We start from the raw sequence: 60,878 nt of genomic DNA, 5'->3' as shown, positions 1-60,878 counted from the left end.
ATGGCATGCATAAGGCAAGGCATTCGCTCTTCATTCACAGTCAGAAAAGTTGGTTAAGGTGTTGGTAGAGGTGCCATTTATCTATTTTTGTTGAGTAGCATGACTGTAAAACACATTTTAGTCCTTTGCATGCAATTATGTTGCAACACAGATAACACTGCATGATGGAGTTGATTGGGGAGCATTTTATCACACTGTGAGTAAACAAGTGCAGCCGTTTTTGAGGCGTGTCCAAAAATGATAAAATAAAAACAAAACAGTTTTCTCTTTATACTATGTATAAAATGGGCTCATAAAAAAAAAACATGTCAAACGTGGCTGTTGTGTGACTCTATGGCATGACTCTAAGAGAGGGAAAAAAGTGTGAAAAGAGTTGCTTCTTGTGCGTCACTGTGGTTAAACCTCAGACCTTAAAAGCTTCTGCAAAACAGACGTTTCCCAGACGGCGCCAAAAACAACGTGAAAGTGATCATAGTGATCGGGAAGGCAGCAGACAGCAGCTCATCTCTATTACTAGTCCCTTTTTTCTCCAAGATAGTAAAGTAAGTATCAATAGAGTTTTTAGACTATGTAAAGGATTTAACAGATTGCTAATGCTTAATTTCATAAACAGACCAAATTCAAAAGACTGATTAATAATGATATGCACTCTTTTTTGGTTGTGGATATTTGTGAATATAATATTTAGTGTACTTAAGTGAAATAAATAAGTGAATATTTGTTAATGAGTTTTTTTGTATATTTAATAATTTTTTTTTTTTTTTTTTACTTATTTAAGAACAGAGATCAACGATGAACATAACCGAGGTTGTGACGGCATTCACTGAGAATATGACGTCAGAATATGTAAGTGATATTTGAATATTTACATTAAGTGCATGCTGACAACTCTATGTCTCAATATGTCAATGTCACTTTTATTTGTATAGCACTATTACAACAACACATGTTGACCAATGTGCTTTACATCATCTCAGTAAAATAGACAAAAAATGATGACTGATGTTTGTCTGCAACTTTAACATAAACAAAGTGTTGTTTAAATGCACATTATCGAGGTTAATAAACTAAAAGCTAAGTAAGACACATGCTTTGCTAGATTTCACAGGATTATGATGAATCATCCACAACTATGGGTGATTATGAGGATGGGTCAGTGTGTGACAGATCGGCAGTGCGACAGTTTCGAAGCTACTATGAACCTGCTTTCTATTGGATAATTGTCATTCTGGGAGCCATTGGCAACTTTCTGGTGGTCTGGATATACACATACTTCGCAAACCGCTTGAAGGCTATGACGGACGTTTATCTACTGAACCTGGCTCTGGCAGATATGTTCTTCCTCTGCACTCTGCCCTTCTGGGCCGCCGATTCCATCTACGGCTGGACCTTTGGCTTGGCTCTCTGCAAAATCGTCTCTGCCATTTACAAAATCAACTTCTTCAGCAGCATGTTTTTACTTACCTGCATCAGCGTCGACCGCTACATTGTGATTGTCCAGACTACCAAGGCTCAAAACTCCAAGAGGGTCCGTCTCTTGTACAGCAAGCTCATTTGTGTGTTAGTCTGGATCCTGGCGGCCTTGTTGTCCATTCCAGAGTTTCTCTTTGCCCGTTCGAAAGAAGATGACGAGGGCAATCACTTTTGCACCATGGTCTACTGGAACAATGAAAACAACCGTACTAAAATACTGGTCCTGGTTCTCCAGATCTGCATGGGCTTCTGCATCCCTCTCATAGTGATGATCTTCTGCTATACCAACATCATCCGCACCTTGCTCAAGACGAGAAACTTCCAGAAGCACAAGGCCCTGCGGGTCATCATGGCAGTTGTGGCGGTGTTTGTTATCTCTCAGCTCCCGTACAATGGCATGTTGGTCTTGGAAGCCAGTCAGGCAGCCAATACGACAATTACAAACTGCGAAGAGGTCCAGCGCTTTGACATCACCGGACAAGTTTTGAAAAGCCTCGCCTACATGCACAGCTGCCTAAACCCGTTCCTTTACGCCTTCGTTGGAGTGCGTTTCCGAAAAGATGTGATTCGAATTTTCCACAATCTCGGCTGTCGTTCAACCATGAAGAACTCCAAGGTGTTGTTGGGAAGCCATCCCCGCCAATCTGTCATGTCGGACACAGACACCACCAATGCGCTGTCATTGTGAACAGGGTCAGATCACTGTCAGTGAGGTTTGCTTAGCAAAAGCTTCTGTTTTGCTGCAGGTGCTTGGCATCTGAGTTTCAAAACAGAAGTTCGAGGTTCCATAAGAGCTCTTTGCATGCTTGAAAACATGCTGCATGGTGGAGGGCTGAAGTTACCTGCTCACCACAATGAGATGGCTGCAACTTTGAATATTGCATAACAAGAGTTTTCTCTGTTTGACTGGGCCATTAAAATGAAAGTCAAATCCTGATCAAATAATTGTGTACTGTATTAACAGTATAAACAGTGTTGCAGCAGGGACTGATTTGCCCATTTAAGTGTTACAATATTTTCCATCTATTGTTCAGCATTAATTTTTCCAGTTTAACAAATGTTGTATAACAACATGATTTGTCATGTATGAGCACTGAATTTCTTCTAAGTGTTTTTTTTTTAAAAAAGAAGTGTTTATGAATGTTATTTTATTATGCTATTTTTAATTTTGTTTTAATTGCTGCAAAAGTATAACTGTGAAAGTTTTCTTGATGATTTAAAGCCAGTTTTGTACAGTCAGGGTTTTGTATCTGTATTGTTTTCATTTCACATCAAACATAATGTGTATAAATATTTGCTGCTCATTTTGTAAAATTTCAAACAGTATATTAAATACAAAATGTCAATAAACTTGATATACAGACTTTTAATTGTAGTCTTATTCCCTTTCTCTTATACAAACACATATGCATAAACACATATTTTCTCCATCATACACTGATATCACTGGGGAAGTACACCATCAGAACAGAAAATATATATATATATTTTTTTTTTACTTTAGGGCCAGAACAGCTTATCACTGGGGCAGTTTCCACAAAATGCACCTTTTATGGGTAAATAAGGTATACTAAAATTTAACTTTGAGGATACTGCCTCAGTGACAAGGCCAAGGTACAATGTTTGCACACAAGCATACTTCTATTAATATAGACATGAGAGTATCTAAGATGTTTTAATTGTGATACTCAAATCTGGCAGATTGCCACAAGTGCGTACTGTGGCGCGAACCGTTGGGATTGTGACGTACACTATCTGTCTGGTTTACTCAATGTGGTTTTGTGGGGAGACAGATCCACTCACTAGAAAACAGACACGTGCTTGCACACACACACACACACACACACACACACACACACACACACACACACACACACACACACACACACACACACACACACCTTACCCAAGCATTTCAAAAATCAACACACAATGCGATCAAAAAGTACCTTGAATTCAACAGACCTACAGGATGGAGCACAGAAAATCACATAAATTTCCACATAGACCTATCTGCTTATTAAAATGAAAACTGATTCAAAATGGGATCTTCTGTAACTTTCACAGTGTTTAAAAATTCTTTAAAAAACAAACAAAAAATTCCCTACCATGTCTACTAATTAAAACAAAAAACACTGTTGAATAATATATAGGCTAGTCATAGTGTAGGCTTTTTATTGTGATTAAAAAAGGAATCATTGCAGTACATGCTCAAGATAAAATTTTTCTGTTTCTCTGCTCTTAAATATATTAATGAAGTGCAGACGAGGTCAAATAACCACACAGTACAAGCACACCTCTGTCTCTGCTGAGCTTACGACAGGAAGTGGCAGACAAGCCAGCCAACGTGACATGTGACAGGCGCTGGCTGTCAATCAACAATGAATCTGAGGCAGAGTCTGGCCCTGTCCCAAATGGCACACTTCATGTGCACTTTCGGTCTTGTGGACTTACGATTGCTGCCGCGTGCGCGTGTCCGTTAAGTCCTTGAGACCGCAGTGTGTCCCATTGGTCATTTTTAGATCTTAGAAGGGTGCTCGCGAGCGCCCCCTCTGCGGTCGATTTGCGCCCTTGATGCGCACTTTTGCCGAGCCCACGCTGATGCGGACTCCACAGCAGACTTCTTCCCGACATTTAAAGCGGCGTTACGTCGCGAAAGTGCGGACTCAGAGGAAGACCGCGAGTGCTTAGGGGTTCCATTTGGGACAGGGCAACTGTCTGAAGTTATCATTTAAAATATATATTAAAACACATATAATAAAAACTATAAACACTAGGCTATATGCACATTGTGGCGTATAGCCTATTTAAAATTATATTATTGTTTATTTAAAGGGACACTGTGTAGGTTTTTAGGTATTTTATTATCTGAAATCAATATTTTTATTCTTAAATATGTCCTCAATGGTGTACAAATACCTCTGCAAATTATCTGACTTATCCTCGTAAATTAAGAATTTATTATCTTTATGTACATGGGACGGGTAGGTTCACGGAGGCTTCCATGTCGTTCCGCCATCTTGAAAAACTATAATAGCAGAGAGGGTCAAAAAGTACCAACCAAACGCGTTTCCACAACGCGTTTTCGTTCAGAGCCAGCGTCATGTAACTGAAAGCAGCAGAACCGGAGGAGCAGAGCTGAGAGGCGCTGGTCACTGCCCCGGCAAGTTTAAAAGGCTGCATTGCTTCTCTTCTCTGCCTTGGAAACTTTCAATTCTATCAAGATCGTCTCTTGTAGCTGCCGCGGGCATCTTTGTCGTCGTGGTATTGACTCTCGCTCTCCTCCTCTTCCTCGTCGTCCACCTCTACTAGACGACAGCGCCGGGTGATTCTGTCAGCAGTAAATAGGCTACTTTTAAAATAATGTAACTCACGTTTGAATGCCTTTTGTTTGTGATCCGATGTGGATTCTGATCACCATATAAGGTAGAAATATTTATACGCGAGTAAAAGACTATATTGCACGCTAACCATTAACGTTACCATAGTAAACAAAATAAACGCTTGAAGATACGCATAGTAAAAAAAACATAGTGAACGTTTGAAGAAATCAGACCAATCATAAAGGTTATCACAATAATGTTTTTATTTTATCTGTCAGATAGCCTACGTCTCGTCTCTTTATACCGGACTATCATAAAATAAAGCACATTTTTTTTCCCGGGAGCTTCCTCTGTTTCTCTGACTGAAAATATCTGTAACGTTAGCCTACTGGGAGTCGAGAGAGTGCTAAAGCTCCTCAGGTCGTATTATTGGTGGCATATATTTGTAGAAATTATCATTCTTTTTAAATGTGATATATGTCCTGTTACTACCAAATAAACAGAAACAGACGCGATTGAAGTAAGTGTGTCCTATTTCTTTTGTGAAACCTAACGGTAATTTATTTCTGTGTGACTAATGTGCAATTTTGACATACATTAATTCATGATCAATGTATCGCCTTTTATTGTAGACCTGGTAAAACATCGATGCTTGGGTTTTAAATAGTCAAGTAAACAACAAAAATGCCAGCAAACGGTCGCTTTTATCATATTTGTTTTGCAATGCTGTTTCCATTTCTTTCTGATTAGTTTTCTGATAACACGGGCGTGTTTTATTGAAGCACCGCGGAGCTTCTGGCCTGACAGTGGAAACGTTCTTCTGATCCACTGCCTCTCTGTCCTCTCCCTCTACTGTTGAATCATCTGATGATGATGATGATGATGATGATATCTAATCTAACAATGCACGTACTTAAGAAAATATAACGAATAAATAAGCATAAATACTAATTACAATGGTTCATGTTTTTCACAGTCAGTAATTCATACTGTAAAGTTGCAGTTTGTTTGAAATAACAAACCTGTTCACCCAAAGGAAAACTCGACGAAGTGCTATTAGAAGACGTCCTGTCAATAGCTTTTTGGTACATAACGGCTACCGTAGATGCAATACACATTTGAAAAAGCGAGGCGCTGGAGAGCACAATTCGTTTGAATGCAAAATACAATTTCACCGCTAGATGGGAGTAATTCCTACACAATGTCCCTTTAAATATTTTGATCAGATATATCTGATCCTCTATGATCTGATCTTTGTTTTTGTCTGTATGACTCCCCCTAGTGGACATGGACATTTTTCCATCTTGGAACAGATGTTCAAAATTAAAGTTAAAAAGGGCAATTTAATTTCAATATAGGCCTATCCTGCGTCGTCGTCTTGAGTTTGTGGGTTTCTAGCAGCAGCGTTTAGGATTAGCATATGATAAAGCTAGTCTAATACAAAATAAGTGGACTAAAAGCCACAAAACGTGGATTTAATAAGTTGTTTTTCTTTAAATGCATTTTTCATGGCATTCGTTGTTCCTGCTAAATGTAAACAGCTGAAACTTTAATGGTGGTTTACGGGTGCTGGAAGGCGCATAATAGGCTATTAATGGCTCGACGCTCCCACCACCGCGCCGGCATCTTTACACAGAAAAAGCGGCACATAAACCAAATCTAAAGCGGAATAAAATCACAAAATGTATACAATTTACACAGAATGTTTATTGCTTATCTGAAGCGGCATAAATGCATTTACACAGAAATTAAAATCGCGGGAAACACAACTTTGAGTTGAACATTACATCACTATTTTAAAACTACCGTTTTAAATGAATTTAAAAATAATTAAATAGTAAACAAAGAATAAAAACTCGAGATAAATAAAAATACGGAATTTTAAATTACTTTCCTCTATAGGCCTATCTCACGCTTTGATGTTTGTCTACTGATAGCCTATATTCTTTAATAAAATTGTTCCAGATGGAACAATTATGCTACAAAGTAATGATGAATTATAGATCGGCGCAGAATCAAGAGATCAAAATTTGTTTTTTTCCAAAGAGCCAGGCTAAACAATTATGCTATCGTTAGCGTTTCAGGCAGGTCGTGTGGGGATGAAATATCGTCCTCTAGGAGATGATTTTTGGAATACAATATGCACAGTGACGCAGAATAGTATCGTATCTGAGTGAAATGTAGCGCGCGTTGATCAGTCTCTTCAAAGGAAGATTATAAACGGCGAAAGCCAATTGATAACACACGTCGACGACTCTGTCGACCGTTGCTGTTCACTGTAGCCTACATGCTATACCTTGGGAGATATCATTAGGAAGCATGGGATTAGTTTTCACTGTTATGCCGATGATACTTAGCTCTATATCTCTTCGCGCCTCAACGAAACTTGCCAATTCAAGAAATTAACGGAATGCATAGCTGTTATACAAATTTGGATGACTAGTAATTTCCTATTACTTAATTCTAAAAAAACAACAACAGATTTTCTAATGATTGGACCAAAAACCTCTGCAGATACAAACTATCTAACAATTAATGGCTGCTCTGTCAAGTCTTCGTCGTCGGTTAGGAACCTGGGTGTGCTCTTTGATACCAATCTTTCATTTGAAGGCCACGTTTCTAGCATCTGTAAAACCGCATTCTTCCATCTTAAAAATATATCTAAATTACAACATATGCTTTCAATGAAAAATGCGAAACAGTTCATTCGTTTATGACCTCAAAGCTAGATTATTGTAATGCTCTTATGGGTGGTTGCCCTGCAGGCATAATAAACAAACTACAGCTGGTCCAAAACGCAGCAGCTAGAGTTCTTACTAGAACCAGGAAGTATGACCATATTAGCCCGGTTCGTTCAACAGTGCATTGGCTCCCTATTAAACATTGCATACATTTTTAAATATTGCTGATTACTTACAAAGTACTAAATGGTTTAGCTCCCCAGTACTTGAGCGAGCTCTTAACACATTATAGTCCTTCACATATAGTCGCATTATAGTCTATTGCAATCTCAAAACTCTGGCCAGTTGATACCTAGAATATCAAAATCGACTCCTAACATTGTCGGGGAAGTAGACACACTCTGAAAGTTTAATCTAAAAACACATCTCTTTAACCTGGCATACACATAGAAAATGATACATTCCTATTATTCAAATCAGTTAAATGATTATTAGGCTGCATAAATTAGCTCAGCCGGAACCGGGAACACTTATAACATCCGATGTACTCATTACATCATAAGAAGAATGGTACCTACGCTAATGTTAGTCTTTCTGCTTATTCCGAGGTTTACTGTAATCAGCTGGTTCCAGGCCGTATCCAGACCAGATGGAGGACCTGCGCCTAGACACGACCACAACGCATCCCTGAAGTTTCAGCAGAGATTGTGTCAACTAGACTCATCGATGGCCTCATCGACATGACAGCCATCAGCACTGATCCTCAACAAACCCGTCTACATTTTGGTGTGATGACTCTGATCTTAAACCAGATGGAACTGGATAATATTCTGATTGTTCCAAACCACTGACCTATAATGCTGCCTAAATCATAATCATACACTGTTCGTTCATTGGCCAGAGGAGAACTGACCCTCAAAATGAGCCTGGGTTCTCCCAAGGTTTTTTCTCCATTCTGCCTCCTGATGGAGTTTGGGTTCCTTGCCACTGTCGCCATTTTTCCACCTTTGTTGCCATTGGCTTGGCTTGCTTAGTTGGGGACATTAAATTTAACATTTAATTTAATATTCAACAATAATATTGATCTGAATGCATTGCCACTATACAAGAACTGAACTGAGCTGAGCTGGACGATGACATCACGGTTTACTCCAGAGCGGCTATATATATATAAATGAACTAAATTAATAACTTTTTTTAAAACAAAAATGAAACATCACTGAACTTATTAAGCTGGATGTGACGCTATTTTCTTCTGGAACAAACTTTTTTCCATTATTTTCCTGTTATGCTTTGAAACAATCTGTATTGTAAAAAGCCCTATATAAATAAATATGACTTGACTAATAATACCTAATATTTCATAGGAATAGCCTATTGAAATTTAAGAAATTGTATTTCAATAGGCTATTCCTATGAAATATTAGGTATTATTAGTCAAGTCAAGTCTCCAAAATGTCTCCAAAATGCCTGATAAACATTATTTAAGTCCTGGTGTCCTCTTCAGTGGACATGTATGAAATCGATGTCCAGTTTCGTAACAGAAAGTCATATTTTAATTAAAAACTCCATAACATTTTCCTGAGATGTTGATTTATTTAAAAATGAGTCAGATTTAAATGATAATTACCAAATATTATCATGTTTCCACAAGAGTGTTAAAGGGGTCATATAATGCCATTTTTGTACAAGCTAATATGATTCTTTAGGGTCTAAATTAAAAGTTTGTAATATACTTTAATTAAAAATTCTCATTAGTATTGTAAGAAAACACTTATTTTACCTGGTAAAAAACAGCTTTGTTTTCAGCAAGCCGTTTCAGTGTATATGACTTTAAATGATCATGAGCTTTGCTGACTCCGCCTCTCTGTTCTGTGCGTACACCGTTTAAAACACAATAACACAATAACCATAACACGTTGTTCAGTATAAACGTGGGATTATGCATTATATTGAGAACGTCATACATAGAAAACATGCCGTAATGTACCCTGACTGTAAACCTTAGACGCATTCATTGTGAAGCGTGCAGCTAGCGATTTACAAGAATTAATATAAATATTAATATAAAGTTTAATAAAACGTTACACTCACTTCAGTTCTTCTGGAGCAGCTGCAGGAACACAAATAGATGGTACCGATCCTTTCAGGAGCAGCTTCTTAGCAAAACCAGCTTTATACCTCCTCGTTTATAAAGCAGTCTGGTGTGTGAAATGATTTGCGCAAACATGAGAGCATTGACGTTGCTCGTGGGGAATATTCCCTTCGAAAACAAACTCAGCCACTGCGTCTTCGGCGGTTCGGATTTAGGAACATTAAAATGACTGCTGTGTTCGTTATTACACCCAAGAACAGAACACCACAATCGCTTAGACGCCATTCTGCTCATAGACAGTGCTCCAGCATATCAACAATAGCTGCGTTTACATGGAGACTTATAATCAGATTGACGGCTCAATCGGACTAAAAACCCTTCATGTAAACACCTTAATCGATCCGATTGAGCTCGATCCGATTGAAATTTCGATCCGATTGAAAGGGGTGGTTTACTCCTTTTGTAATCCGATCGAGAGAACATGTAAACACTTGATCGGATTGAAAACCGAAACTTAAAGGACTGCGCATGTGCAATGACGCTGAAATAGCGTAATGACGTATGACGCACGGAACGAGCTGTTCTTCCTGTTGAATAAAGTGAATATAAATGAGTGTTCCGTTATTAAAAAATTCTCGTTTCACTCAGCGTCTGTGAAGTGAAGCAGGACAACGTCCCACCAGTGCTTGTTTCAGATTATCATCCATGGACGACTGGTTTTGGGCGCGGGGAGACGGATAAATATTAAGTCTGCTGTTTAAAACAAATAAAGAACCAATAGAGGAGAATAGTTATGCGCGAACAGCGGCATATTCGTGCAGTGTGCGCATGTCAAAAAATCAATTCCGATTTGAATCTTGTGACATATAAACGCGCACATCAACCCGATTACTTTATTTATCGTTCATGTAAACACCATGTTCGGATTCATCAATCGGATTGATTTCATTCCGATTGAACCATGTAAACGCAGCTAATGACCCCGCCGGTCGGCGCGGACTATGATTGACAGCTAGCTCACGAGCGAGGGCGGGTCTGTGTTGAAACGCGGCTGTCATTCAACAATCGTGGGAGGGGCATGCGAGCTTGTGACGTCACAGGCTCGAACGGCTCGATTTGAGGCAGGGGAAAACATATAAGGAGATTAAAACAAAACCACTGGATGGATTTTTATCATTATATGATGGCTGTGTACAGACACTGCCAACACACATTTCAGTACAATCAACTTGTAAAAGTGCATGTACCATTATATGACCCCTTTAAATTTGATCACTAAATTAATGTCAGTTACTTTTAAAGAACAAGGAGAGTGAAACTTCCACAGTGAAACTTCCAAACATTTGGTATCTCTGAAAAGCCCTGAATGTGCTCTTTACTTTATAACTGTGACGTATGGTGTCAGAGAAATTCACTAAAATATGATGTCCACTACAGAGGACAATAAGGGTCCCAGGAGGATATGAAAAATAAAGTTACATAGATGTAAATGAGGAAACAATCTCAATCTAATATGTAAATAGAAGAAGACATAAAAACCAATCACATTTCAGTATGCAAATATTGGCGTGACATCATGATTTACCAGTATCAATGGGGTACTTTCTGGTTCGTTTCTTGAAAACCTTACAGAAATTATCTTCAAATTCAAAGTTTCAATGGTGTCTTCGTGGAGCATAACTGACTAGTGGACTATCTTTACCTGCCCAGTGAATTTTAGTGTAATGTATCATTTTAGTGTAACCGGCCGGTCCAGAGCAGGTTTCGGGAAGATCGCACATCACTTGGAGGCGAGTGCACGTCTACGATACACGTTTCATAATTGACGACTTGAAGGGATGTTTTATCTGGACAACTTGTCTTATCTGTGCCTCTTCGTCGCGGAAGAGTAAGATAAGGTAAGGAGTTTATTCTTATTGGACCCAAACGAAAGAAAACCTTTGTGGAGCCTATCGTATCATAGTCATCACTTGGGGTGTTGCAAATGTCTTGTTTTTGTTTTAAACTTCACTACCAACAAAAAATGTCAATTATTAATAAACAAATATCTCTGCAAGGTAAATATTTTCATATTACATATTACTACGGTGTCCAGAGAGGTAACTTTAGAAGATATATCCTTTTTCTATTGACACTCTTGTCTGAATATTTTGTGTTCACAGGACGTCTACATTACTGTTTAGGCTACATCAACTGGAAAGTCTGCACATGTCTGTGGTAGTGAACGCACAACAGGTATCATGATAGTGTTTCTGCTGCTTATGAAGTTACATGAGCTGCCAGTGTAACATGAGTATTATTGTGTTTGTAGCATTTAAAAAAAAAAAAAATAGATTATGCATACAGTGGCACAAAAATGTATTTAAAATATTTGGACACCCACACTTAAAAATGCCTGTATGGCATTGCATTAAATGACAAGGTAGCAAACCAAGTGGCATTTCTTTTAACAAAAATAAATAAATAATAATAATAATAAAACAATAGAAATATTGTTCAAAATGAATAACAAAAAATGTCTGGACACTTTATGGTTGCCAAGCTTTAGTGGAAGATGAGGATAGTTAATATGATGTTTGCCATCCATTAAAATATACCTGAGACCAACTGGTTAAAAATGCTTCATAAAGGTGAAGTTAGTTTTAAAGTTTTGAGACATTCAGTAACAATTATATTTGTAAATAATTTGTATGTAAATACTTAAAAGTGCACTACGTAACTTTTGACCCTCTGGATAGATAGTATATCAGGGTAGGACAAAAGCATGTTTTGGAAGAAGCATCGAATGTGTATTGACTATTTGATTATTTAAATTTAGTTAATTTTGAAGAAAATAGTTACATAGTGTACCTTTTTAAAAGCTTTAACTTGACTGACTTTAAGCCATTGTATATTTCAATGAAAATCACAAATTTTATTTTGCAGGTATCTTTAACAGCCTGCATTTCTAATGACTGTATGGCACAGGAACCAACCACCTGTTGCAGCCAAACAAAATCATCCCAGGTGTAAGTAGATACTGACTACTTACTGACACATCTGGTATTGCCAGCCAGATATACTCATCTGAGTGTTTTGGAAAATCAATCGATTCAGTGATTAGTAATTACCCTGGCAGTATTATATGCAATAGATTCTCTATTACCTACAGATACGTTTAACACTCTGCGTTTAAAATCTAGGTCTAAGTAAAATGAATATATTAGAAATGTAGATCAGGACTTGGCACAGAGGTTTGCTGTGTTTGCCAGGAATCTTAACCTTTTGTTGAACTGAATGTTGCTTTGTTTCATGCTGCAACACTAGACTTCTCACATTTTGCCAACCTGGAACTGATACTCCATGTGACAATGCTCGGATATCAATTGAAGAGGTTAAATGGCATCTCGAGAAAAATGTATTTTATAATTGCATTTGTACATATTATTTTCTTCAGCTTGAAGCAACATCATAAAACACAGTTAAGGATGCTGTCACACAGATGGCAGAGGCTTGGTCTTCAGCCTCCAATCCTCTGGGACACACAAGAACACATTTCTGAACATAGCCCTGAGGTAGAAACCAGACCAGCACTTGAAATTCACCCCATACAGGTCAGCTGCATTGTTTCTTCAAGGGACGAAGGACCAGATGAGATCAAGATAATCAGCGCTTCCCACTGTAGGAGTTGCAGTAATGATCCTCTTGAATCAAATGCATCAAAACAACCCTCCAGCCAGGTGTCAGTTGAGTCTGAAAACAGTGACCTCTCTGATCAAGAGAAAGACAATATCGCTGTTCTAAAATGGGAAACTCCATTAGAATTGAACTTGAGGCCGGACTCATTTGATAGAGATCTAGAATCTACAGAGACTGGAGAAGGAGAACAAGTGTATCCTGAGGTTCTCCCTTTTCCCCTCAAAGATCTCGACTTTAGTCAGTCGCTATCCAGAGCGGATGATTTGGAGAGCCAGCACAACGTTTGTTTAACCGACCCTTGTCTTGCCGCTATGGCGGCACGCATGATAAAGATGGAGAAACTTCAGACTGCGACTATACAGAAAGAACAAGGAAAGGCAGTCAGATCTCGTCCAGCAACTGCTTTGGTACGAAGCGACAATCGTCTGAGACAGGTGGAAAGCACTTGTTCTCAGGCAGAACACTTGAGGACTAAAGGCAGTAATTCAATTTTAAAAGAAGTAACAAAACTCACACTTTCAAGCTCTCATTTAAAGTCTATGCATCGTAATCGTCCCTCGCCAAATGCTGGGAAGGTGTGGATTAGATTTCAGCAACCACCGGCTTTACCCAAGAAGCCACACTCTGGTGTGGTCAAATTAAAGAAGACTGAAGCCCTTGTTCATGATCGTAATGTTCATTCGAGTATGTCACCAAAATGCAATAGTCCAAATAGCTTCAAGAGATGCAAACCCACAAAGAAAGGCATGCCAAAGCCTCAGAAGACTTCCTCTGAATAGACTAGTGTTCCTGTTAAAGCTCCTTGTTGGAAGACATGATATAATTATCTTGAAAGGGTTTTAAGCTTGAAGACTGACAGTGTGTTATTAACTGTGCATGTCACTGTATTTAATGTTCCAAATTCAATACAAGTTAAGCTCCATCAACAACATTTGTGGCATGCTGTCAGTTACCACAGAAAAATAACCTTGAATTTTCCCTCAGTAAAAAAAAAAAAAAAAAACAGCAGCAGAACTAACTACTACAGTGTTATCAATATATCAAAATGCTACGTAAAAATGAATTGAAACTAGACAAGTCATTTTAAAATTCACTATTTATTAACATTCAGACATGTTTCTATAAAATGTGCAATATTGGCTATATAATGTGACAATGAACATTGTTTGGCTGTGCGCGGATGTAGATCATTTCCCCCAAGAGTGGATGAGGAGATGCGCTCTTGAAAGGCACTTCAATAATAGATTAGGAAAGCAGCTGGCCATCAGGATCTTTCACACACTTGGAGTCACATTGACAGTAGGGAAACCTTTAACACTTACCCTGAAAATAGAATTAAAAATGGTTAGTTGTGGTTTAAAGTAAAGGTCACTTTTGTGGGTGACAAGCAAACATGTATTTCATAAAAAGGAAAAGCATTACCTTTTGGTTGAAAAATTTAGAATGTATTTACCAAATTGAAACTTATGTTCGTTGAGCCAATAATTTAATTTGTGAGGAATATATATACATTCTCAATTATATATCCACTCAAATATAAATTGCTTATAACTTGCAAATGTAGCTATAAAAGTGTTATGTCTTGCATAAATACATTTGGATGTGGCCAAATGATTTGAGAAAAAGAACAACAGTATCTGTAACTTTGTCAAATTGTTTAAAGGCTAATACTGTAGTCAACTTAAAATCAACAGCTTAATTCTCATTAAGAGCTCTCGCTAAAACAGAAACCTTTTTCCAGATGAGATTTCCTTAAAGAGTCTTCTTTATCAGACAGCACCTACAATACAGAGAATAAATATAGCAGTATCTTGGGACATTACAGAAAGCACACGTTCTTGAAATATCCTGTGGAAATACACAATTATCAGCTGACACAAAAAATTCCAGGAACAAACCTCTGTTGTTCACACCAAACTAAAGTGAATGCAAGGTTTCCATGAAACTGAATATGGACAGTTTATTCTGTGATCAGACCAATAATAATGCTGGCAGATAGAATTGATAAAAGTACAGAAAAATGTGTTATAAAATGTGGATGTATGTATAAGGAGTGGTGGTGTGAAAAATAAAGTACACCCTTTTGAATTCTATGATTTTATATATCATTCAGGACATACTAAAAAAATCATCTGGCCCTTGACAGGTCTTAAAATTAGGTAAATACAACCTCAGATTAACAACAACACATAACATATTACACCGTGCCATGGTTTATTTAACAAAAACTAGGCAAAAATGGAGACGCCATGTGTGACAAATAAGTGCACCCTTACTGCTTTCATAGGAGTTAAGAGGGTAAGTAGCAGTCAGGCGCTGCTAATCAAATGTCTTTGATTAATTGATCATCTACAAGCGTGACCAAATTCACCCCAAGGTCAGAACGTGCATGCAACAGGACAATGATGCCAAGGACGTCACCAGCAAATCTACAACAGAATGGCTGAAAAAGAAAAGAATCAAGGTGTTGTACTGGCCAAGACCTCAACCCAACTGAAATGCTGTGGCGGGACCTTAAGAGAGCTCAAACCTCAATGAACTGAAGCAACGTTGTAAAGAAGAATGGGCCAAGATTCCTCCACAATGACTGAAAGTCATTAAGAAAATGACTACAAGTTATTACTGCAGCTAAAGGTGGTTCTACAAGCAATTAAATCATAGGGTGTACTTAATTTGTCACACATGGCTTCACCTTTTTGGCTTTATTTTGGTTAAATAAATAATGACACGGTGTAATATGTCGTTTAGGACACAGGTAATATTAAGACCGGCTAATGACCAGACGATTATTTATGTCCTGATACGTAAAACCATTGAATTCAAACGGGTGTACTTTCTTTTTCACCTGACTGTCTAGTATGTTTTCATTATAACATCACATTTCATTTCACATGCAATATACAAGGGTTTTAATACATGAAAATATATAGCTGCCTCTATATTTTAGAAAGGGGCCCTTATTTTCATATTTTTGGTCCTTGACAGAAATGATCACTGTACAGATCTACAGCTCAAGCCAAAAAATATTAATAAAAAAGAGATTTAGTGATGCTACAGATGAGATGGGATCATAAATCCTGTACGCATCAGCTCTGAACTAGCTGTTTATTTCTAATCAGAGCTTTACTTTGTGTTGGATCTAAACATGCCTTTAGGAATGACCTGGATAAAGGGCCTTGAAGAGGTCTCGTCCCTTTCAAAGCAGAGGCAGGCAGGAGGATGATGGACAGACGTGTCTCCATTGGCCAGAGAATATACTCGAACACAAAGAAACAATGGGAGAAATAGCACAAACAGCAGTTAGTGTCGATGAAACAAAACCCACCATAAGGTTCCTAAGACGCTGAATTATGTTCTTACAGCGTTAAGATTAACTTGAAAGACAGACAACTTGTGGGAAGTATAAATTTGTGTTTTTTTGCTCCACAAAACATCTTTATTTTATGTTGTTTAATGACAAATAATGTGAATTTACAATAAATTCATATTATTCCATTTTCATGCAGGACAGACTTTGCAAAAGATAACAGGTAATTCTTCCAACATGAGCTATACTTTATGACCGGTGTATCTTAAAGGAATTGAGATATGAATAAAGAAGCAATTACCGCTTGTAACAAGCAGATTCATAGATCAGAGCAGGAAAACCCCTGTATCAAAAGACAACATGGTCACAAACACGAGAAGAGCCACAGAAAAAGACATCTAAATTGTCTACACATAGCGAAAAACACACCAGAGAGTTTGTACAGTAGTGCATTGGAAACCATACAGATTCTCATGCATATTGAAAAGCACTCAATAGGTTATACAAAAACTATGACAACTGTGACAACTCTGAAAAAAGGTGAGGTATGTCTATCGGAGGCAGTACACTGAAGGTGCTTGGTCCATTGCAAATACTCGGATTCACTCTTACCCTCAATGTCAACCCTAAACGGTGCCAACCATTTTTGAGACAGCAACGGTCAGTCTTTTCATTCATTCTGACTGTTTTGTCTCTGTGAGAAACCACAACAGAAGCTCTGTTTCAAAACCTAGTGAGCTACCTCACTGTCTATTTTAGGCAGCAGCCTAGCGGTCATATTTGGGGTAAAATAGTTCGTTTTTAATTATTTTAATTAAACAATTTTCAGTATTGAGCAATAGTTTGGGGTCAGTAATTTTCTTTTTCAGCAATCTTTTATTCAGCAAGGATGCTACCAACTGATCGAAAGTGACAGTTAAGACATTTATAAAGTTCTGAAATATTTATATTTCAAATAAATGCTGTTCTTTTGAACTTTATATTCATCAAAAATCTAGAAAAAACGATCAAGGTTTCTACAAAAAAAATATTAAGCAGCACAACTGCTTTTTATTTAAAATTGTATTATTTCACAAAATGACAGTTTTTAACTATTTTTTTATTAAAAAAAAAAAAAAATTATTCCAACCCCAAACATTTGATTGGTAATAAATTGCATATCTACGATGCCTCACTAGGCTTTGGAACAGAGCAACAGGGAGACAAAAGGTTTTAATAGGCATCCAAATGACTTTTTTTTAAAAGCAGAAGAAGCCAAAAGGGCCTGATGACGCTTTATTTTGGGCTTGAAAAGAACGCAAAATGATGCCGTTTGTTTTGGAAGGGTTAGCTTACCTTCAGTGTACCAATAGAGGTGTACAACCTGCCTTTACAGAGGAGGCTTTCCCTGCAGACCAGGTCAAGCAGGACCCAAGACCTCAGATTCAGCAGAAACACACCTAGGGCAAGGGGCATGCCGTGGGCCTGCACGCCAGGTTGCGTTCTCACTCTCACACCTAAGGGAGGGTGGATATAGACAGCATTTATGCTGGCCTGACTCATGTCACACTCTAAACAGTCCTTGGTGGTTGAGTTATATTTGGTTTACATCAAATTCTAGAATTATACAAAATATAAGGTGTGCAAACTTAGCACAAAGATGGATATTCTTACATTCTGAACCTTGATCGTAATATCAAATATATCTGACAATATAATTTTAGCTGCTACAAGAAGCTGTGTATGAAGCATGAAATCGGAACAATATAGATTATCTTGAAAGAATTTACTCTTTACATTTTATGGGGTGCATTGTAGGTCATCTAAAATAATAATAAAAAAATAATCAAAGTAAATCTTGAGTGTGTCCTGCGCTAGAAATGACTATGAATCAGAAATGAAAATCAAATAGCATGGCAATAAAATATGCAAATGTCTTTTTGTTGTCTGAGTCATATCTGCAGATACAAAACCATCATGAGTCTCTTAGGTATGCTGCTGATCATATCCTCTCCTGGATGAAAGGATGCTGTAATGCCTGGTTGATCGTGATCCGCTTGGCAGGGTCCAGCATCAGGATCTGGTCCAACAGATCTTTGAGCTGAAAGACCTTCTTTCGCTGGTCCTCTGGTAGTGCCTGGCGACCCACCATATCAATCGACAGGTCCTTAGTTGGGTTAATGGTGCTCATGATCGTGATCTTTTCCTGCACAATTAATTGGAATTAAACTGAGTTCACAATATGGCTTAGTGAGATTATCAAATTGAAAAGGCTACAATTTAATTAAATAATAATATGTACTGTGTTTTTCAGAGTAAAGCGCAGCCATTTTCATTTACACTCAGGCAGATGCTCCACACACACTCGTGAATGCATGTGTGAGCACAACATGTGCCAACCATTTTGCCAAAATTCAAATTAGAAGTGCTTATAAATGGTATGTTGTCAACAAAAGGGAAGTTTTAAGTAAAACTTTCAGTAAAATTGCAATATGATTTTTTTTACCCAAATCATGAAGCCCTAGTTATTAGGTCAAAAACAAAACAAAATGAACGTGAATGGAATATATAACACTTACCCTCTCAGTGACCTTATCAACCTCAGTGTACAAAAAGTTCAAGTTTTGGTCAAAGTGCTGGTCCTTGAACAGACCCTTCCTGATCATCTGTGAATATTAAAGAATATTTTGGTCAGTTTTTAGTATGTTTGGTTCTAATTTTCCTTTTAATTCCTAATATTATAATGTACTGTAAATTAATTCTTACTTTATTAGGCAATTTTCCTTTCAAGTCCATGGCCAGTTTTAGCATGTGGTTATTTGTCTTTCCAGGAAAAAGGATTTTTCCTGTGTAAAGCTCATATAGAGTACAGCCTACAGACCACATATCAATTCCATAATCATATGAATTTCCAATTACTGCAAAAAGAGGAAGAAAAACGCTTTAAAACTCTTAAAAACAGATTCATATTCAATGCACTAAAATGGTTTGATTTCATTTAAGTTTTTTTTAATTAGGTGCAGTTGCTTTCTTAGTTCAATTCACAGCACACTTACCGATCTCAGGTGCCCTGTAGAAACGGCTGACCAGATATGGTGTTATGTCATTGTCAGAAACGTGAGACGCTGAGCCAAAGTCGCACAACTTGAGGATGGTCTTGGATTCGTTCACCTTCAGGGAGAGTCAAATACATTCATCTTATAAGACAGAAATGAAAGCTAGAGTCCAATATTTACAGCAAGAGAATGTGACCCACCAGAATGTTGTCAGGTTTGATGTCAGCATGCAGAATGTAGCAGCGTTTGAGGAGTTTGAGGGCCAGGAAAAGCTGCTGGCTGTACGAGCGCACAGCCTTGATGTGAAGCCCAACGTCCTTGCCATACTTCCTCAACACCTCCCGCAGGTTCATGCTAAAGCAAGAAAACAAGAAAGTTGCTTTAATAAAAGAACTCAAGCTCCCTTGATAGATTCACATGCATAGATTCTTGTTGACTAATGTACCTGAGTGGTTCGAACACTAGGCACAGATGTTGCTTGTGATAAAAGTGTCTAAATAGCCGCAAGCAGTGGAACTTATCATCTGCATCGGCGTCGTTCAGTTTTTTCAGAAACTCCAACTCTTTGAGGCCCGTCTTTTGCCTGTGGGACAAACCAAGGGCTTCGGTCACATGAAGACCAAATCCACATCTACTCTAAATCTAAGTTCTTGTCTAAATAAATCCTTACAACACAATTAGACATATCAAATCGCAATGTATGGTGTTGGTTAAGAAATCCAACTGTAGCAGACAGAAATGTTTAAAGGCTAAGCATTCAGTTTTTAAGGGAAACGTCTTACATCATCTCATTGTTGCGTATTATTTTCACTGCCACTTCCTGATTGGCTCGGGGCAAGTCTCTGGCTCGGATAACATTACTAAAGACACCCTGTCCAGTGTAGCCATACACCCCATACCGTTTGTCCAACACCTCGCCAATGTTCACACCTGAATACATTAAAAGAACAATCACGTTTTAACATGGATTCCACAGATTTAAATACAGCATTTGCTACAAGACAACAAACTCACGGTAATAGCCCTCTGCATCTGTCCAGTTATCTCTGAGACTTGGGTTCTCCTTAAAGTCCTTTCCAATGCCTGCGGCTCGTAACCTGGCACTCTGCGGAGAGAGATTAGATGTGGAATTGTCATTGTCAACACAACTGAATTCAGAGAGTTGATTAAAACGTTCATTCATGAATGAGTGACTGACACCGTACGAGACCATTTCAAAGTCTGAGAGGCCTCGAGATCCAGTGAGCGCCACAGAGTCAGATTACCCACTTAAAAAAAAAAAGCTTTGAACAATGTTTCCAGAACAGAAACAACAGCTTGCACAGGACTATGCAACTCTACCTGTAGAGATCCCCTTACATGGACAAATTCAATCAAATTCTGGGGCTTGCAAAGCCACTGACCTATACAATGGAAAGCAGGAACTTGGCTACTCACGTCAAAGTAAGCAGCGAACATGTCATCTGACTCTGTGAACATATCAGGGGCTGCTGGCTTTTTCAGATTAGCACCTAAAGAAAAAGAACAATGATGCAATGAAAGGAACGTAGAATCGCTAATAATGTATCAGACCACCTTGCATTACATCAGAGTGAATGTTTCATGTCTCATATTTTAATGACCGTTTCCGCATCTTCCTAAACAACTAATATGAGAGCCGTTTTGGACTTATACTTAAGTGGTGGATTCTGGGATCCACTGCTGCTTCAATATATATATAATGAGTGATTATAATGAAGGTATTAATCAATATTTTTCCTTCTAAATATCACATGAGTTGAATGACTTCTTAAGGCTTATGAGATTTTACTTTGTTATAGAAGTTACCAGTGTGATTGCTGAAGTGTTCTTTTCATGTATTCTTTAATGTCTGTATTAAATATCTGAGAGGTGACTGAAGGGTCTGGCCCATTTCAGAAATGCAGTAACAGTGCTTGCTCATTTAGTCCGGCTTCCAGAAATTAATTATGGACTTCTTTAACATATGTCACTTCATTCATCTGCTTTTCTCGGGTACCCTGACATCTATGGTCACAGAGGTCATTGAAGTCTCTAGTTTAAGGGACCATTTCTTTGTTAAAGCCTTACTTTACTGTTAGATTAAAAGTGTCCTCTCATTGAGAGAAAGAACATATTATCTTGATGTTTTGAGAAGACTCTCCTGTTTATAGTTAGAGCCTGGACAAATCCAACCTTAAAGAAGCTGTGTGTCGGTGTGTGTGTTAGTATTCTTGGTTACAGGTTAAGGAACAAGTGGCATTATTGGAGATTGACTGACTTGTTTTCTTCGACATGCTGGCACCTGGACACACAATTTTGTGACCTCGGACGAACACAGGGTCCCGACTCCCTAATCAGGGTCCTGGTGGCAGCCGTAAAGACTAAGGAGATATGCTACTGCCTATCTGTCCATGTGTGGAAAATTACTATGTTTATCTATTTCTTAGCCAATCAGAATCTTTTAACCTGAAGCAAGGACGTAGCTTAGACCTTGGTGAAGGGTATAATTGCTGTGATCTTTGTAACTGTAAGCGGGGCGGCCTACGAACTCCAGGTGAGTCTTGAAGCTGAACTTCTGCCTGATGAAACTGCAAACTATCTTCAGTAAAATTTTCTGTTAATTTATTATAATTCTGACTCTTGTCTTAAATTGACTGCACTTCTAACTCCTGGTCTTAATTAATCACATCTGGTCCTTGGGTCTTTAACTGTATATCCCCCAACAATACCAGGGTACCCCCAGGATCCCAAACTTAAATTCAAGGCTTTTTAAGACCTTTTTAATACCATTTCAAATGAAATTCAATGCCAACTTCGTACCCATTCCGACAGAAGTATGAGGGGAAAATGTCAAATCTGTATACATTTTAAACCCTAGAAACTAATTATGTACAAGGAGGCTACTTGAATTAAATAAAACATTTTACTTAAATTATCAGTCATATTTAATACATACGCAACAGCATTGTAGCGCGCACGTGTATGTAGGCCAGTGTTAATTTTGGCAGCCATTTTTGATTTACGAAAATGCTTATTGGTCTTAATCACATTTGAGTCATCCTGTTTTTTATAGTTGTAGTTGACGAAAAGTCTTTGCATTTTTTGTCAACTTTTAGTCAAACTGCAGTTACTTTACTTTTGGTAGTTATTTTATAGCCATGTAGTCTTTAGACAGAAAATGTAATAATAATTATTCTCTCTAGGCCAATTCAATTAAGCTTATGAGAAATTATTGAAATTGCACTCTTTAGCAGTAGCACTTGTGCAGTTCTACATAATTTGGTTCTCCAATGTTTTAGAGTGCCGTACCCCCTGGTGCAGTCACACCTTTTCTATTAAGGGACAAGATTTGCCCCCTTTAATACATTTTTCCATTTCATTTTTTACCTTTGTAATACCTTAAAAAGAAAAAAAGAAATAATGCTTTAAAGGCACACTGTGGAACTTTTCAACCTTTATAATATATTACCAAAACCCATTGAGATGGTACATCGACTTACAATAGGTTGAATGACACGTCTGCCAAAGCCTGAAGGTGTCTGTATCGCTTTTCCTAGCACTATGTAACTTCGGGGTTCGGGTAGGAACCCGAGCACAAAAAGAACTACAAAATTCGACCGCTTTACGGCATACGTCACTTCCCCCACCACCCACAACTTCCTCAGATTCTGACGTGAGTGCTCAACTCGCGTTTGATTGCCGTCTGTATGTTTTCGTCATGGCCGAACCAACAGCTACAAGGAAGAAGGCAAAGGTTTTGTCAGAGGACACTAAAAAAAAGTAAAAGGCATAGTGACAAATGAAAAGCCAGGACGAGGATCACCATTGGTCTAGCGTTCGCTCGCTGGCGTGAGCTACAGGAGGAGGAGGGGTGCCCGACCGATGCTGACGCTTGCCTGCACACAAATGCCGTTTCCAAGGTGACACAGGAAAATCATATAAGCAGTGTAGTATTTTCTGGTATTCCGGCCACAGCCGATGGTGTTATGAGTGTAATAAAATGCCCACAGCCCATTGTTCATTTCTACACACAAACACAGCCCGCCACAGTGCAGGGCTCGAACAAATAAAATCGACTGAATGTAGTGAACGTTCCCACGACTCAGTGCCCACAAACACTACACACAACATGTCCCACGGTTTCTGTAAAACGAAACCAACACACATAAGTTACAGTCAGCTCAGGCCGACGGTGTTTTTAGTGCAGTAAATGTGCCCGGCCCGCCGTCCCGCGCCCACATTCACTCACAGACATGTTAGCACTAAGCCGCTCGTTCTCTCTCAGCAGACTGCTATAAGGGAATCGAGCGCGGCCAGGCTGCCCGCCTCAAACACTGCAAGCACACACAATCTAAAGACACGGGAAGCTGACAAGGGGGTAATCCATCGACCGGAAGTTGAAGCCGGCCGGGTGCCGCCATGTTGTAGCAGAACTTCACTTGCGTTAGCATTTCCATTGACTCCCATTCATTTTTGCGTCACTTTGACAGCGAATAACTTTACATCTGAGGCGTTTAAAGACTACATTTGTCCATTATTTATTTCTAAAGAAACACGACAATGTATAAAGGGCTCCATTACCTTCTATGTTACACTATGGCCCCGTAGAAACAGATTTAGTAAAAATAGGCTAACGATTGCGTCATAACCACTCGACTCTCTGTCGCGCTGTACAGAAGTTACCGTACAGACAGGAGGAGAAGCTCGCAGGCAATCGGGGGGACGTCCCGTCAAGGGAGAAGCCCATAGATAATGAGTCCATAAAAGCAACGGAATACTTACTCCTGCTCACTCACGCCAAAGAACGTTTTGCTCAAGTTCCCCGTCTCTGCAAGATTAACGTTGGCAGTTTTCACGCACAGCTACTAGAAGAGTAACGTCTGTCAGACAGGTTGCTCACGTCATCAAGCTTAGTTTGAGTCGGTCTGAGTCTGCGCGTCAGGAACGGAAGTTCTCAAAAATCGCTAAAAGTGGGCTTCAACTGTCTCAACTGAGTTCCAATGAGATCGCTCTGTCCATTTCTTTTACTGTCTATGGAAGCTGACTCACTGTCTATGGGCGGACCGGTTGACTGTTTGTTGACTTTTGCGACAGTGCTGCGGAGCTTGTGGCCTCTAGGGACGCTAGACGTGAAAGTTACAGGTCGAGCGCCACTAGTGGCCAAAAGTTCCGCAGTGTGCCTTTAAATAAAACAATGTTCATTAAATTTGCAATGTTAAAAAACATTAAAATCGCCAGTAGATGGCAGTAACTCACTATCTTTATGAGTGAGTCTTTGAGTCATTCATTCATTGAATCTCACGATTCGTTCAAAGCCACATATTTCGTTGCAAAACAGAGCAAGCCTGACAATGCTGTTTTAAATGTAGTACATCACTTAATGTTACCCTTTTTTCTTTTCTTTTTTTACTGTTGTATAAAATCAATGTCACGTTTGAAATCATGTGGATATTCGGGAAACATTGCATTCTTGCTCTTATGAACACTGGTGGATATCTCAGCCTGCATTTTGATCGCAGATTTAGTCGCACAAACAGCGCAAGCGGCTCGTGACAGAACACAGACCGACTGAATGACACTTGAATTTAAGTAGAAAATCTTAAATAGCGATCGCTGAACTCCAGCTTGTCTGTGTTTTCAGATCATCCGCGCTTCTTCAGCAGTGTAGAGAGAACGCGCGCGCATGGTTGCCAGATACTATTGAAAAGACCGGGTAGAAAATATGTTCTTTTAACAGAAAAGCTCTTATTTGGGGTTTAAATTCTGTCATTTGTGGCCACAGCGGATTAAACTAGGCTATCTTGTTCTGTACCTCACTTGCCTAGTAACCATAGTAACGGTGCGCACGCTTTTTCTGCTATGACGTGGAGCGCGAGGTGCACTCAACGCTGCATACATTTTGAATTAGCCTACATTAGTAACAGTTAATTTTGTTACGGTATGAACTTAATCCTAGCAAAGGCAAAAAAATATATAAGACCTTTGTAACGAAATCCAAGACTTTGTATACTAAATTCAAGGCTTTTAAGGCCTTAATTTGAGATGATCAAATTCAAGACTTTTTCAAGGCTTTTAAGACCCGCGGGTACCCTGAATACTGACATCTATTGGCATGGAAGTACCATTAAGCAAATGTTTTCGGTTACCAGTGCAGTCACAGAAATGTCAAACATGGGAGGGTTACCATAACAAAAGTAGTAGTATGGATGTGAAACTTTGAATCCAATCCATTTAGTCTTTTATTTAATTCTAACGCAATATTTTTTGTTTATAATGAAAATAATGGACTAAACCACTGATTTGACTGAAGTCTTTATCTCATGTGAGTGTACATCATTTTAAACGTTTGTCAATCAATATCAACTTTTTTGTTGTGTAAAACATTTTTAAGTGAAAAGGACATCTACATGTTTAATTAAAGATTATATTGCAGATGACATACCTGTTTTTTCTTGAGAGACAAGACTATGCTTCGCCTTCACATTATCCTCAAATGTATCCAGGTTCTCTTGCTCATAGGCTTTGACATCAGCAGCCACACGCTCAAGGATGTCATCAGGTGACGGCGATCGGCTGCGAGTGCTACTCTGAGGACTGCCGTGATCTGAGAGTCCTGACATGTTACTGTCCTCATTCTCTGGCTTATATTTCTGTACAGGACATAATATACAATCACATTATATCATATATACTACAAACGTTAGGAGTCGGTAAGATATATATATATATAAAAAAGTAATTAAAAAGACCTCTTATGCTCACCAATGCTGCATTTAAAGGGTAACTAAACCCTAAAACAACTTTTTTTAGTTAATGATCTGTAAGACTGGGGCTTTATTAATGCTGTTCATTGATTCAAGTAATTTTTTTGACATTTGGTATAAAGTGTTTTAATTCTACAATATATGGTGTAAAAACGTCTGAGTGCTGCCCTCTTCAGGTTGAACGGTGGCTACTGCAGTTGAATTTTCCTATTGGAAGTTGTGGTGCCCTGTGACGTAAAAGGGTACCAGCTAACCACGCCCTTGCCTACAGAGAGAGACGCGTCTCAGGTGCAAAAAATACAGTAAAACAGCAATATTGTGAAATTATATAACAATTTTAAAAAACAGTTTTTTCCTATTTTAATACATCCCTATGATGGAAAAACTGAACACACACAGACACACACACGGAGCAGTGGGCAATTTGGGGTTAGGTACCTTGCTCAGAGGCACCTCAGTCATCTCCTGCCGATATTGAGAATCGAACCAACAACCTTCGGCTTACCAGTCTGACTCTCTAACCATTAAGTCACGACTGAAGGGAAATTTCTCTCCCCACAAAAAAATATTATTGACCCCAAACATTAGTGTATGTCTAACACAAAGTAAAAGCCATAGCATAAATTAAAAATATTCTGACCTGCATGATGGCCAAGCGCTGAAGCCTCCTCTGCTCTATCAAAGCCTCCTCGTCCTCTTCATCAATGTCATAATCCTCAATCCTAGACACAGATTGTAGTATTCGTATTTAAAACCAAATACGATCAACAACAATGAAGCAAAACATAATTTTCCTTAATACTCACACTTCATCATCTGAGTCCTCCTGCTCAGCCTTCATTCCTTCAGACAGACTGCCCTTAAACATGTCCTCTCTTTCCCTGCTCCTTCTCCTCCGCCTTTCCTGTGATCCTGAACGCACCTGCTGTCTGCGCTCCATCCTGTCACGCTCCCTAGATCCACACAGTATTAATTCAGTTTTAATGCTACTGAGAGATTAAAAGGGGCATTACAAAAAGAAACGCACTTGTTTGGGGCTTAATCACAGTAGGGGTAAATCATCTGCTTTACACATTCTGTGTAAAACTAATCCATTTGAATCGAGCGGTTTAGTCCAAATTTTCTGAAGAGACTTGATCCCCTTTATATGATGAACAGATTTAATTTAGGATTTTATTCACATATGAACAATCAACAAACAGAAACTCAACCAAACCTCCCTGATGCACGAGAACAAACCTCTTGAGGAAGCTCCAACGTGCTGTGTAACACATGACATAATGAATCTAATTTGGTTAAAGCGAACATGCTTGAGCTTCCATTTACCACAATTGCTGTCTGAGTTTATGAGTGTTTATATATATATTATGTAAATAAAATCTGTTTATCATATAAAGCAATCGTGTCTCTTCAGGATTTTTTTTAATAAACCGCTCAATTCATATGGATTAGTTTTATGATCTCTTATGAACTTTTTAAAGCATCAAAGTGGTAGTTGTGTAGCTGTCAATGGAGGGACAGAAAGCTCTCCCATTTTTAGCTCACCGAAATTTTTAAGCCTCTTGGATAGTTGTATCCTCTAAATGAGGAGTTGCAGTGTTGCAGATTTAAAAGCTACAGTACACCAGTCACCTGTATCTGAAAGGAGACCTGCTGCTTCGTCTTCTGGGAGAACGGGACCTTCGTCTGAGAGGCGAGTGGTTTAACCTTCGTCTGGAGCTCAGACAAGGACTCTCGTCTCTATGGCCCCCTACCTCATCACGAGATCGCATCCTGTGAGTATAACAAAAAAGTATGAAAACGAGTATAAAAAAATAAAAAAAAGATTTTTGGGTAACAAGGAGCATTCATATAAACAATATTAGTAATAATAACAATGTGTTTATAAACTAATATAGGCCTATATCATTTATTAATAGTTTTTTTTTTTTTTTTTTATACTATTACAGTATTTATTAATTCATTACTTATTAATTTATATTCATATTTTTTTATCTAATATTTTTTTAAAATAGTTTTATTAAACAATAACAACACTGATTGAATACAGATGCAATTACAAAAAAATGTATGGTGGAATTCTAGCCAGCTTGAAAAGTTAGAGCAATGACACAATCGTTTCTATCAAAGATTTAAATGAACAGAGCAAGACAGAAAAATAACCTGTCATTGGGGAGTCTCTGACGCTCTTCTTCTCTCCGTCTCCGCTCAACCGACCGAGATCGCCCTCTCCTTGGAGGGGATCTTTTTTGGCATGAAGATCTATCCTGTCTGGATGCCCTGTCTGTGCTCTGCACAACAGGGAAGCGTTCCGGTGAGCGGAGGCTGTGCTGTTCTGGACCTTGTTTTCTGCTAGGAGATCGATTCTCTTTTCCTGATGAGGCTTCTTTTAAGGGTGCCTTTTCTGATTTCTTGTCTCTCTCCCTGTCAGCTTCTAGCAAGTTGGTGTTTCTTTCTTTAGATCTAGATTTGCTCCTTCTCGCTGAGGATCTGTGGTCTACAATTTGCTCTTCGGGCCATGTAGCTGATTTTTTGTTGCTTGATGGCAATCCCTTGGACTTCACAGGAGATATGGATCTCTGACCACCGTCTTTGGATCCCTCAATGCTTCGGGATCGTCTCTGCTCCCTCGCCTGGCTGGGACCACTAGGCCTTTCAGAGATATTAACATCTAACCCAGTCTTACTAACTCTAATTTCTGATTTATGAGCCTGGACTGACATCTCGTCAGACGTGCTTCTGCCTTCCAGCAGAGAATAAAAATTTTCATCATCTATGCAATCCTGTCGAGATCTTTCAGCATGTCCCTTAGCCATTACATAGTCATTGAGATCTTGTCTCTGTTGTTCACCATTTTGCACAGCCACCTGGACCTCGCCATCCTCCTCTGAATCGGAGTTATAACCCTGTAATATCAGTCCCATACCTGATTGCACAGCCCCTTCCATTAGCTCATTATCAAGCTCTGCTTGAATCATGGCCCTCTGTTTCTCCAGATCCTCCAGAGCAGCAAGGTCATCAAATCTGGATCGCTTTGGAGAGATGACAGCACCTTCATAACCAGCAGAACAGTCTTTATCGTCGTGGAATGAGTCTCTGTGTTTCCGCTTATGTTTGTGTTTGTACTTGTGCTTGTGGTCCTTCTCATCTGGTAAGGGATATTTATGTTTTCTATGCTTGCTTCGATGTTTGTGTTTCTTTCTCTTGTGTCTTTCCACCCTTGCGAAGTCCATGTTATTTGCTTTTCTAGCTCCATCTTCACCGGATACATGTTCATTTTCATCCACGCTGTCAGAGCTCTCCATATTATCCCTGGAAAAGTGTAGAGAATAGTCTACTTTCCAACAAGCACAACAAAGATATAGGCTGGTTTGCTAGGATGTATGATGATAAATGTCTACAATTAGAAGGTATTAAAGACTTATGTTTCATTGTTGTTGGTTTAAACTTTAAAGTATATAGAAAAACACAGCTGGTTTACGTCGACCAGAGACGGACAGAAGTGTTAACAGATATTGACTGAAAACTGCATGTCAAACCAGTTGTACGGAAACGTTTTCATTTTCAATACATTTAACTTTTATTTAAATATCTAAATACCAAAATAATGCGATATGAAGTCCGTAATTGTGTAACTTACACATAATCCTTCGCTATGGTTTTGGCTAATGCGTCCGTGTCCGCCATCTTGATCCTGCTGTGCTGAGTTGTTTGGGGGGGAAAAGAGTCGATTCATAATTCAGTCTGGCTTTGATACCATTACTAACTTTAAAATAAATAAACAATCAACTTGTCTTCCAAATATTAATTTTAAAGGGTTTTAACATTTTCCTCTCACTATACATTATAAAGTGGCTATCCGCAAAGGGAAATTTTAACTGAACTGACTGAATCACTGAATCGACACACCAATCGGTTAGGTTCATTGGGTCATTCTTTTACCAAACAACGCATGCGCAGTGTGTATGAAAAGCTGACGAACGAAGGGATCTTAGAAAATGACTTGTCTACGAACAGTTGTCGATTTAGTGTTAACTATTTCTACACAGTTTTAAATTAGGGTCGTGCACGAAAACAACGTTTAATTTTGTCTGTACAGAGAACAATTATAGCAAATGTCTCATTTTATGCTGTGGATTGTAATTTCGCCTTGGTCCCTAAACCGCACATTTGCTTCCGCAGCACAAGCTACGTAATTTAAAGACACCACTCTGTTTGATGCAGGTACGTACATAATTTACACATATTACCGGACACTTTATTAGGTACACGTGTTCGCTAATATCTAATCCGAACCTTTTAAATTAATATTTGAAAGACAGTTTGATTGTTTATTTTAGTAAGTTACTGGTATCACAGTCAGACATTGTGAATCGACTAACGTTATCTTCGTCAAACAATTCAGCACAGCAGGATCTTTCAAAAATAACAGAAACATCAGAATGGGAGAAAGGTAATATAAGTGATTTTGAACGGGAAAATGAAAGGCCTGTTTCTATTTGTCACTCTCACTTGATTGCAATAATTTGGCCACAACCACGACTTAAGCATCTTAATCATCATTTAAAATTAATTGTTAATTAAAAAACAATACATTTTTCGTACTTAGGATAATTTACAAGACCGTATAATGACTAACTGATCTATTTTCCTCTTCTACTTTTTCCTAGAATGGGTGGGTTTAAAGATGCATATCAAGACGTTCAACCAGTAACCCTTCAAATTGCAGAAGAAAATGTCACTTCCAGTCTCTACTGCAGCTCAGCTGAGGGCATTGAGGCTCATGTGTCCACTTTAGTGGAAGCTTTCTTAGTTGAAGTATACCGATGTAGAGTCTGTCAATTTACCAGCAACCAAAAAGCCAAGATAAGCCATCATGTCATGGAAAGACATGATCCAGTGTCCCCATGCCCCCATCTGCCATGTCTGGAGAAAGAGGACGAGGAGAGTTTGGGCGTAGGAATGAGGGTTGTTGATGAAGATGAGGTCGACCATAACAGCTCTCCATACGACCTAGAGAGCGACCTCCATTCTGGCTCAAAAAGCACAGAGGATCAGATGGACATGGAGCGTATGTCTTTCCTCCTCCCGATGTACGGCATGTTTCAAAACATCAGCCCACGGTCATGTGACATTGGCCTGGGCTCCAACTCTGATGGCAACTTGCATGTGGCACAAACGTGTGAGGTGACTATAAAGATTCCTGCAATGTTAAAGGGATAGTCCATCCAAAAATGAAAATTCTGTCATAATTTACTCACCATCATGTTGTTCCAAACCTGTGTGATGGACTTTCTTCTGTGGAACATAAAAGAAGATATTTTTAAGAATATTGGTAACCAAACAGTTTCAGTTCAATGGGAAAGAAAGTCATACAAGTTTGGAACAAGAAGTAAATGATGGCAGAATTCAAATTTTAGGGTGGACTATTCCTTTAATTTAGTTTAGTTTGAAATATTAGAGAATTTACATGTAAACTTTTGTTTTATGAAGGTGAGCACACTCTTTGAAGAGGGTAGGCATGATGAGGACAGTGAGGAGGAACCTGTGTTTCAGCTTGAGGATACTGGCACAGATCTGGCTGTTCCTTTGAACAGTGGAATGGACACAGAAGTTCAGGATGAGGAAATGGCCCAGTCGGCTCATCTCATGACTCTTGGGTTGTGCAGAATCTCAAGTACTAAGTGTCCACCTCAGTCTGCAAATTCAACAAAAAGCCTATCCCATCCAGAAGGTGAGCAGGATGCTGGAGATGCCTGCATGGATGCTGAAATGCAGAAGCCGTCTGAGGAGGAGGATGGCGGATTGGCCTCAATGGCCTGTATCCTCTGCCAGACAGTTGCATCCAGTCGTAGCATGCTAGAGGTGCACCTAAAATGCCATAGTGGAGACCAAGGCTTCAGATGCCCTCGCTGTGGTTGCGAATCAGAGGAGTGGGTTGATATGGAGCAACATTGGAGGGGACATGGAAAAAGAAAAGGCTCAAAAAGGCATAAATGTAGTGTTTGCCCCAGGACATTTAGGAGAGCTGATTCTTGTGAAGCACATGAAGAAAGGCATAATCAGCGGCATCACTGTCGATCTGAGTCTGGAGGGCTGGTGCAGTGTTCTCTGTGCCTGGAATGGTGTCACTCAGGGAAGGAGTGGGAAATACACCAACAATGTCATTTTCAAGAAGGATTTAAATGCTTACACTGTAATTTCAAAGGTACAAATTATTTACTGTATGCTATATGTACAGGTGTGACAAGCTATAGATTGGAGTGCACATTTTGAAAGACTACAAGAATTGTAAGTGTTGAAATAACAAGTGTTTTGTTAATGTGTATTGGCGGGTTGTACAGAGCAAAATTGTCTTTGCTGAATTGATGGGCTAGATTTACCCTAAAACTTGGTTGTGATCCAAAGCATAATCACAAAAGCAGTGTTTGTTCTTTTTAACATGTTTTTAATATTTATTTTGTCCAGACCCGTTACATTCAAATATTTTTAATTGGATAAAGTCTTTTTCCTCTCAGACACCAAAAATCATAAACTTTAAAATGTTTAATAATTTGAAACATTTCATAGCTCTTTGTCTTGCTCTGTATTTCTGTTGAGTTTTGCTGTTTCTTATGTTTGTTTTGTTTTTTTAGAGAAGTCATGGAAGAAAACCCTGAAGCATATTCACACTCAACACGAACAGGCTGACCAAGAAAAACAGATTGCTCACAGTGTGTAAGTATCTTGTGTTATCATCGGGTAGAAATAAAAATGTATAAAATATTAATCTCATCCTTAATCTTTATTAAATCTTTATTAAAAATATTAACCTCATCCTTAATCTTTTTTAAGTAAACCACAAATTAATGGGGGGAAAAAATCATACAAATTCATTGGTTAACAAGAGTGGGAACCCTGAAGAACATTCGGCTCTTGAAACTTCTGGAATCCTGAAATTTACAGAAACAATGAGTGTCCATAGATTTAATATATTCAGAAATGATTGTGGACAACAGGGGTCTCGGAGTCAAAAAGATTGAGAACCACTGCTTTAAAGAGTATTTGGTGAGACTGCTGAATCCGACTTCTTTGCCTGTACTCAGAGAAAACCAGCAACTTAACTCATCCACCGAATACCCAGAATGCCTCCGAGGAATGAAGCCAGAGTCGTGGTCCCAGGTTAGGAAGAAGAGGTTGAAAAACATGGTTGCGGTAAGGGAAAAGAGCAAAGAAGGAGGAAAGGACAGAGTGGTTCACCTGAAGGGTGAGACATCTGTTGGACTCGCTGTTTCCAGGCGGAAAGAGTTCTGCTGCAACCTCTGTGACAAGTACGAGAATCATTTCTTTCCTTGCTATGTTATCTTGACAAAGAGACTGTTATTGAAGTGTAGCATCTTAATGTGGTCGTATATTATAGTACACATGCACTACTGTTCAAAGGATTGTTATTATGTGATAATATTATGTGATAAATAAAAGGTTCAAAAGAACAGCATTTATTGAAATGGAAATCTTTTGTAACATTATAAATGTCACTTTTGATCAATTTAGTGTCAATCATGTGTCCTTGCTGAATAAAATTATGAATAAAATCTTACTGGCCCCAAACATTATCTGTCAGGATAAAAAAAATAAAATAAATTATATCTAGAATAATCATGCTTAACATGCCTTTCCTTTTCCTTTGCGATAACTTTTGATTGTCGGTTTTCTATCATTTACCTCTGTCTATCTCTGCACAGGAAGTTTTCTACCAAGTTGACCATGCGCCGTCACATGGGCATTCATCAAGGAGATAAGCCATTTAAGTGCCCACACTGCCACTACTGCACTCGTCTCAAAGCCTCACTCAAACAGCACCTCCGCGTCCACACAGGTGCAGTTTCAAGCACATTGTAGATATCATCTTTTAATATTAAACACTCTTTTTTATATATGAATCTTGCAGTGGCAATAGATCATTGTTTTCGGAATGACAGTGATGCATCTTGTCCATCTCATTTATTATTCCTGGTCACTAAACAGAGATTATAATTATCAGAGCCAGGCCATTAAATGACTTTCCCACGCTACTTTAATTAGAAATGGAGCAAATATATGGAGAAAGACTGCTCATGGTGACATGCAGAGATTTAAAGCTTAATGGAATTCCTTTCAAAAGACTGGTTCTCATAGAACAGTTGCCATGACATTGCACTGCCTGAGTGTGAGAATTCCAGTGATTTGTTTTTCTTTTTGCTTTAGGTGAGAAGCCATACAAGTGTTCGCAGTGTTCCTATGCTTCTATTGACAGAAGCTCTTTGCGTCGACACTCAAGGACGCACACACAAGAAAAGCCTTACTGCTGCCAGTACTGTCCATACAGCAGGTACATGCACTCGCCTGTCATAAAGTCGACAGAGTACACTTGTTTCATACTACGTCTCTAGCTAAGAAATGTCCTCTGCGTTTTGCTTCAGCATCCAGAAGAAGAGCTTAGACCTCCATTCACGGCGTCATCACACAGGAGAGTCATTCCCTTGTCACCTGTGCCAGTATTCCACACCAGACCGCCAGCTGCTGGTGCGACACATGAGGAAACATCACAGTGCCGAACAAACCGCCGCACTGGGGCAGAGGAACAGCTCTGGTTCTGGCTCCCAAACCCCACCTTCTCAAAGAGCACGGACATCCAAGTGATATTTATGATTTGTAAATAAAATTGATTTTTTATATATATATTTTTATTTCCTTTGCCTTGGGAGTTTTCTCTTTCCAGTCACTTATTTTATTCCTGTCAGTTATTTATAATGACAAAGCAAAGTATTGTTTTCTTATGCAAACAAAGTAAATCAGTAAATTCCATATACTATTGCAATATTATGCCTCAGCATTGACACAGTAACTAAAGTCACAGTTTGATAAATTTGGTGGAATATAGGTGAATATAATTGACTCTATTTCATTGGGTGGTTAATTATAGCTTTAAAATAGTAAGCGATTAAAGGATTGACCAATGCCATGATACAGCAAGTGTAATACTGCGCTTAAAACTACAAGCAAATCCCACTACCAATCCAATAGAAACTGGATTATCCCACCTGTTGCTCAGTGCACCATCAGCCACATATCACTTTAACAGAGGACTACTAAACTTTAGGCGTTTTTAAATGTTTGTTTTAATTAAATGTTTTAGTGATACATACATTTGTAACATTTACTTTGGGTAAAAGTAGTTTACTTTTAATTACTGTTTGTTTTTCACCATTACCTCGAGCTCAACTCTATGCATTATGCAAACCAGCAGCGGCACTACGCGGCGGCAACCAATGAGATTGACTTTAGTGACCTGCCGCCTGATACAATTGGATACTGCGACAGAAAAGGAACGCCCGCTAGTACCCTATGCTAGTACCCGACAGGAATAACAGACTCGATGACCTTTAACGGTTTTAGTCGATGTGTGAACTTGAGAAATTCATGATTTTGGATGGGAATTCACTAGGACTGCGCACAAATGGGGCGTTTAGAGCTCACTGTCTATCTGCAGGCAAAGAGGAAAGCGGAGGAGTTTGTACAACTTGTGTCAGAAGATTTGCGTATCCCACGATTTGCTTTCTAATTTTGATGGATACATATTTACGTTAGCCGGTTTTCGATTTTGAAGCGGAATGCATCTTCTCTTTACTTGTTTCTTTTTATCAAATTTAATTTAGAGATAATTTCTATTTAATGTGTTTATGAATTTAGAGATAATTTCTATTTAATGTGTTTATGACACTAATCAGTTATGGCAGGTGTTGATACGGATTTCTTGCCTCACCTGAGCGTAACGTTAAATGACTGCTGGGTCGTTGGGCTCGACCGCTTCGCTGTTGGTCCTGCTGGAGAAGAAGACGAGTTTTTCGAGATTAGGACTGAATGGTCTGAAAAAAGCATAACATATCTGCGAAGGCGATATCACGATTTAGTTAAACTTGTTAAGAATTTGAGCAAATCATTTCCAGACGACAGAGGACGTTTGTTGATGCTTGATGGTATGACATTTGTGCATTTATGACATTTGAAATAAGTGGCCATTTAACTGATTGGAGACTTGTTGTATGTGTTCATGTTTTTTCAGCACTACAGAGGATAAAGGAAGCAGAAGAAAATAATAAAGTTGAAACCAGGTTGGATGAAGTGGAAAAATTATTGAGAAATATAATCAAAATGCCACAAAAGGTGATTCTAAAGACTAGCATGCCCATCCGCTATTTCAATAATAATTGAAATTATGCCCTATTGTAAAGGTTCAATAATTATGCAAGTAATTTACTTTACAGTTCTCTCAGTCTGAGGCAGTTCTTACATTTTTCAAGACCTCACCTGTTGACTATACCTTGAAAACCATGTATGAACCAAGCCAGCCTTTCAACAAGAGTCCTGTCACTGTAGCTGGTTTGTATTCATGAATTCTCCTGTTTTCTTGATCTTACAGAGAACTGATTTGTGATTTTAAACAATTTTTTTAGCTAATATAATATGATGCTTTTCTACAGATGTCAGAAGGGCCAATGGGTTTTGTTTGGCCAATACAGAAACAGTTATTTTTGATGCGTATTTACTAGCAGAAGGAGCAGCAGAGCCTTATTCAAAGTAAATATCTGACACATCCTAATAGTCACTCATCTATTTCTTATATTGATATATTGCTCATGTGAGTTATGTGGAATCAACATGTATGGAATCAAAATGTATGTTTTGTTTCGTCACATCCAGTTCTGAGATATGGAACAGAACGAGAATTCAAAATGGAATCCGATGTGTCAAGGAAACTGTACACAAACCTGGAAAGGACTTCATGACTCCTGGTACCAATGAAAGTAAAGAAGATACAGACTATCAACCTAAAAAATCACAAATTAACACTAGTAACTTGACCTACCTTCACCAACAAGCCAGTGAGACAGACATCCTTGAATGACATAATGCACTTGACTGTGTAATTACATCTTTCTATTTGAAAAATCTACAGATATTGTCATTTGCTTTGTCTTATAAAGTTTTTTTAAACAAAATAATACACTTCTAAATGATTTGCAAAGATTTATAAAAAATTTTTTTAATAAGATTTATGATTCATATTTTTTATGTTAAGATGAACTGTAATATTAATAAAACAAAGTTAAGCAGGTCTGATTAATGTTTTTTTTTCCTCTCTGTGTTCATTTTATGGCATTTACAAATCATATTAAATGTTTAGTTGATAGCTTTAATAGTTCAATTATGGTGAATGAAGGTTGTTTTACACTCTATATATATACAGACACACACACAACCTATATCCTTAGGTTGTTTTACACTATATATCCAAAAGTATGCTGATACTCAAACACCACACTTTATATTCTTGTTGAGCATTTAATATCAAAACCTTTGGCATTAATGGTTTTCACTCTCCTCGTTAGTCATCAAACATGTCTATGGGGATATGCTCACAATCTGATGTCAGTGTCCGATGATGAATGATGGGACCGTTGCAGTCCAGTTTATTCCACAGGAGTTCAATGGGGTTCAAGTCTGAACTTTTGTCTAGGCCTGTCAAGTTCTTCAGTATAAAGTCATTAATTTATGGGCCTTGCTTTGTGCCCAAAGGAGGCATTGTCACGTTGTAAGACAAAAAAGCCCTCTTGTCACAAATTTGGAAACACATTCTAAAGAATGCCATTGCATTTTAGATCTTTGTTCCCAGGAATTAAAGGGCCTAGCCAAATAGTTTGCCCATTAATTAGAAGCTGCGGTGCTCACATACGTTTTTCCATGTAGAGCTGTGTTATAGTACTAAGGGTAAAATAATTTTTGATTCACTCAAACACAATTAAGGTCAAAATAAAACTATATTCAGTTTTAATAATGACTACTGGGATAAATACATCTGTTTTTTTTCTTCTCAAGTAGGTCAAGTCCCTATCCTGAAACAGACTGAAGGCTAGTATAGGCTGATCATTATTTAGCTGGGACATGGAGAATCCTTTCAGACCACATTCAGGTCAGTGAGCAGTTCTCTTGATGAGGGATGTTAATCAGTCCTTATTGAAACTCATTGTGCTCCACTTTCACATTGCATAGATTGATCTGACTCACTGCATCCACTCAGACAATCCATACACCCTTAGTTTTGGGTCAAAAAGAGTTGTTTCCATCAACATCTGGCCTAATTTACTACTCTAAACAACAAACAAAGGAAGCATTTTTGTAGTTAATGAGTTCTAAAAATCAAAACAGCTCTCTACATTTCTTCCTGGTGACCTCTTTACCGCTCACATGCTTGTCCAACTCACTGCTGGGGTGCTTGCCAACATTTCAAATGATTACACATTCAAACTTCAAATGATATTATGTAAATAGGGCCATTCATGTGGAAGGGGACATCTTTCTCTGTGTCATTGCCATTTATTATCAAACACGAAAGCATATGAAAAGTCTACATACAATGTTCTCTCAAGTCTCAACTAAAAAAATTAAATAAAATAAATATATATATATATATCACTTAGTTCTAACTTCCATCTTTTGTTGTGCACTCTATGTATATTAATTTAATATTTTGTGTTATTGTAAAATGGGTCTTATATTCAAGCTTACGTATGCTTTTTCATTGGAATGCACTTAGAGCTGCATTTCTTAAATGAAAGGTGCTATACAAATAAAATATTATATATATATTATTGTTTTGTTATATATTATTATTTCAATATGTTTGATAATTTAATATGTAATTTTATAATTTATAATTTTAATATGCTCTAATATATATTTTACTTTAATTTAATATATATAAGGCAGTATTATCTTATAATGGGTAAATTTGATAATAAAGCAAAATAGTCCAGAAATAGTTCAATATGATTTTAACAAGGTCAACATTTTGAGTGTTTTTGTTTACCATTCCCATAGGCCAAGTGACACGTTTTTGACCATTACAACAAGCCAAGTTGTGAACTACTTACTGATCAATAATCACTTGGTGGTGCATTGATTAGTATATAAAAAGCTAATGTAGGGAGCCACCATTCACAGACTGACACAAAGAGGAGAACGGCACTGTTTATTTAAAACAAGAATGTGAATTTTCTTTCAATTATTTTAACAGAATTTCCTTCAGTTTTGTATAAAAATAAATTTCGGACTCTGAGACATCAAGCCATACATCATGAGCCATCACTCTTCTTGGAGAGGGCATCATTGTGCCCCTGGAGACAACAACTGCACTGCAGGCTTTACGGAGTCCTTGGGCAGCAGGAACTACAAGTTGCATGTGCCTATCCATGGGCCGACCCACAGCCACCACCATGAGCCTCCACACACGTTTCCCACCGTGGATGTTCCTGATCATGCTCACTATATCATCGGCACTGTCATCCTAATAGTTGGCATCACCGGAGTGATTGGAAACGCACTGGTGATCTACGTGTTCTGCCGGAGCCGTTCTCTTCGCACTGCAGGGAACATGTTTGTGGTGAACCTGGCTGTGGCTGATTTCTTCATGTCCCTTACTCAGTCGCCCGTGTTCTTTGTAGCCAGCCTGCACAGGCGCTGGATCTTTGGCGAGCGCATTTGTGAGCTCTATGCCTTTTGCGGTGCCCTTTTTGGGATCTGTTCCATGATGACTTTGACTGCCATTGCTGCTGATCGTTGCCTAGCCATAACTCAGCCTCTTGCCTTGGTGGGCAACGTTAGCCGACGCAAAGCAGGCGCGGTGTTGGTCGTTGTGTGGCTCTACTCTCTGGGCTGGAGCCTTCCGCCTTTCTTTGGCTGGAGCGCTTATGTTCCAGAGGGTCTTCAGACTTCCTGTTCTTGGGACTATATGACCTTCACTCCATCAGTTCGTGCATACACCATTTTCCTCTTCATTTTTGTGTTCTTCATCCCACTGGGCATTATTGGCAGCTGCTACTTTGGAATCTTCCAAGCTATCCGAGCAATGGGAAAGGAAATTAGAGAGTTGGATTGTGGGGAAACGCAGAAGGTGTATGAACGCATGCAGAACGAATGGAAGATGGCGAAAGTCGCCCTCCTGGTCATTTTGCTTTTTGTAATATCCTGGTCGCCCTACTCTGTGGTGGCCCTCACTGCCACGGCTGGCTATTCCCATCTCCTGACCCCCTACATGAATTCAGTACCCGCTGTGGTTGCCAAGGCCTCAGCCATCCATAATCCCATCATCTACGCAATTACGCATCCAAAGTATCGGGCGGCTATTGCCCGTTACATTCCAGTACTCCGCACCATCTTACGTGTGAAAGAGAAGGAGCTCCGTTCCTCTTTTAGTTCCGGCAGCGTTAGTTCCCGTCGTCCGACCCTCTCCAGCCAGTGCTCCCTGGGAGTTAGCATCGGCAATGCAGCACGAGCTAACGGCCGCTGGGGAAAGACACGCTTGTCTTCTGCTTCAGATAGTGATTCTTGCTGGACTGAGAGTGAGGCTGATGGTTCCAGCGTCAGTTCCCTGACGTTTGGTCGTCGTGTGTCCACCGAGATCTCTACAGATACTGTCATTCTTTCACCAGGGTCAAGTATTAGCACCGCCAGTGGGCAGAAATCAGAGAAGCCACACAAAGTTGTAAGTGCACCGGTGCCGTCAATTAGTTTTGAAACAGATGCAGCAGATGAGTCTGATGGAAAGGCTTTGCTCCTCGGAGGGAACTAAGGGAATGACACAGCTCTGCAGGGTACTAGTAACTTTAGTAGCTTTGACCTATTATTTTTTATTTAGAATAGATGTCCTTATTTACTCTTTGCATGTCGTGAACAACCCTTGACTTGTTAGTTTTGTAAACTTTGTTTTTGAAATGAAATGATTTCCAAGTTATATGTGAATTTAAAAAATGTATTATTATTTGAATAATAAAACCAGAATAATAAAAAAAAATAAAAAACCTTGTTTTTTTTTCTGGTGTGATCAAGATATTGTGGCGTGTAATGTGTGAGTAAATATAATGTTTACAGAAATCATCAGTAGTCCTGCTTATTCTGACGTTGTGTATTTATATTCTAATGTTATTTAATTGTATTTGAAATAGCAGTGAAGCCACAATACAACAAATTCAGAAAAATGTGGTGGCCTGCTTTATACCTAGGGTCAATACTATAACTTTTACTATAACTATAAAAATATATATATAAAAAAATACAACAATTAAAAATTCCTATTAAAAGAGTCTTAGGATCTCCCAAACAGAACTCGAGATTGTACATTCATTTTACATTCCTAAACCTGCTCTAAAAATGAAGGCACTTCAAGCTTACTTAAAATGTATGAATTTCATTGCATTAGAAACCGAATATAAAACAATGCATCTTTTCTCAGAACTAAAGGGGTCATATTAATTTTAAACAGCATATAAATGTTTTAATATAAAAGTGAATAAAAACAGCATATAAAAGTGATGTTTTAATGTAATTTTTATTATCAACTATTAATCTTTTGGTAAAACGGTTTGCTTGAAAAGTTACTTTTATTTTAAATTTTGACTCTGACTTGTGAATTGTGACCCGGATGTTGTATGAAACAATGACACGCTGATGTTGCCGGCTTCACTCGTGTTGTATGTGACTGTCCGCTCCGCCGCACGAGAGCTGTGAAACGCGACACTTATTTGAAGCGAATTATTAATGGCAGACAGAAGATTTAGAAAATAACTGTCAATATGGGGGATGATGGTATAGACTACAACATAGTTTTTCCAGAGGCACTGATCTCAGGTAAGTGTTGTTCTTAGGCTGACAGCAGCACTGGGTTGTTTGTTTGATTAATTCTTTGTTGATATGTTCAGTCTATTCAGCGCAAATGCATGTAAGCCTGCAACCTGTGTTTATAACCGTATATGCGTTAAATTAGAGAGCTTTAATAAGAATAGGGCATTCATGTCAACCACTAGTGTGTATCATTGGATCCGTGTTGTATGGATACCGTTATTCTTGTGTTGACAGAGAAACACTGGCGCGGATCAAAGGAGCCAGTCGTTATTCTCCTTGGCTGGGCAGGCAGCAGAGACAAACATCTCGCCAAATACAGCTCCATTTATAACGAACAGGTGACACATTTTCCTAAAGGCCTTGACAACATACATATGTTAGCGTTTCTTTAATAATGGACACTTTTGGCCCTGTTAAGTAAAAAAACACACACACACACAGTTTAGATAGTTTGTTTACTAACATACATGCACCAGTCTTTTTTCTTTTCTTTTTTACCAGAAATGTTCCTAGTCACAAACATTTCCATTATACACAATGTCATTTTCACTACATCTGATATGATGTATTGTCTTCTTTAAAACCATTCTGTGCATTAAATCAGGCATCATGTTTTGTGTATCATGAATACCCACATTCCATCTTACTAATACAATATAATATATATATATATATATATATATATATATATATATATTTTTTTTTTTTACAATTACAGGCTGGAAAGGATGCACAATAAAATATATATATATATATATATATATATATATTTTTTTATTGTATTCATGCATATGTCTTCTTATTTAATATCAAGCATGATAACTTGCATAACTTTTCAGAACTTTTTATTAAATGTATAATAGTAAAAAAAAAAAAGTAATTATAATTTTTTTTTTACACAATATAAATATTGAATGTTTCATTTTCTTTGATAGGTCTAATATATATATTTTTGTTTTATTTTAGTATATATATTTTTTTAATCTAAAGCATTTGAAAAAAAAAATCCAAGTTTTAATGTGACCTTTATATAAAAAAAGAAAATCATTGGAGACCGTTTAAATCTGTTTGTTTTAATAAAAGTTGAAGTTACACCCATGTATAATGTTCTTACAACAGCTTCTCATTTCTTTTGCAGGGATGTGTGACTCTACGCTACACGGCTCCTTTGAAGACTGTTTTTATTTCTGAACCTTTGGGCTACAAGGAACTAAGAAGCACTGCGCACAAATTACTTGAACTTCTGTATGACTACGAGGTGGAGAACAACCCAATTTTCTTCCATGTGTTCAGCAATGGGGGCTTCATGCTTTACCGCTACATGGTCGAGTTATTGCTTAGTCACAAGCAGTTTAGCACTCTGTACGTGGTGGGCACAGTTGTGGACAGTGCACCGGGCAGCCAAAACATTATAGGGGCGCTCAGAGCGCTCAAAACCACTTTAGGGCCTAAAGTCAATGTGCTACTGCAGTACTTCCTCCTGGCACTGTTTGCTGTGGCGGTTTTCCTTCTCAGGATTGTTTTGTATCCTGTGACCAAGTACTTTCACAAGAACCACTATGATGCCATGACGGATCACCCGGCGCCCTGGCCTCAGATGTACCTCTATTCCAGAGCAGACCGGGTGATAAGGTACAGGGATGTGGAGAAGATGGTTAAAGTGTTGCGGGAGAAAGGGTTGACGGTTGAAAGTTTTGATTTCATCACCCCTGCCCATGTGAGCCTGTACAGAGACTGTCCAGAGGACTATTCCAACAGGTGCAGGACGTTTCTGACCTGCTGCATGACTACTTCAGAGGAGACCCCGGTGAAAAAGCGCTTCCAAGTGCATCACTGATTATACAGTTCTTGATCGGCTATATAATACACACACTGTAAATTTACATGTGCCCATCCTGTTTGTGAAATAAAAGCACTGCTGTTTAATAAATTAAACAAACTGATCTTAAGCCCTACATGAAGTTTAACCGGGTTAAATTTGTACCCAAATCTCTGATGTATTTGTCTTATGCTGTGAATCAAATTGTAATTTAGGGAGTTATTGATTTGTCACATTATTGAGACTTTTAGACATTGTGAATGACTACATTTGTGTATTTAGACATTGTGAATGAATAATGTATTAATGTCTTGACTAATGTGCCTTCCATAAATAAAAGCTTCTGTTAACTAACCTTGATTAATGTCAACCTTTCCAAATGGGAATTTGTGGTACTGGTAAGGTTGTGGAAAACCTGCGTAGACTAATCTTACAAGTTTGTCAAATAATTTTACAAACAATTTTAGATCAGTTACATCAAAAGGTAGATTTATCTAATTTAAATCCCAAAAGTAAGACTGATTACTGTTGACTAATTGCTGGCTGTGGCCATTTTTCTACACTGCTAGTCTTACAAGTTAGTCATTTAATGCTTTTCTCTAAGACTGGACCTAGTAAAAAAGACGGATTGGGTTAGCTGCTGGTTGCTTGGTCAGACTAGTTTGACACAGTCGACACAGACTTAAAGGGTTAGTTCACCCAAAAATGAAAATTAAGTCATTAATTACTCACCCCCATGCTGTACCAACCCCAGAAGACCTTCGTTCATCTTCGGAACACAAATGAAGATATTTTTGATTAAATCTGAGAGGTGGATCACTGCTACATAGGCTGCCTAAGGGAATGAAACTTGACGGCCCAGAAAGTCATTAAAGAAAATGTTTAAATATTCCATGTGCCTACAGTTGCTCAACTATAAGTTTATCAAGCGACGAGAATACTTTTTGTATTCTCGTTAAAAGGGAAAATGAGACTTCAAAACTGCAAATCAATTGTATAACATGAAACTGTCTACACACTAAGCACAGCTGGTGGTAAATGTGGTGTAAATACAATGAGAATGCAGCAAAAACTATTCAATGAGGAAATCTGGTTTGATTTAAGATGGTTTTCATATTTTTTAAAAATCATCAATCACAAACGAAAGGATGGGTCATGGAAATTCGTTGTTCAACCCTGAAACTGGAACTAGACTGGTCACTTGTTACAGCAACAAACACTTCCATTGCATAACTTCTATGCTTTGTATTCATAATGTGAATTTGTCCAGTATTTAACCAGATTCTTGGGCTCAGCTGGCTGGAATTGTGTCATCACGAGCCTACATAGTCCATTCTACATCCTATCCGATTCCTGTATACCAATAGAAGATTTTCAAGTGTGCAATACGTTCATAGGCTACACTCAAATTTGTCATAGAGAGATATTTCACTCCAGGCAGGTAAAATTGGCCTTTGTCAGTCTTGACAGTCAGCCAGTTTGTGATCAGGGGGGCTTCAAATTGGTCAGGCAGAGGTTCTCATGGCATGTCTCCGACTGTCACGTCTGACATTTCAGAGCGAGTCACTGGCATTTGTCTCTCTGGAAAAGCCGTCTGTGGCACTTCATATATCATTTCGTGCCACTGATAGGAAAGAGAGGAGTTTATTTATCGGTTTAGACAGATGAACATCGCTTATTGGACTGCATTATGAACGAACTGCTTTCTGTCTGGTTGGTCAAGCTGCTTGCGTTGCTTGTTATGTGCTTGCTTGAAAAAGTTAAATGGTTATGAATGATTGAATGGTTGTATAATGACTTTTAGTTAAACCAATTTCAATCAAATAAAATAGTTAATAGATTTAGTCTTATCCTAACTAGTGATTTTCTACTTTAAATTATTTTTATTCTGATTATTTCCATCAACACAGTGGGCAAATGTATAAGTGGAAGAACATGCTTTTCTTTCGCTGCTTCATGCCTTTTATGTTTTGAGCCACTGTTCACTGAAGTTCATTGGTAATGGTAACAGTTCTGTCTGTATTCAGCTGTAGCACACTCGTTTCAGTAGAGGTCAGCATTTCTCCATGATTCACCTGCTGTGCTTTTAACAAAGCCACCTTCTCTCCGATCCCTTTCCTTTGAGTGTTTTGTGTTGACCACTGTCCTTTTTCACTGGCCCAGTTGTTTCGAGGTTCAAACTAATAGGCTACTTTCTATTATGCGATGATGCATGTCTATGCCAAATAATTAAGCACAAGATGTAAACTGAGCTAATATTATTCTTCACATCTAATATGTTACGCAGGATTAAGAAACATTCAATCTGAGGTTAAGAGGAGAAGACGACCTTTTGGCTTTCAGAGAACTTTTATCATTGGATTTCTTTTAAGCAGCAGGCATGTGTAATTGACAGCACACTGTATAATGGCGACGCCTGGAAAAAGTCCTGAAATTGCCCTGAGAGTTAATGAAGTCGCACAGTGTGATGAAGGAAGATTGTGGTGGTGGAAAGGGGTCAACAGGCCTCTTCAGCCCTCTCGTCCATGGAAAATGGCTGCTGTCAGCCGCTGAACATTATGGCCCTGAATGCCCACACAGCACACTTGCCCAGAGATTAATGATTTAAAATAGAGGCGTTTGGCAGACAAGCCTAATTTTCAATGTAGGGAAACAGTGAGAAAGAAATCGGTTGTTTAATTAAATGCATTTAAAAAAATATATCATTTACATTACATATTTGTATCTACATAAGACACTGCTACATTCAGAATGGAATATAGGCTAGTTTACGACCGAACACTGCTACGTGTATCCTGCACACTATTTTTTAATAACAGAATTAGTTGGCATTGTTCCAATATTATTCAATAACAGTTTTGAACATTAGTGTGCTTCATTGTTGTCACATTGCATGTACAAAATTGCTGTCCAGAAGGCCTAATCCACCTCTAAAAATGGTTATTTTGCTATTTTAATCCAATTTTGTGCAAACATGTTTTTTTTTCTAATCAAATAATGAATAAAGAAAGAGATTAATGATATTCCTTCTGTTCATTCAATGCATGAGAAATTGATGGTCAAGTTGAGTGTATTTTGAGATATAGTAGCCTACCCCAAGCAATAAGCTCTGCTGCATGCAGCACATTTTGGGAAATGTAGGCTAGTAGGTTCATCATGCATTCAATACAGAAAATATAAATACAGTATACATTGTATATACATACTATGCAGCAATAGTAGAGTAGTATGGTAGTATGCTATTACGACCACATCTATAAGATTTACCTTGTTTCCGTGCTGTAGGTCTGTGTTTAATGTTCAATCTTGAACAACAGATGGCAGTATCGGCCACAGCATTGTTTTTTTAAGATAGAGCCTAAAAAAATGAGCAAAACAGTAGGCCAAATCAGAGAAATGTCTAATTTTGTGCCTAACAAAACCTATTAGAATGCACTTTCCTTAGCACAAAAGCGAAAACCTGTGGCTCGACTTTTACTTTTCATATATTTATTCAATGCAGTTACGGTCAAAGATATCTGTAGCTGTTTGGAAACAAGAGAGATGAAGCTCAGAACAATAGAAATGATTAAACAGACCCATTCACATTAAGTTATCACATGCACAGTGATTTCAGATGTTTTTTTTTAATGATAGCATGTTACAATTTTTAGTAGTGGCACTTTCTTTTTGCTGGTGCTGATGGACAGCTGGTAATGTTCTTGACAATATAAAACAGAAGATTTTTTTTTTTTTTGGAGCATACCTCGAAATTAAAGATAACCTGCAGCATTGGCATTTACAGTCAATGGCCATCAAACACAGAGGGGGATGTCTGTGAATTTTCTAAATCTGTTTTGGGATTTTGTGACTGTCACTCTCTTTTACTTTGAGTTTAATGTCAAACCGTACATCTGTTTTTACATGCATTGCCCTTTGGATAACTGAGATAGACTGCTTGTGAAGATATACTGCCATATACAATCGCCATGCACTCATTGCTCCATTTCTGAAGAGCAATATCTGATATGATATTGTTGCCCTTATCCAAAGGGAAATGGGTAAATCTGTCATGACTGCAAGTTATTTGATAGCCCTTGAAGAAGTTTCAATATTTCATAGGATTTAAATTTTTGATCAAACTACATACCTTCTGAAGAATCAGAAAATTGATGATATAAATAATTTTTTTTTTTTAAATGGAACTGGATACTTAAAGGGGTCATATAATGCCATTTTTGTACAAGCTAATATGATTCTTTAGGGTCTAAATTAAAAGTTTGTAATATACTTTAATTAAAAATTCTCATTAGTATTGTAAGAAAACACTTATTTTACTTGGTCAAAAACAGCTCTGTTTTCAGCACGCCGTTTCAGTGCATATGACTTTAAATGATAATGAGCTTTGCTCACCCCGCCTCTCTGTTCTGTGCATACACCATTTGTAACACAATAACCATAACGCGTTGTTCAGTATAAACGTGGGATTATGAATTATATTGAGAACGTCATACATAGAAAACATGCCGTAATGTACCCTGAGTGTAAACCTTAGACGCATTCATTGTGAATCGCGCAGCTAGCGATTTGCAAAGATTAGTATATTAATAAAGTTTAATAAAACGTTACACTCACTTCCGTTCTTCTGGAGATTCAGCAGGAACACGAATATCTGGTACCGATCTTTTTTCATGAGCAGCTTCTTAGCAAATCCAGCTTTATACTGATCCTCGTTTATAAAGCAGTCTGGTGTGTGAAATGATTCGCGCAAACATGAGAGCATTGACGTTGCTCGTGGGGAATATTCCCTTCGAAAACAAAACTCAGCCACTGCGTCTTCGGCGGTTCGGATTTAGGAACATTAAAATGACTGTGTTCGTTATTACACCCAAGAACAGAACACCACAATCGCTTAGACGCCATTCTGCTCATAGACAGTGCCCCAGCATATCAACAATGACCGCGCCGGTCCGCGCCGCGCAGACTATGATTGACAGCTCCCTCATGAGCGAGGGCGGGTCTGTGTTGAAACGCGGCTGTCATTCAACAATCGTGGGAGGGGCGTGCGAGCTTGTGACGTCACACATTTGAGACAGGGGAAAACACATAAGGAGATTAAAACAAAACCACTGGATGGATTTTTATCATAATATGATGGTTGTGTACAGACACTGCCAACACACATTTCAGTACAATCAACTTGTAAAAGTGCATGTACCATTATATGACCCCTTTTAAAAAAGCAACATGCCTTTACAGTCTATGGCCTTTTTAATAATTCTTAAAGGGACACTTCCTCCCCAAAATTTAAATTTGGTCATCATTTACTCGCTCTCATGTTTTTTCCCCCAGTGGAACATGCAATAAAAAAGTCAATAACTTTTTAAACTACACTTTTTTAATTTACCCCCAAATAGCTTTGACATGAGGGTGAGTAAATGAATTACAGAAATAGCATTTTTGGTTGAACTATCCTTCTAATAAACTGTCTCATCTGTCTCATCATGAAATCTCTGCTGAGATGTTTTTGAACTGAAGATACTTCCAGTCCAGTCAATTCTAAAGCCTTGTTGCCCATGCCTGGGTTATGACCTGTCTTTCCTGAAGCTGGTTGTGTCAACACTGTTGTATTTTATGCGGTGTCTCAGGTTTAGAGGTTAACCATAAGCCGATGTCTCCGTCTGCTGCTTCCTCTTCCATCAGCTGTATTTGTGTCATCTTTTGTTTTGCAGCTTTGGATGTCTGGTGTCAGGAAACAGACACATCACATCAGCCCATGTTTGTCCTTCCGTCTCCTTCACTCCCCCGCTTTTTTGGCACAGGGACCAGCGGCGCTTACAGTAAGCCTGCAGGGGCCATTCCGGCCCGCTGGCCTTTTCCTCCACACCTGTTTCAGAGGAGACATGTTGTGTTAGAGCTTCAAGTCCCTTCCACTAATGAGCAAAAGCGTCCCACTGAAAGGAACATCGAGAGTCGGCCCCCCTCCCACTCGGGATGAAAGCGTAAGAGAGACATGGCCAAAGTCGTCTTTGCTTTGACAAACATGAAAAGCTTCCCTGGTGTGTAACTTGAGGAATTAGACACTAAGAGAAAAGAGAAGGGCTTCCAGTCGGACTAGGCTTGCAACCGACCTCTCCAACCCCCCTTGCAAGTTTCCACTTATGAGAAAGAGGAGAAATGAAGAAGAAAGGGTGAAAGAAGAGAGAGGGGCCCTCGGCGTGCGAACAGCACCTCTCGGAGCGCGGGTTGCGCGAGATTGTTCAAAGTGACTGCGCTTCACAGAGCCCCTTCAAGAGAACATCTCCGGCTCTTCACAGCCATCGCATCTGACAAGCAGCGGGCTCCTGTTAAAAGCACTGTCGAATTAGATCTACAAAACAAACCCATGCTACACTAGAGGTGGACTTGGTTCGAGAGCACGTGTGTGCCTCAACGGCGCAGAGTTTGAAAGATTGAAAGTGTAAAAGTGCGACGACTGGTCCCCGAGCACACGTGCACGGGTGTGTTTAATTTGACTGATATAGGGCGCCGCAGACGGAAGTATGTCTAATGAAGGGGAGAGATGTACTCTTGTGTGACAGCCCTCCAGAAGCAAGGGCTCACAAAAGCTCTACAGAGGCACAGAAACAAAGCAGCAGGCTTTTGATTCTGCCGTATAGCCGACACTTCAGCTTCTCTTGTTCTCTACGGCAAAAGTCCCTTTGTTATATGTTCTGTGTTATTGGATTTTCAAGTATAATACTCATAAGAGCAAAGAAATATACAGTGGCCCTAAAAAGTATCTGGACACTTTAGCCACATTTAAAAATATATGAACGTCATGTGCATTAAATTTCAAACCCAGTGGCGTGTATTTTAAAGAAATATAGAGCATTAAATTATTAATAACAGAGAAATTGTCCTAGGCAGGGCAAAAGCATTTGAACACGTTCTGTCCATAGTTAAATTAATACACAAATATATGTAGGACTTTATTCCTTCCATTAGGTATAACACTTTCAGGTCACTTCTATTTATATTTGTATTATATAACTGCGTATATGTATATTTTATTATTAATTTTTAATTTTAAATACATTTTATTTAATTTATTTAATTTCATGTTCATCAATTACATAAATGTGTCTATAGTTAATCTATCTATCTATCTATCCATCTATCTATATAAAATGTATTTATTGTAGTTATTTTATATTTTATATATATATATATGTGTGTGTGTGTGTGTGTGTGTGTGCGCATGTATACAATATATATAAATATATATACACAGATATATATTTATATAAACAGTACTGTGCAAAAGTCTAAGGCACGTTAGTATTTTCACGCAAAAAAAAACACACGTTTTAAACCAGTTATTTACATCTTTTGCTGTAGTGTGTCAGTATGGAAATATCAGTTGACATGTCCAAACATTCCTTTTGCCATTAATTGTAATAATCCAGTGAGATTTTTGTATGCACAAGGAGTCTGACAACAGCCGGTGCTCCACACGGAGATCTGATCTCACCATCATCAAGTCCAACTAATTACATGAAGAAACTGAGACTAAATGCAGAAGAACTGCGGCAACGTCTCTGAGACGCTTGAAGAAACCTGCGTGCAAAGCTACCTGAAAAATGATGTGCAAGTTACCTACAAAAGCTGTTTTAAACACAAAGGGTGGCCACACCAAATATTGATTTGATTTAGTTAATAGAAGTTGATTGATTAAATCTATTTATGACATTATTTTTTTAAAGCATCCTCACTTTACAGCATTCTTAAGTGCCTAACATTTCACAGTATTGTAGGTTTGCTTCAAGCGTCTTGGAGATGTTGCCACAGTTCTTCTGGATTTAGTCTCTCTCAGTTTTTTTCTGTTTCTTCATCCCAAATTAACTCGATGATGGTGAGATCAGATCCGGCTGTTGTCAGACTCCTTATACAAAAATCTCACTGGATTATTACAATTAATGGCAAAAGGAATGTTTGGAAATGTAAACTGATTTCCTACTCATACACTACAGCAAAAGATATAAATAACTGGCTTAAAGGTACAATATGCAGGATTTTTGCAGTAAAATATCCAAAAAACACTAGGCCTATGTTATACATTTTGTTTTGTTGATTACTTACAATATCCCAAATGTTTCCAACTATTTGTAAATCGTGAGAAAATTGCGATTTTAACCAAGGAAACGGGGCGTGTGAGCAGGGGTGAGGAGTCGGCAGTCAATGACGTCATATCCGTGTTAGCCTCGGTTTCCGCCAGGTTTGCGCTCACACTGCGATAGTAACCATGGCGACAGCAAGACGCTCACGCTGTTGTTGTTTTGTTTAAACACATGGACCATGGCAAGCAGACTTTGAGACAAAAAGAGGACTAAAACGAAGATCAACATCTGTCGAGATGCCGCGACTAACTTCGACTTGACAGAGACGTGAGTGTTGCATGTAATTTATTAGACAGGAGAGCAAATGTACATAAAACTAATCAATGTTATTTAGTTCAACATGATGAAATGTTAGAATATGATCTGTATGTTATTCTAATGTTAATCTAGCTTACTGCTAGTCTCATACATCCAACAAACAACCTAACTAACAACATTCAACACACTCAAATGCCGTTTAGTGTGATAGTGTGCTAACTGTTAGAGCAAGTGAAACAGCGCTGCGTTACCGCAAGTTTAATTCGTCTAATAAACTGACCTGTGAGTAACTTATTAATTCAGCACTTGCGTGTAGTTCGGTACAATGAAATGTCCTTATTCCTTTATATCCGCGGGACTCGCGTTGCGTGTGGCGCTGGTATAAGTTACGTCTAGCAATCGCGCCCTGCTTCACACCACATTCATGTTAAAAACATCAATGTATTCACTCATCCATAAAAGATCCATCAGCTTGACGACAAGATCCATAATTCCGCTTAATGCGGAATATACGTCATCATTATACGCCTTTGTTATTGTAAGAGGTTAGCGACCCCTGGTGGTGAAAAATTCCTGCATATTGTACCTTTAAAACCATTTTTTAAAAACCATTTGGGGTGAAAATACTATCATGCCTAAGACTTTTGCACAGTACTGTGTATATAAGCATGTTTGTGTGTGTATTTGACAGCACTAATATACATATATATATATACTGTATGTGTGTGTACTGTACTTTTATATGTTATTATTTTGATCATTTTTGAGTAAAACATTTATTTCGTTTCAGACTAGGCTCTGCTCTCTTGTCTAATGAGAGGCCCTTCAGCATTGCATTAGTCTGAGTGGGCATTCTGACATCATCTCACTATTACAGATCTGGACTGACTGAGGCTGAGCAGTGGTGTCTGTCTCTGCAGTGTCAGGTAGCTGAGCCAAGAGAAAACCTTGACATTTTGTTCAGTGACTCATCTGAACCATGGATTATTATGTTTTATTTTTCATCTTAATTAGTGTATTACGCTGTTATTTTCAACAACGGTGTGCACTGCATAGCCAATGTGTTATGTTCTGAGGAATACCTGCATATCAATCCTGAATGGAAAATCTATATTTAAAAGCATACATTTAATTCAATTATAAAGAATTATTTTAAAAATGATCTGCTGCCATTTTAGAAATTACATGTTTTTTTTTATTTAATGGGTTATATTCCTGCTAAAACACCTCATGTAAATAACAGGCTCCTATGGAGCAACAACCTTGACATCATTATAATAATCTTCTTTGTGTGCTTAAGAGGGTAGGACTGTGTTTAGCTTTGGTCCCATTTGTAAAAATCGTATGATTTATGCAGTTGCCGGTAGACTAATATCTTTAAAATTTTGCCTGGGACAACGATTCATCTTAAAGAATGATGAGAGGAGGTTGCTCTCTATGCAAAACGCATTAAGGCTAAATGAGGAGTCTATTACTCAAATCTGGCTGATAATCTGTTAGACCTCGCCAACTAAGGAGATTTAGATATGTCACCGCGATGATAGGCCCCACCTCCTCAGAACATCACACCAGCCTTATGTTTAAAAAGAAACCTCTATAGCTACATTTCCCCTGGACACACATCACTTATCAGCATATCTGTTATCGTACCACAATTAATCTGTTCTTCCACTCCCACACACCCCATGAGGGGTTCATCGTGTGCGTGAAACACTCAGGAGACTCATGGCAACAGCCACATGTGTGTGGGAAAAGCCTGTTTATCATTGGGTTAATTAACACGCAGGGGTTTATTCCTCCACCGCACACGTGACTAGCTGTTCAGTGCAGCAGAAATGATCATGTGTCTCCCTGCTGCTCTTTTGTCTCAGTCATATAAATTTAATTAATAACAATAAACCCTTGCTGTGTTTACTGGTAATTATATATAGGCCTACTGTATACAGTTGGTTCAAAAGTCTGAATGCAGTGGAAATGCTCACTTTTGTCTAATAGTCTAATAATTATTTTATTTTTTTAAACCTACAGATTAGGTTATATTATCAGCATCACAAATTAAATTTTAAAAATAAATAAATGGAAAAAATTTACATGAATTTCAGAATGTCTTAGTATTTGGTCTGTCCTGTTTTCAGCACTGCCACCGACATGACCTCCACATGGCTGATGCCACAAATTGCTTCTTAAAATCTTAAATAGGCTATTCTTCTTTATTTTAACAAATACATTTTGTTTATAATTTTTCAAAATTATGTATTAAAAAAATCCATGTATTTTCTAGTGGCCTCTTTTCTAGGATAAACCTTATGGTTTAACCTGAACCTGTGTAAAATGTCTCGACGGTTACAATGTGTCTCCTCCGTACTCCAGGGGGCGATAGCGTCACTTTCAGATGCCCTTTAAGCTAGACGTGTTATTAATTTAGGCAAATAACTTTGATTTAGGTAAGCTCCCTTCAAACTGTCGTTTCCCCAATGAGAGTAAGTTAGTTAGTTTACCTAAAAGATAAAACGGACCTTAAAAAAAAATACATATACACGTATGGCCGCTGAGCTTACGTAAGTTAGCTAACGTTGTAACGTCTGCGTTTAAGAAATTGCGTCGAAAGTTAACACTTAAAGCTTAACGTTTCGGTTACAGCTAATACCAAACAATAAGTTACAGATTATGTTTCCATGTTGCGCAGTAGTTCGTGCTGCAGAAGAAACTTACGGGAGACGGAGTGTTTGGCGGACAGCAAGAGGTAAGTTAACGTAATGAGCGATTTCCTCGCATTGAAATTCAGACCAATAAACACAACGAATCACATCTTTATTATGAAAAATAGAAATGACGTGGTAAGATAGGATAGAGTGGGGGAAAACTGTTTATTTCCTCCTCCCCGTAGAACAAAAGTTAAATGTGTCTAACTAACGTTAGATCCAGTTATCCTAGTTTTTCAGTGGCAATGGCATAAATTATAAAAGTGTGAAAAATGTCCAGACTTTTCATGTTTTTAGATTTTTAACGACAATTTAATTTGTACCACAGGTGGGGGAAAATCCCCCCCATTCTGAAAAAAGCAAGTTGCTTTATACATTTACAGCAAAATCAGAGTACAAGCAGTTTTAGCTTAAAATTAAAAAGACATTAATATTTATCAATAAAACATGCTGAAAATCAGCCTATTTTAAAAATATTGTTAGCTGATGCTAACTGGCCAGCTGATGCTAACTTGAGGTAATAAAAAAAAAAAATATATATATATATATATATATAATAAATATAATTATATTTTCCTTAAAGCTGCAGTCCGCAGTTTTTCCTATTTGTCGCCATCTCTGTTCGAAATCTGCAATTGCAGTCATTAGCGGAATTATCAACTTTACGTGAGTTGTACTTCGACACCGCACAGCGCGGATGAACACAACGTTTGAGGAGACTATGAGGCTGTCAGTCACCGCGCTGGTGTGGATACTGTCATTCAGAATCACAGATTATTCTTTTTGGAAGTATGACCAACATAATAATTTTAATAAGTAAGTAACATCCACTTTTGTTCTGGTTCTGACATTGCAGTAAATCGCGCTATTAAATCTAAAAATCGTTTATCACGCAAAACCGTGCAAATTATACTTTGTTCACAAATTGTTAATGTTAACAACGTCAGCATTGCGTGACTACATGTATTGTCCTTCCGATATGTATCCTTGTTTTCGCATGGGCCGGTTGCAGTCTCTTTTTTTCTGTAGCCACCCCGAAGTCCGAACGAAGTCTTTTGTATTTTACAACGGGTGAATCGGTTGTCACTGGTGATTGTCGTTTGAACCTTTCTGGATCCTCCATCAAATTGATAAGTTTAATTATATCAAGTGCTGTGAGAAAAGGCTATAAATCTCCACCTCCAACATCCTCACACGCAATATAGCTTATACTAGCCGAGACTCCTTCTTTATGTGTACAGATGTGACGTAATGACGCAAAGACATGCTCGAATCTCCCTCGGAAATCCACCAGTGCCACTGGAATTAAAAACATTATTACAAGCTTACCGTTTTGAATCAAGCTACGGCAAGCAGATAGCCTAGCGTTGAACATCGGCTGGTTATGTATTTTCTCAAATATGTATTTTGGATAATTTTTAACCCAAAAAAAGCTACGGACTGCAGCTTTAAATAACATGTACTCCCTAACTACAGGCCTTACTATTCTCATATCATATAACGGTGATGTTCTGCAAAACAACAAGCTTTTTTTTTTCTTAAAACAACACTTTTTACTGCTGAAAATTAGACCAGTTACTGTGAAATCTGTTTTCTCTCATGTACGCCACCGGTATACACTTCACAGTGAATACTTCTACATCACTCTTGTCAACTTAGTCCGTATTAACAACAAAACATATCTTGACTTTATATATTGTTTTTTTGGGGAAAAATAGTAGGGGGGCATTTTACCCCAAGAGGGCGTTTCCCCCCACTCTACCCTATATCAGTTCGGTGGTTCTCATTCTGAGATAGGGCAGCATTTTGTCTGTCCTGTGATATTAATTTCGGCTGCTGTCACACTTTATTCTTGTTTAAATGGACAGTTTGACATTTCCTGGAAAAATGAATCGTAACCGGGGTTGAAGTAGCACAGGGTGGAATTACCACATTTGGAATTACCATATTAATTACTCACCCTCATGCCGTTCAAAACCCGTAAGACATTAATTCGTGTGTTCGAATGTGCGTCGGAGATTAATATTTTGTAAACAAATTGGTAAATTATGTTTTTTTGCGCAAACAAAGCACTCGTGTCACTTAAAAAAACAAAATTGAGGTTAAACTCCTTGGGTCACATGGATTACTTTTATGATGTCTTTACTACCTTTCTGGGGCTTGAAAGTGGTAGTTGCTTAGGCTGTCATGGAGGGACAGAAAACTCTCAGATTTCATTAAAAATATCTTAATTTGTGTTCCCAAGATGAGGGTAAGTAATTAATGACAGAAATTTCATTTTAGTTTTCATTTACTTTATACACACACACACACACACACACACACACAGTAGAAATTATTCTTATAAAACATTCATCTTCAACGTTTTGTGCTTTTGGTAGCCCTTTTTCAACTTACAATATGATTGATGTTTTTTTTTTAAATTTTTAAGGAGCTTCTTTTGGACGATCCCATAGACCAGTACTGTCATCATGGGAGTCTCAGGTAAGAGCAAGCTTAAGTGGTAGCTGAAAGTGATATCTTGGGTCTTGTATATTGAGGTCTGTGTTCATTCACTCAGAATAGACGTTTAAAGGAGCACTGTCAGTACTTTTTGTCCTTATTAAATTGTTTTACATATGAATAATACTTTTTGAAATTTGAAGATTCAGCAGGTTCACACACACGCACATACGCACGCACACACACTAACAACAACTAAGTGCATCTTTAAATGTTGTTTGGCAACTTTAGTAAGGAACCCACAGGAACTGGCATTGAAAGCGATATATTTAAATACATTTTTTGTAATTGTTTTGTATCAGTGCTGTGCAAAACTTTGTTGAAATTAAATTTTTTACCGTCAAAGTGCTTGGCAGGTGACGGAGGTAAAACCGCAGCCTCTCAAACCTAGGAAAATGGGCGACCTGTACAAGGCAGATCTTGTTTTGAACGGCCGTTTGTTACTAATTAATGGACTGCGCCCCATTCCTGGCCTGAAGTTAAACATAAGCGGCGTGAATTAAACATGGGCATTCCTCATCTTGGCACTACTTAAACTCTACGAGACAAAACCCAATGGAACGACTGTGACCGCACCTGCCATTGGGCACTAAATGCATGCCGATGTGCACTTCACTTCACCCCACCCCCTGTGCATAAATTGCCACCTTCAGCGGCTGCCAATGGCATTAGCACCCAACAAGATCACCTCAACTGACAATAGTTAATTTGCGCTAATGATGCTTTATTCCTCCCATTACATTAAATAATTTCCCTTCACTGCTCAACCTTTCCGTGTGCCAGTGTGATTCCCTCCCTTGCACATTGTCATTTAAATAATAGAAACATGATCTACAAAGTATTACCAGCACATTACGTGATCTGAACAGTATTTACCTGACCCCTGGCTGGGAAGAAGCAATCGCACATTAAAGCACTCATTTCACATCCTCAAGCCGTCTAGAGATGCTTGTAGGCTTCTCAAGAGGAACATTTTTCTAAACTTTTGTCACTCTTGGGAAAAGTAAAAGTTTTATTGCACTCGAATTTCACACTGTCAGAAAATAGACTACATCTGAGTCTCAGTAATAGAATGAGACTGGTCAGCCCTGCAGCACTGGGTGTCTTTCATTTAAATGACACTACTCTGAAAGGATAGGCATAAGTACTGCGGAGGGATGGGATTTTCAGCACTGTTGCATCACTTTTAATCGGATAGAGGTGTGTAATTGGTACCGTATAAGCATGAATAAGTTTTAAGAATATTACACCAGAACAGAGAGAGTGTACTCTAATATTGCTTTAAGATAAAGTACACCAATGGGGGAACATTAACTTTTTAATGCTAATTTGTACCACTTGTCTTACTGGGAACTTACTGGGAACTTCTTGTACTACTTTTATCCTGTATTTAATAAAGTTTACTAAAAAGAGTTAGGCGATGAAACCTACCAGAAGGATTTACAGAGTTTTTTTACTGCACTTATTCAGATGTAGTACTTTCTTTTCTTGGTTTGTTTTGCATTATTTTAGTTTACTGTTTTAGCTGATCGTTTAAATAAAATTAAAAGAAACCAAACGGGTTGAAAGTCTCTCCATAAAGCTGTGCCTTTGCTAATGTCTGCAAAGCTGTTGTTCCTGCATTAGTTAGTTCTAATGCAATATTTTCCTTTTATAACTTTTTAAGTTATATTGTAGTAGATTTTTTTTGGATCTCTTGATGCTTGTACTGGAGTTATCACAAAAAATAAGCAATTGTTGACATTGTGTGTGTTTTGTTGCATTCTTGAGTTTATGTATTCAATTCATTCTCTTTTACTCGACTGTAGAGCCTGTGTAAATGAAAAACGTTTCTTTGTGAAAATGGCTATCACAACCTGAGTAAGCAGGACTTAGCCCTGGTCAACAGTAAGGCTTCAATCTCATTAGCAGTTGATTAATGAAAGAGACTGTAACATCATATTAAACGTAGCAGCACATTCGCAAAGAGGCAATTTTACAATTGGTCTAGAGTTATGGGTGCATATGTGGAGGGATCAGTTTGAATAAGGCATTGCTCATTCGTTATCTTTAATTGTTCCTGAGGAAGCTTTTAGTCTGGGTGAAATATGATTCTATTAGAAAACGATGCTTTCCCATTTAGAGCAAACAGACATGAATTATCTCATTTGGACCCTTTTCAGGACTGTGCTGTGCAGTGTTATATTGTGAGGGTTTAAGAGCCTTACAGTTTCATGCTTGCGTTTGAATAGAAGTGATTGTTCCTCTGCAGTGGAAATGGAAAGTAAATCTGAAGGACAGAACTGAAATATGTTTTGTTTGTGAACTCTGTGAAGTGCAGAAACTCTCAGATTTCGGCATGGTATAAGAAAATGTGCTTCATAATGTTACGTTTCATGACTTTTATATAGGCAATGTCTGAAAGGTTTTGTGAAAGGGTTGTAGCATTGATGCATTACTTTTGAATATATATATTTTTGTAGCTCATGTTGAACCTCTTCTGCAATTAAAAAATAATGTAAAAATAAGATAAAATACTATAAATGGAGAGTCGATATGCAGTTCCATGTTAGGCCACTTTTTGTTCCTCTCTCTTCTCGGAGAGAGTGAATTCTTGTATTAAGAACTGAATTTTAGATTTTTGGCATAATTGACTCACATACAACTGTCAGACCGAAAAACAGAGATTTACGAAACTGCAAAATTAATAATAAATCCATCAATTTTCCCTGACTTGTCATTACCCAGCGCTGAATGACATACTGTGCCTAATATTTTATTTTTGCATATCTGACAGTTGTCCATGTATGGATTTGATATTATCTGATGGTCTACGCTTTGCCTCAACTCTGCAGTAATAAATATTAAGACATATAAAATGGTCACGCTCTAATTTCTCTTGATGTTTTCTGTGATTGTATTTTTTTCTTATCCTCTCTTCCGACAGATGGATTTACTTTGTGCGCCTCAAATGTACTTCACATATACACACACACACAATTATGTTCAAAGGTGCCATTAAATTTGCTCGACCAGTCATTTGCACTTACCTGTGAGTCAGAGTAGCCCTCATGTAAAATCCTTGTCTCTTCATTCCATTTACCGATATATCAAATGATTTACCCTCAAATGGGACAGTGTTACAGTAACGATTAACCATTAACATTATCGCTTGTAAGACTCTTGACACCCAAGGAGTTAAGTAGCTTTTTGCATGGGTGACATGTGAGTGAAACATAATAAAGGTAATTTACTGCAAGGCAAATTCCATAGCTAAAGGGTTCCCATGTTAAATAGCTCAGTGACCTTTAGCGGCTGATTACATAAAGGAGGCACAATCAGATTAGAGCAGGGAGGGAAAGGTCAAGCGCATTCGCAGTGGTGGCCATTTCGGTCTACCTGGAGAGGCATCGTCTCAGAGCGCC

At 38.2% G+C, this 60,878-nt stretch overlaps 7 protein-coding genes across 8 annotated transcripts; 6 read left to right on the top strand and 1 right to left on the bottom strand.

The window, feature by feature from the left end:
* The first annotated feature begins 421 nt into the window (after positions 1-421).
* On the top strand, positions 422-2,434 carry ccr9a (chemokine (C-C motif) receptor 9a). The gene is made up of 3 exons (XM_056239532.1): positions 422-542; positions 779-846; positions 1,109-2,434. The coding sequence occupies exons 2-3, from the start codon at positions 793-795 to the stop codon at positions 2,159-2,161; spliced, it is 1,107 nt and encodes a 368-aa protein (XP_056095507.1). The 5' UTR covers positions 422-542; positions 779-792; the 3' UTR covers positions 2,162-2,434.
* Positions 2,435-11,724: 9,290 nt separating this feature from the next.
* On the top strand, positions 11,725-14,226 carry LOC130074028 (uncharacterized). Its single transcript, XM_056239530.1, has 3 exons — positions 11,725-11,807; positions 12,498-12,580; positions 13,009-14,226. Exons 1-3 carry the CDS (start codon positions 11,781-11,783, stop codon positions 14,027-14,029), a joined length of 1,131 nt encoding a protein of 376 aa, XP_056095505.1. The 5' UTR covers positions 11,725-11,780; the 3' UTR covers positions 14,030-14,226.
* A 3,432-nt stretch (positions 14,227-17,658) lies between these two features.
* On the bottom strand, positions 17,659-30,088 carry prpf4ba (pre-mRNA processing factor 4Ba). The gene is made up of 15 exons (XM_056239483.1): positions 29,997-30,088; positions 28,520-29,668; positions 27,989-28,129; positions 27,163-27,309; positions 26,997-27,078; positions 26,035-26,242; positions 21,030-21,103; positions 20,607-20,697; positions 20,375-20,522; positions 20,038-20,175; positions 19,793-19,946; positions 19,593-19,707; positions 19,303-19,454; positions 19,116-19,202; positions 17,659-18,742 (listed from the first exon to the last, which is right to left on the bottom strand). The coding sequence occupies exons 1-15, from the start codon at positions 30,041-30,043 to the stop codon at positions 18,539-18,541; spliced, it is 2,937 nt and encodes a 978-aa protein (XP_056095458.1). The 5' UTR covers positions 30,044-30,088; the 3' UTR covers positions 17,659-18,538.
* A 2,036-nt stretch (positions 30,089-32,124) lies between these two features.
* On the top strand, positions 32,125-35,056 carry si:dkey-154p10.3 (zinc finger protein 554). Of its 2 annotated transcripts, XM_056239526.1 has the most exons (6): positions 32,125-32,564; positions 32,992-33,073; positions 33,442-33,666; positions 34,081-34,214; positions 34,583-34,706; positions 34,798-35,056. In XM_056239526.1, the coding sequence occupies exons 1-6, from the start codon at positions 32,129-32,131 to the stop codon at positions 35,015-35,017; spliced, it is 1,221 nt and encodes a 406-aa protein (XP_056095501.1). In that variant the 5' UTR covers positions 32,125-32,128; the 3' UTR covers positions 35,018-35,056. The 2 variants fall into 2 exon arrangements, with proteins under 2 accessions (XP_056095501.1, XP_056095502.1); XM_056239527.1 differs by lacking the exon at positions 32,125-32,564 and having other exon boundaries at positions 33,003-33,069.
* A 1,010-nt stretch (positions 35,057-36,066) lies between these two features.
* On the top strand, positions 36,067-37,360 carry pxdc1b (PX domain containing 1b). Its single transcript, XM_056239536.1, has 5 exons — positions 36,067-36,354; positions 36,441-36,541; positions 36,643-36,757; positions 36,859-36,955; positions 37,079-37,360. Exons 1-5 carry the CDS (start codon positions 36,108-36,110, stop codon positions 37,281-37,283), a joined length of 765 nt encoding a protein of 254 aa, XP_056095511.1. The 5' UTR covers positions 36,067-36,107; the 3' UTR covers positions 37,284-37,360.
* Positions 37,361-39,116: 1,756 nt separating this feature from the next.
* Positions 39,117-41,210, top strand: opn4.1 (opsin 4.1). Its single transcript, XM_056239520.1, has one exon. The coding sequence runs from the start codon at positions 39,513-39,515 to the stop codon at positions 41,004-41,006; it is 1,494 nt and encodes a 497-aa protein (XP_056095495.1). The 5' UTR covers positions 39,117-39,512; the 3' UTR covers positions 41,007-41,210.
* A 699-nt stretch (positions 41,211-41,909) lies between these two features.
* tmem53 (transmembrane protein 53) lies at positions 41,910-44,228 on the top strand. The gene is made up of 3 exons (XM_056239535.1): positions 41,910-42,061; positions 42,290-42,393; positions 43,194-44,228. The coding sequence occupies exons 1-3, from the start codon at positions 42,007-42,009 to the stop codon at positions 43,890-43,892; spliced, it is 858 nt and encodes a 285-aa protein (XP_056095510.1). The 5' UTR covers positions 41,910-42,006; the 3' UTR covers positions 43,893-44,228.
* Positions 44,229-60,878: the final 16,650 nt, after the last annotated feature.

The sequence above is a fragment of the Rhinichthys klamathensis genome, unplaced genomic scaffold, assembly GCF_029890125.1.
Source record: "Rhinichthys klamathensis goyatoka isolate OS25496 unplaced genomic scaffold, OSU_Roscu_1.1 h1tg000566l_1, whole genome shotgun sequence".
NCBI classification, from domain to species: Eukaryota; Metazoa; Chordata; class Actinopteri; order Cypriniformes; family Leuciscidae; genus Rhinichthys; species Rhinichthys klamathensis.
This window is presented reverse-complemented; position numbering and strand designations above follow the sequence as displayed.

What these genes read in the sequence shown, in the direction of transcription:
- ccr9a (XM_056239532.1), top strand. Translation starts at nt 793, where the DNA reads ATGAACATAACCGAGGTTGTGACGGCATTCACTGAGAATATGACGTCA. An exon ending in AGAATATGACGTCAGAATAT is followed by an intron (nt 847 to 1,108) that starts GTAAGTGATATT and finishes TAGATTTCACAG; the next exon opens with GATTATGATGAATCATCCAC.
- LOC130074028 (XM_056239530.1), top strand. Translation starts at nt 11,781, where the DNA reads ATGTCTGTGGTAGTGAACGCACAACAG. An exon ending in TGGTAGTGAACGCACAACAG is followed by an intron (nt 11,808 to 12,497) that starts GTATCATGATAG and finishes TTTATTTTGCAG; the next exon opens with GTATCTTTAACAGCCTGCAT. An exon ending in CAAACAAAATCATCCCAGGT is followed by an intron (nt 12,581 to 13,008) that starts GTAAGTAGATAC and finishes TATTTTCTTCAG; the next exon opens with CTTGAAGCAACATCATAAAA.
- prpf4ba (XM_056239483.1), bottom strand. Translation starts at nt 30,043, where the DNA reads ATGGCGGACACGGACGCATTAGCCAAAACCATAGCGAAGGATTATGT. An exon ending in ACCATAGCGAAGGATTATGT is followed by an intron (nt 29,669 to 29,996) that starts GTAAGTTACACA and finishes ACACTTTTCCAG; the next exon opens with GGATAATATGGAGAGCTCTG. An exon ending in TTGATAAGGTCACTGAGAGG is followed by an intron (nt 18,743 to 19,115) that starts GTAAGTGTTATA and finishes TTAATTGTGCAG; the next exon opens with GAAAAGATCACGATCATGAG.
- si:dkey-154p10.3 (XM_056239526.1), top strand. Translation starts at nt 32,129, where the DNA reads ATGCAGAAGCCGTCTGAGGAGGAGGATGGCGGATTGGCCTCAATGGCC. An exon ending in AAACAGATTGCTCACAGTGT is followed by an intron (nt 33,074 to 33,441) that starts GTAAGTATCTTG and finishes GCCTGTACTCAG; the next exon opens with AGAAAACCAGCAACTTAACT. An exon ending in TGCTGCAACCTCTGTGACAA is followed by an intron (nt 33,667 to 34,080) that starts GTACGAGAATCA and finishes ATCTCTGCACAG; the next exon opens with GAAGTTTTCTACCAAGTTGA.
- pxdc1b (XM_056239536.1), top strand. Translation starts at nt 36,108, where the DNA reads ATGGCAGGTGTTGATACGGATTTCTTGCCTCACCTGAGCGTAACGTTA. An exon ending in ACGTTTGTTGATGCTTGATG is followed by an intron (nt 36,355 to 36,440) that starts GTATGACATTTG and finishes ATGTTTTTTCAG; the next exon opens with CACTACAGAGGATAAAGGAA. An exon ending in GCAGCAGAGCCTTATTCAAA is followed by an intron (nt 36,956 to 37,078) that starts GTAAATATCTGA and finishes CGTCACATCCAG; the next exon opens with TTCTGAGATATGGAACAGAA.
- opn4.1 (XM_056239520.1), top strand. Translation starts at nt 39,513, where the DNA reads ATGAGCCATCACTCTTCTTGGAGAGGGCATCATTGTGCCCCTGGAGAC.
- tmem53 (XM_056239535.1), top strand. Translation starts at nt 42,007, where the DNA reads ATGGGGGATGATGGTATAGACTACAACATAGTTTTTCCAGAGGCACTG. An exon ending in TCCAGAGGCACTGATCTCAG is followed by an intron (nt 42,062 to 42,289) that starts GTAAGTGTTGTT and finishes TTGTGTTGACAG; the next exon opens with AGAAACACTGGCGCGGATCA. An exon ending in GCTCCATTTATAACGAACAG is followed by an intron (nt 42,394 to 43,193) that starts GTGACACATTTT and finishes TTTCTTTTGCAG; the next exon opens with GGATGTGTGACTCTACGCTA.